Below are 72089 nucleotides of genomic sequence, written 5' to 3'. Positions count from 1 at the left end.
ACCACAAAGATATTATGCAGCTATACAGATCGAATGGAGCTAAAATAAATCACAATATATGCATGAAATGCAACACAAAATTCATCTAAACACTCCTACTTCACGTAAATGTGTGAAAGTAGGATGACCAAAGCAGGTAATAATCTCATCGAGCTTGAGCTTGTAAAAAATGGTGGTTTTAACAGCTGCATCGAGACCCAAGAATCCTAATTTCCTACTTCACAAAAGGCAGCTAAACAGCTTAGTCAATGTAAGCCCCATATATCTCCCCTTGAACAAGTCAATAACTTGCAAGTTCTACATTCACTGATTCAGTAAAAATCCATGTATCAACATTTGACATCAAGATCTAATAAATAAATCAGGCTCATCTGCAAAATTAGAAGCAGGCACCAAAGATCATCCAGAATTCTGATTATATCACCCAAACTAACATTGCCCATAACATCCTTAATACTTATTCTTGTTTGATTCAGTAATTGAATTCCCCAAACTAGTCAAACAACCTCAACATTATTATAACATCATACTAGTACAATCAAAAGTAACCTCAAACCAAAAATAAGAAATCAAAAACCCTAGCAGAGAAAAAAAAAATTGAGGAACACCATTGATGTGGTAGATAATCACATAATAAAGGTCGACTCAAGAAAATCATAAGCAAAATAATCAAACCTCAGATTATATATTTTATTATTGAAACCCAACCCAAAAAATAATTTACCTGCACAATTTTCATCAAAATTTCAATGCTAATCACATAATCATTACTGAAAAGCATCAATTAGACATAGGTGAAGATCGAATGCTCAATGAAAGCAAACTGGTAATGAAAACATAGCATAAAATGGTTGACACCGGTGCTCTGTCTTCAACTCTGTTATCGTGATCACCAGAGAGCTCTGTCAATGATTAAATATAAATTAAAGATATTAGGTTATCATATGGAGAAGTAGACAGGAAATAAGGACTATCTTAAGGAATAGAGAGAGCATCCACGGAGGAAGGAGGGCAAAAAAAAAAAAGGATTATCGCCACTTTCCACCCATGCTTCTTCTGTGTGGCTTTCTTTTTCCATGCTCTATTAGCACGGATGACAATGTCATCCCTTATCAGGCCCAATTTTGAAGGCTAATATATCTGATGTTGATTATTGGTCTTGTTTTCATTTTCCACCATGTCAAAGAGAGTAAAAAATAGAAAGTAGAAAGAGATAGCATTTCATTTCATCACCAAGAGTTTTTTTTATTACATTACAAGTGAAGACGGCTTCTTATATAACTAATGATATATATGCGCAAATTTACGAGCTGTATGAACATATGATGCCAATACGCCGAACAGAAGAATCCAGAAATAAATAATGACTGCACAGTATTGGGCTGGTCTATGTTTGATCTTGGGGAGTACAATCTAAAAAAAAAAAAGAATCTTGCATCAATACATATAGCTTAAAGAAAATTAAAATACAAACTTACTATAGTCACTGCATATCAAACATCTGAAAGAAAATCAAAGATAACTACTTACATAGCGTAAGAAGACAGTAGCAGCTATAGCAGAAACAACTCCAAGAAAAATATGAAGACCGTATTTTGCTGCCGTCTGCAAATAAGAACAATGTTCTAGTGTAAAGCATGAAACTGATTTTTGATACAACTATCATTTGTCCACATATCTTATATTAAATTAAAACCATTAAACTAAATGTACCTTTCCAACTTCACAAGAGATGAGCAATGAAAAAATTACGCTCAGTAAGCAAGATGCTATAGAAAACACCCCTCCTTCTGCAACCAATCGTTGATACTCGACCTCTTCAACAATTTGGTCAGATTCAGAACATTGGCTCACTTGGCAAACATTCAAGTCCGAATCTGTACCTAAACTACCACTTTCTATTTCTAAACTCATGTTTGTTTTGTTTTTCTTCTAGCTTTCCTTAAGGTCTAACAGATGGCCGTGGAAATGTTGATGCCTGACTTGAAACCTACACAATCAAATTTATTCTTCAATGAATATAACTGACATTTTTGATAATATGTTCAGTGAACTATACTATTCAATATCAACACCCAACACCCACCCTATATATTTCCCCTTTTTTCTCAATTTCTCTCAAAAGAACTAACTCAACTAAGCATAATTCCTGTGTACAAAAAAATACTTCGTATATATTGGTTGGAGCATTAATGATGTATGCTAAACGAGATTTGGGAGTTACAAAGGAAATTCGTACAGAGGTATGCAATGAAGCAATGCTAATACTAGCAAAAAGTAATAGTAATTTCAGTTGTGAATTTAGCATGAATATTACCCTAAAACGAGGAGATGTATACAATTGTTCGATTTAAACTCATAGCTTTTGCTCAGATAGTAACATTCAGATTCAATAATCATCTTAGAAATCGAAAATTATAAGCAGTAGTTCAATAATCCCTCTTAGAAATCGAAAATTATCAGCAATAGTTTAATAATCCCTCTTAGAAATTATAAATTATAAGCAATAGTTCAATAATCCCTCTTAGAAATAAAATATTATAAGCAATAGATCAATAATCCCACTTAGAAATCGAAAATTATAAGCAATATTTCAATAATCCCACTTAGAAATCGAAAATTGTAAGCAATAGGTTCAATGATCAATAATTGTATACATTTTGTAAGCTGAAATTTGAACAATGCATGAATGGTACTATAAAAAAAAAACAGTAAATCCAAGACAACTAATGAAAGGAGTATACTTGTTGAGTAATTATAAGCAATAATCAACAATAATGAAAATTGGAAGATAATTAATTACCTCAGAAGCAGATTGAATGGAGAAGAAAAGAGTTTCGGACCATAACGGTTTCTTCCTAATTTTTTTTCAAAGAATTTGAACAACATTAAATTCTTGTGGGATAACCTAGTGTTTTCCTCCATTTCCAGTTTTGCTACAACACTTTTTTTTTTTTTTTTTTTTTTTTTGCTGAAATTGGAAATTTGGAATCTTTTATACTCGCAAGAGAAATGCTGTTGGCGTTTGGTTGGTAGAGGGGAAAAGGAAAGACTTAGGCCTATTCTCTTAATTTAAGTTTAATTCATTTCAATTCAGTTCGGTTCTAATTCAGCTCAATTCAGTAAATGAGCATCTTTTCAACTTAGGGGCCGTTTGGTTGGGGGTATTCAGGAAAGGGAATGGGAATCAACTGTCCTGATTCCTTTTGTTGTTGTTTGTTAAGCACTTTTAATCATTCCCTTTAACCTCTCCATTACCCCAAATCCTTCCAACTTCATTCCCCACCCCTCCCTAGACTTTTCCATTCCCTTTCCCTACCCACCTTCACACCACCACATCACCACCTTCACACCTACCAACACCACCAGAAAAACCAGCCCTAACCACCACCGCCCCTCCCCCGACCACCGCCAACCCTCCCCCGAGCCTCGCCGCCCTCCCCTCCCCCGAAAAAATTCCGGCGAACCTGTTCAGTTCAGCCCCTCCGTTGACAAATTGCAAGATTTCCTTCACTCCAATCCCACTGGTAACCCTTAATATCTAAATTCATCTACAAATTCATATTCAATTTATTAGTTTAATTTTCTGCCATTATTGTTTGAATTCAGAGGCATTTTTAGTTTAATTTTTCAGGAAACTAATCAATTTAATTGATTGACCGATTAACGTAGTATCACGAAAAGTTGGAAAATCAAACTTGGAATTAAAATGTATAATTGGTGGATTAATTGATTTAATCTAAGAAATTGTTAGGCTATTGAATTGGATTGATGTGTAAGCTTTTATTGTGTGAAGGAGTGAGGTGGTGTTGGGCGGCGATTTTCTGGGTCAAGGAAGATTGGGGCTTGGGGTGGTTTTTTCGGGGGAGGGGAGGGCGGCGAGGCTCGGGGGAGGGGCGGCGGTGGTCGGGGGAGGGGCGGCGGTGTTCTGGGCTGGTTTTCCGGTGGTGTTGGTAGGTGTGAAGGTGGTGATATGGTGGTGTGAAGGTGGTTGGACGGGTGACCTTTCATTCATTCCATTCCTTTGTTATTCAAAACAAACAACACCCTAAAATTGGGGGATTTTCATTCCATTCCTTGTCTTTCCCTTTGTCCATTCCATTCCGATTTCCCCGTGCGAGCCAAACGGCCCCTTAATTTAACTTCAATTCAGTTCCTAATTTCCTTCTCTCATAAACAGTCCAATTCAGCTCAACCCTTACTCCTTAACTTACCGTAGGTTGTTTGTTCTATTTTAAATAAATAGGATGGTCAAGGTAGTTAGAAAATTGGTCAAGCTAAATTAATTATCTCTATCCAAGGGATTTGGCTTATAAGCAACAATCCGCTGATGAAGTGATGATTCAACCAAAAAATGAAACCAGGTTTTAATGGTCATGTTTGGGGTATAAAATTGATTCACTACATGAAAATGAGTATTACCTTTGGCAGTCTAAAATTTTGGGAACAATACCAAAAAGATTAATGCCACAAAACTCTCCTTGGTATAGTAATAAGTTGAATCGGTGCAACAAACTACTGTATAAAAACTTTAATGCTGGTCAAAGTGCAATTAGATCAAGATCCGTAACATGAATCCACCTATAATCACCATCACCTTTTCCCAAACCTATTGAATATCCATCTAAGGGTCATCCTTTGACGCTGAGCTAGGTTGCTACAGAGTAACAGAGGACCACAACATTGACAACATCAAAATACACAAAGAAGCACCATTCATCATTTTTCAACATATGCACAAGATAAATCAAATAGGAGCATGAAACGACATTTATTTCGCTATGACAAGCATTATCAAAGAGGATAATAACTTCATAACATGATTTACTGACAGTAAGTTGTTACAGTGCCATAGAAATAGAATACCAACTGCACCACCAGTTATAGCTGTTAGTGACCGTTTTTTCCTTCTATTTTGGTTTCTAGCAAAGCAAACTAAGCCATCCTAATATAACTTCTCCATATATAATATGCGACTATATACAGGTAATAAATAAAGCAAATTCATCTTCCCTTGTTGGGCATCCAAGTATCTAACTAGCATCCAGTGACTATTGCCTAATTGTCAGCTCTGCCTTGAGATGCAATACGCCATTGATGAAGAACTGGCTATCCTCCGCCATAAACGAGGTCCATGGCGTACCAAACAAGTTTCTGTACCCAACTGCCTTCCCTCCTGTGAAAGTGTAATTCCCTCGATATTTGGAAACAAACTCATCAGCAGGCTTTTGTCTAGCAGAAAATTCATAATCCACAGCAAACGATACAGAACCCTTCTCCTGCATGCCCAAGAACAGACCAAAGCAATGAAAGGAGCTCTGCTGATCCATATTACAGTGGGCAGAGAGGAAAAACCCCTGTCCACCGAGATGGAAAGCCTGGGAATACACCCGACCTGATGGAAAGAGGTTCTGGCATTCCTCTTTCCTCAAATCCAAGTACACTATACACTGCGGTCGTGGTAGTTCAAACTCTATCACCTTCACTGGGCGATATTTGTAAGCCCGCTCAATATAACGGTGACCAGAAGTGTTAGCCTCATCTGCGAGCAGGGCTCGCTGACGATAAGGTGGCTCGGCCTTGAAAAAAAGTGCTTCCGACACCAGCTTGGAGGAGAGCTCTGGATCTAGGTCATTGCATGTCATGACTTTCCTTAGCTTCCTGCATGTCATGTGCGGAAAACGGATCAATCGGCAGAGTCGAGTGCCAAGTACCTTTCGTCGCTCCTCCAACTTCGAGTAATGGGTTCTAGCCCACTTCACTGCAAAATCATAAACAGCGTCTTCAGAAGCAACCTGGAGATCATCACTGCACAACACTGCCTCGATTCCAGCAAGAGGGAGGTCCATTACCTCTGACTGAAATCTGGTAAACAAATGGACGGTCAATTATTACTCACGCAAAAGCTAATAACCTACAACAATTACAAAAGCAAAAAAGCATGGACTAATTGCAAGAGCTAGTGGCCGATTGAATGGAATTAATAAATTTGTGGCAATTAATGTAGGAACAGCAAAATATCTATTTTCTCTTCATCTTTTATTTGGGAAAAGGATGAGAAATTCAGATTTTCAGGTAAGCATACTTAGTCATGTCCTTGAACCGTAATGCAAGAAACTCCTTGGCAGCATCGGTCAATGGTTTGACTGCATCAGCCATCAAGACACTTGAGGGAAGGTCCAAATATAACAAAGCTACATCAGACGTCATAGGAAAATTGCGCAACATCCGGCTGCAGTATCTCATGCATGAAGCAACTTCAAATTTGTCAGCGGCCATCAGAACATCTAGTATACCAGGTGGAGTGTTGGTTTGTAAAGTATTGCTGTACATAAAATTTAGGAGATCCATAAGCGCAGCTTCCTCTGCTCCACAAAAAAAAAGGGAGTTTCATAAGTTAATAATTCCAAGCTCAGTCAAAAAGATATTTTAAACACTATGCTTGGACATCTGTAGTGAATAAAGAGGGGAAAAAAAGGGGGGGGGGGGGGGGATTAAATAATGGAGGTGAGGGTGGGCAGGTAAAGGGAATGCTTGTGTTTTCGATCCAACACTGGAAGGATTTGGTGATAAAAGGTAAGGCTAACGTATCCCTTCCCTTTCCCAAGACATACTTAAACAAGGTAAGAACGGAAGATGAATCCCTCACCCTCTTCCCATACTTTCCATCCAAATTACCCTATCTAACACACCATCAGTTTATCAACAAGAAAAATGAATCAGCAATACAGATCATTTTGATGAGGATAATGACAAGAAAAACTAAATTCAAGCAAAATGGCCCTTGTGACAGAATTCAAAAGGAGAACGGAATCATTTACTACCGTGCAAGGCATCCATCTTCATCCACTTATACGGAGTATCTAATAATGGATTAAGAAAAAGATTCCAAACAGGTGATTCCATCTGTACTTACCAGAGGCATGAATACGTAAAGTCACGTGTCGCTGCTCAGATTCCCTCATCCCATTTGAAAATAACTACAGAAGAAGTGTCAAACAATCAGAAACATGATACTAATTTTAAGATGGCATAAATAAAGACTGTGTCATACAAGCTGAGATTATCACCTTATAAAAAAAAGGACTCTTGGCAGCTAAAATTGGAGAGCTTATGTGAATAGTCTTCACTGGAAGAACTACTGAACAATCCATGTTCAAGGGAGAATCACTATTTTGCAGAGTCTCATCACCTACAAGATTTTAACACAGATCAAAATTATGCAGAGAATAAAGCAAATGAAAAGATATAAAAATATATATATGTGAGCATGGAAACACAGAACGATGTAACATTGTAATTCAAATAATTTCCAGAATGTGGAATAGATAAATCAGTATCACACCATCAATAATCGGTGACTCTTCTAGCATAGCCACTGCTTCCCCTTCTAAACTTTCATAGGCAACACCATCAGGGTCTGGCATATTGCAGTTCAAAATCTGATCATCAGGCTGCAGAATAATATCTGCACCTGCACGTAATGTTTAATCAGTGCTGTCAGCAAATAATCATGGCAACCAAAATAAAAACTTTATGACCCCCAACAAAAACAAAAGGTGAAATAGCCTAGTTTTATATACCAAAAACCCAAGAGTAAACTGAACAAATACTTGAAAAGCATCAATGAATATAAAAAAATAAATTAAAATAAATATATTAAACAAATAAAAAATAAAATAAAACCTATATATAATATCAGAGAAACAAAGATAAAGCCTCCTTCCACAAAATCCTTACAGATGAGTTTTCCTACATTTCACTACTCATGGAATTACAAATAGTAAATGATTACAGAATAATTAGAATTCACTTTAAAATCAAAGTATCCGTTTTAGGATAATCTGATGCAATTACAGGCATAGAAGCTGAGCTGGAAGAATCAAGCATGAAAATAGCTGAGGTGGAGCAAGATGAGTTGGTATGCAACAGTGAAAAAGCAGCTGGAGAGGAGAAAGGAAAAGAATTGACAGCTGTCCAAGAGAAGGGAATGAGCACTGAAATTGAGGAGAATAATTCTGAGAATAGTACTGAAAGTTGTATTTTTGTTTTCTAGCTGAGTTGTCCAATTACTAGCCGTTATGTTATTTTGTCCTTTGTAAGCTGAGCTTATCAGCAATCTTCAAGGCTATTTAAGCCAAATCTCCTGTAAAAATGATTATGCTTAATGAATGAAATCACTCCTCTTTCCTGACTATTCTCTCTCTCTCTAAAAACTCTCTAATTGTGTTGCATCAATTATTTCCACCAAAACCGCCCTGCTTTCCTTTGGCTGGTTTAAGTCTCCATTTTGCCTTGCAAAATCAGACTTGTTTTTTCTAGAGCTATCATAATCCTTTCCCAATCTAGCACCAACTTCTTTTCTAGCTTCTAATAAGGTATGAAATCATTCAAACTATGAAGATAAACTCAAAGTTGTTTCTTCTTTATCTTATAGTTGTGTCATAATAGAAATCAATTTTTTCATGTTAAAGGGCTAGATAACTCAAGGTTTTTTTTTTTTTTTTTTTTTTGGGGGGGGGGGGGGTTCTCTTGAATTGCCACTTGGTTGAATATAAGGCAAAAACCTGATATGGCTCAAGTCCTGGACTTTATTCCACTCAATATTGGGTATCACTTGGTCTGGCTGTTGCTTCAAAAGGTATTCACTCACATATGACATATGCCCACTCCAACCAAGATCTATAAAGATGATTAATTGATGACTAATTCCAGATGCTAAGCATAAGTAGGCAGGGAACCCTAAGAGCTGCTTCATAAACCCAGTTGCTAATTTGCTATATCCAACTATTTAGAATTTGGCCATTAAATAAAGAAGCTCTGAGTAGGAAATAAGGAATTTGCCCAGGAATGTTGCTATTCTGTCTTTCATGTCACTACTCTAATAGTTATGCCCTAGCAACATCTCATACATAGTTGAGAGTACTTGAGACAACACATTCTAATCTACTAAAATACACCTAAGTAAGAGAAGAGCAATGTGCTCCAACTTTTTGATTCAACCATTCAAGCAAGACATGAGATCACTTCCAGGGGCGTTTGCTTAGGTTTATTTAAGAAAGGGAAAGGCAATCAACTACCATAACTTCCTTTATTATTGTTTGTTGGACCAATTTACTGATCACCTTTACCCCTTTTTCCCCGACTTTCTTCTACCATGATTCCCCCACAACAACCCCCCCCCCCCCCTCAAAGGAACCAGCCTAACCAACTTAACTACCAATTGACCACCCCCCCCCCCCTCCCCCTCAAAGGAACCAGCCTAACCAACTTAACTACCAATTGACCACCCCCCCCCCCCCTCCCCTTCAAAGGAACCAGCCTAACCAACTTAACTACCAATTGACCACCCCCCCACCCTCAAAGGAACCAGCCTAACCAACTTAACTACCAATTGACCACCCCCCCTCAAAGGAACCAGCCTAACCAACTTAACTACCAATTGACCACCCACCCCCCCCCCGAAGAAACCAGCCTAACCAACTTAACTACCAATTGACCACCCAAAAAACTCCACCCATAACCAGAACTTCCTTTGACCGCCACCAAAAGTTCATTAAACGACACCAGAACCGCCCTTATCACTGCCAGAACTTCCTTAGCCGCCGCCGTCTGCTGGAACCGCCCAACCATCGAAAAATCCAGCCAACCACTTGCAAACTACCCCAACTCACCAACCATAAAAAAAAAAACCCACAACCTTCAAAAACACCCGATCCACCACGAACCACCACCCAACCATCACTAAAAATATAACCCACCCACCATAATCATCCCCTCACATTGAAACCATACCCAACCCACCGCAAACCACCATTCCACCATGACCCAATCCTCCCAAGTTCACCTAAACCACCAAAAAAAGAAAAAAAAAAAAAAAATACTTTGATTGATTGATTGAACTCGCTGGAAACCGCCCCAATAACAACAAAAACTACTCTAACTATTAAAAATTTACTCCACTTACTCTAAAACCAACCAAAAACAAGTTGTGGAGTGACAATGGTGGTGGTTATGGAGAAGAGTGGTGGTGGTGGTGGTTGACCTTCTCTCCCTTTGCTTGTAAGAAAATAAAAATAAAAATAATTAATTAATTAAAAAAAGACATTAGGGAATAGGGAGTGGCTATCATTTTCCCTTCTCTCCCTTTCCCCTTTACAAACAATCGCCCCCTTATAGTGTTGTTATACCAAGACCCTTGGATTTCAAGCTAACATATATTAGTTTGGTTTCGAGCTAAATATCCCAATAACATTAAACTAAAGATCCAATAATTTTGCATATAGTTTATAAGTTTTCAGATAAATTCTAAACACACAGGTGTCTTCAGCAAAGTAACAGCACAAATATCCATATAGTTAGAGGTTAAGTGCTCGAGCTAGATAAATTTTCCACAATAATGAGAATTGGGGAAGAATCAAACAGAAACTAAAGATATACCAAAATCTTGGTCATCCTAGTGAAAACCACAATAAAAAAAATAAATAAAACAACTCATTAGATAAAAGTATAAAACTACATTTACATGCAACTCAAAGCACCATTTGATACTACTACAGCAGAAAACCCAAATCACGCGTTTAAAAGTAGCTAAAATTACCAATAGCTAGTTAGTAATCCCCAATTTAATAATCAAGTTCTCTTCTTAAGGCAATTCACACAGACTAAGTATATCATGAAGCATAGTCAAGGCATTGGTTTCCAAAGCTAACATATACTTTCATACTAGTTTGATACTTAATTTCGAATTGGAGGGAGAATACTATATGGGCGAAATTACGAAATATGATCTTAAACCAATGGTAATCAGAAAATCAAAACTTGATTTCTATTCAAAAAAATCCTACTAATAATTACCTTTGCAATCAAATTAATTCGCCAATAATAGTAAACAAAAACCCTAATTATTTATGCATCAATCAACACTAAAAGCCACAATTACAATCGTATTAAAAACTAACAATCAAAAAATACAACTCAAAAGCACAAATTAATGAAATAAATCAAAAGAAATTGAAAATAAATCAAGAAAATTATAGAGAAAAAACAACCCAGGTTCTTTTTTGATATCATCTCTCCTACGCTTCCGATTCTTAGCCCAATCAGCAATGGTGGTGCAACCATCATCGTCGGATTTGACATCAGGCAAATCAGGAACAATCTCAACCTTAAAAATCCGGTCGGAAAAATTACTATCATTGAAAGCAAACCCAAAATCAGATTCCGAGCTTGAAGATTGCAGATCATCATTAGTTGCGCTACTAGTACTGCCACCCGATTTGATGATTGCAATTCTGGAATTGGCTAATTCCATATTCGACTGTTTCATCACTTTCCCAGAAACCCTAACCCCCAAATTTTGATTCTGGGAAACGAACCCTAATTGAAAACGTAGTACTCGTAACTGAGTAAGTGATCACAGTTATTGTGTGACGCGTAAGTTATTAGAGTGACACCATCTTAAGTACGAAGTATTAGCCTATTAGGTTTTCAGTTACCACTGAATATGGAAAACTTTTGCGCAGTTGGAGTGTTAAATTGATTTGGGGGATTTCGTACAGAAAATGAGTTGTTTCAATTTTTGGATTTTGGAAATTTGGATTTTGGAAATCGGGTAGGGCCAGCCCGTTGTATAAAATTTTGTGTACAAATTCGCAAAATAAGTATCCCGGGAGATATTATTAGTCGCCAAAAAAAACATATACTACGTAAATATTATCAGGTTAAAATGGGTTTTATGGCTTTTAACCGTTTGAATTTGAGTTTTGAACTAAAATTATATACGAAGTATTTATGTTTGCTCAACCGTGCACTTTTTATAGATCGGACCATCGGAACAATTATTGATAATCACCTCTATATAAGTATGATACTCTCTCACTCTCTTTGTTTGTTTAGTATCCTAATTTAATTGAACACGTATGCTAACACATAATTTTGATCAATAGTGTACTCTATAAACTTATCCATACTTGTAAATCCATACATTTTAAAAAGTTTAAAAAAGCTCCTATGAATAGCGTGCAGACATGTATTTGCATATTTTTAAAAATATTTGTTTACTTATTCGTCTTTATTAATGTTAATTGCATCTTTTTTGAACTCTTAAATAGTGTGCAATTATTTATACACCGACTCTAAAATTATTTTCTTACATATTTTCTATCGTTACTGTGCCAACAACTAAATTTGTGAAATAAGACCAAAAAGAAAAGGCCGACAGGTTAAGGCGCGCACATTAACTGCCCTAGTTATATTAATGTTTATTATTCGAAAACTATACATGTAGACTTCTTCAACAACTACTCACATATGACTATATGCTTTTTTAAAAAAAAAATTAATACATATGTATAAATCATTAACATTGGTGGAATTCGCTTGATAGTACAAAAGGTCAAGGTGAGACACTTTTTAAAAACAAGAGGGAGTAATCTAGCACTTCCCTACATCTTCATGTCATTAATTTACTTGATGTTTCATTAAATAAAAATTTGATTTATTGTATTTTTTAAGAATGGAATAGAAAATGGAGAAATATTTTATTATGGAATAGAAGGAGTAGCTAAGGGTCTGTTCATATTTACTTAATTTCAGTTCAGTTCAGTTCAGCTCCAATCAGTTCAGTTCAGCTTCAATCAGTTCACTTCAGTTCAGCTCCTAATTTCCCTCTCTCATAAAATATTCATTTCAGCTCAGTTCAGTTCAGTTCAGCTTCAATCAATTCAGTTCAGTTCAGTTCAGTTCACCTCCAGTTCAGTTTAGTTCAGCTCAGTTCAGTAAATGTGAACAGGCCCTAAGAAGTAGAAGATTGTTGAGGATCGATCAAACGTAATTCAATCAATTACATACTATTAAAAGAGGATATAAGGGGAAACTTGGCAGTATATTATAAAAAAAATTCCCGCCAAAATTACTTTTTCTACAAATAAATTATTGTTTTGCATCTAGATTATGATTTTTATTTTATATAATTTTAAAGTAAACTTCCTAAACTATCAACTTGCACTATATAACTATTACATATATAAATATTTTTTATTATATGTTTTCAGTGTTTTAATATATTTCATGCGTTTTTTTGTATAATGCACGGGGGTTCTAGTTAACACTACAAGTAAAACGACAAATAACAACATAGTTTGGATTAGAATTAGATCTTAAAGTATAACCGAACCCAAGCTCAAAGCTCAAAGCCCAAAATAGGTGCTATTGGACTATAATACCCCAATGCCAGTAAGACACCTAAACCAAACACAAATTCTAAGGTCATGTGCAACAAATAGCCCAAATTTACCAACATGGATAAGCTCAAAACCCAAAGCCTGCAATTGAGTAGGAGCTAGGACTAATCAATTTTAACCCCTTTTTTTTTATAATTTTTTTTTTTTTGAAATAATGAAAGTAACCGCTTAAATATTTTTACTTTGTGCTAAGTTTAGGGGCCGTTTGGTTCATTATAGGGAAAGGAAATAACTAAAACAAAGGGAAAGGAGATGAATAGATGTAACTCCCTTTGATTTGCAATGTTGTTTATTTTAAATACCAAAGGAAATAAGAGCCACCATGAAACCACTACACAACTCCCTTTACGGTTCTCTTTCTCTTTTTTTTCGAACACCTTGAAGATCTCCCAACACTCAACTTGGTCACCTACCCTACCACCTCCCCACAATGCCCCTCCCCCTATCTCAATCGCGCCTCTTTGTCGCGACAAACCACCAGTAAAGCTCTCCCCTCCCCCGTAAAACTTCTCCCAATCCCGAATAACCCTCTTCGACCACCTAAACCCTTTAAACGCCCTTAGCACTAGTTGGAAGTATTGGTTATGTGGATTGACTTTTTAAGTTAGTTGTGTTACGCTAACTGTTTACAAAAGTGTGTTTGGTAAAACTATTTATGGTTGTTACCTGTTTATTAGTGATAAAGTAGGCAAACAAGCCAAAAGCCAATAGAAAAAATTACTCTTATTAGTTTTTAACTGATAGAAAAGTCAGCTTAAAAGCCAACAAAAAAGTCAACTACCAATCATATTTTTTAGTTGTTTAACCAAACTAAAAAGCCAAAAGATAGGCAAAAAGTCAATTGTCAATCACCCCCATATCTTTGTTAGTTAAACAATTAGGGGTAGTACTCAAGTTTTGGGTATGAATCCCACGCCGCGTACATCATTTGCAGCTTATGGCTCTATACAATTAGTAATCTATTGGAAAGTGTTACTATATATTTGCATATGGTTCATGCCCTAATAAAAGATTTGGGTTTAACCCTCGCGTATATATATCATTTGCAACTTATATTCCGCATACACCATTAGAGGTAATATCCAAGATTTCATTTTGAATCTCACTTACATCATTTGCAGCTTATGGCTATATACAATTAGTAATCTTATTGAAAAGTGTTACTATATGCGTGGTGCATACGGTGCATATTCCAATAGAAGATGTATAGAAGGAAACAATTAGTTGCAATTTACAATTTAATTAAAGCCTAATAAGTACAAATTGGAGCACCTTGTAGTGTGAAGCTCTTGTCTTCTAAACTTTATTTACCTGTTTTAGTGGCCCACTAATAAACCCTATTTAACCTTATTCTTAATCAGGAAAGAAGAGTTATGTGAATGGTAGCTTAGTGCTGAGCACCCTAACATGGCATGTTTTGCTTTGAAAAATGAACTTCAAAGTACAACCTAGATATTCTAATGACAACTTTTATAGTATAATTAGTAATATTAATTGGTGTATTACATGGTATAGTTTAATTAATTAATCAAAGTGGCGGCTTATTGGTCAAGCTTATAGTATATTAATACTTTTTATGTGTCCATCAAGAAAAAAAATGCTATTTTGCTACATTCTAAACATAGGTGTGTAAGCAAATGTGGAGTACATTTTTGTTGGGCTCTCTGCTTACTTTTGATTTCTTGATCATATCACCTCATGCATTCTTGCTTCTCATGGTTCATGGTTTTCTGACAATATAGATCTGTAATATCTGGATTAATTTTACTAGATTAAGAACAATTTACTCCCTTAGCTAGGCTTTGTTCTTTTAACCCCACACACATATATTCATAAAAGCTATTGATAATCAATTAATGTTTAGATTAGGGTTACCAAAGTTCAGGTCAAAGGCACAAGTTTATATCATGGTTGTTGGAGTTCAAATAATTAAGTGTCTGTTCTCATAGACTGAACTCAGCTGAACTGAACTGAACTGAAATGAACTGAACTGAGCTGAACAAAAGTAAACTGAATTGAAATGAATATTTTATAAGAGAAGGAAATTAGGAGCTGAATTGAACTGAATTGAAAATAAACGTATGAGAACAAACCCTAAAAGGTAATAAGTTTAATTTATTGTTAAAAATTAATATTAAAAATGCATAAGCAGGTGAAAAGAACATAACTTTAATTACAAGCAAGTACATTTCTCGATCAACTTAATACTCGCAACACATCTTATATGTTTGGGATAAATATATATCAATCTTCCATCCACCCCAAACAATTTATTAGCTAAAGTTTTTTTCACAATATGTAACATATATAACGAATAATTCCTTTTATACCTTGTTATTATAGCGATAGAGAGATTATTTAAGGTCGGGGGATATGAATGATTTTGCAATGCAAGGTCCAATAATTAAAAACAAACTAGTGAGTAGCCCAGGCATTGCCCCGGGTTACTACTTTTATAGTTGTACAACTGCTTATTTATAAGAGTATCTAATACTTCTTCCGTTCTGTTAATATTGCAACAAGGAGGAAATTACGCATCCCGAAACATCTTTTATATGCTAAATATCTATAATTGTGTAAGAGTAAAAATTATAAAAAGTTGATATTGTGAAAGTACTTTATGAGACGAATCCAACAAGATCCTACTTGACTATATTTTGCTTAACTTATAACTTATATTATATGGTCAAACAAGAGTGATGAATAGTGCAAAAAGTCCATTGTTGCAATATTAATCGAACGGAGGAAGTAGTTTGTATGTAGTATGTGTCTTCAATATATTGTAGTATAATATTATTTATTGTTTAATGTTAAAGCATAATTGCAATTAGTCTGATGGTTATACAATAACTTTTCTTCTAAAAGGTCAAAAGTAGATATAGATATAGATTTTAGGTCAATTAGGGTCGTTCTCATTGACTGAACTCAGCTGAACTGAACTGAATTGAACTGAATTGAGCTGAATTGAACTGAACTGAACTGAATATTTTATAAGAGAAGGAAATTAGGAGCTGAGCTGAATTGAACTGAACTGAACTAAACTGAGCTGAACTGAGCTGAACTGAGCTGAACTGAACTGAACTGAATCTCAACGTAAGAGAACAGACCCTTAGTCCAAGTGTTAGGTTCTAAAAAGACCACTGCAGTATAAAATATTATGATCACCAATTTAGCAATTCATATCATACGTGATAAGAATATAAAATTTGACAACTAATGAGGTAGGTAAAAAAATCTTACCCTTCCAAGATTACAAATATTGTGATCACACTTTCATGACAAATGTGATATAAATATAAAAATTAAAAAATCTTAACCTTTCAAGTTACAAACACTATACTTTTGTACCTATAAATTGAATTCTAATTGACCTATGATGTACTCATAAAACCATTCATCCTCTATTCAATCAATAACATTATAATGGCATCAAGCACCACTTTGTCTATCGTTGTCATAGTACTTTCTTTTTTGATATTGATGAATGCATAATTTTTGTTTAATCTGGTTTCTATTGCATTTTATATATGAAAGAATGTAATTGCTTCATTTCTCATTATGGGAATATATACACAATACAAGTCAGCTCAGTTCAGATCAGCTCTTAATTTCCTTCTCTTATAAAATATTCAGTTCAATTCAGTTCAGTTCAATTCAGTCAATGAGAACAGACCCTAAATATGTACTCCGTATGTGATAATAATATCATACGAAGTATATTCTAACACACCCTCGTAGTTGTAACGGTAGGTTAACCAACGCTAAGACTGTCTCGGAAATCATCAAATAGTACTCAAGGGAGACCCATTGTGAAGACTGTCTCCAATGTGATAACGAGAAAGGACATGGAGAACCCGTACTTCGACCTGTGTGATAGAGTATAAAACATATTCCTGGGCCTTAACCATCAGCTTAAGTTTTTGGTTGAGTTGGTCCTTTAACATGGTATCGGAGCCAACGTGACACAAAGGTCACGGGTTCAAATCTCATCCGTCCCTCCTTTAAAGTGGAATTAATTCGTGTGTAACTTTTTCACGAACAAAATGAATGTCCATTTTAATGTATTTGATGCGTTGATGTTGCACCAGATTACACAAAAGATAGATGGCACTATGTTGTCACAATATATTTCGTGCATATCAATGATAATTGTTTTGTTTATTAACTATTAGAATGCCATTTAAATTTATATTGTACTACGTAATTAATTTGTTTTATTGTTTAGATAATTTTTCTACTAATATGTCAAAACCATGGAGGCTTATAGATAGGGGAGCAACACAAGAGTATGTTGAATAGCATTGAGCATGAATTTGGATCCATAGATGTAGTTCTTGATGTATGCGCGCCAGCATGCACCTCGCAAGGGAAGAACACAATTTTGTTGTCTTGACCAGGAATGTTAAGATACTAAGGAAGAGTGTTGTCAAGATTATTACAAGGGTGGTTGTACCAAAACATAAATAATGGAGTAGTTAAAGAAAAATAATTTATCATACCTCTAAGAAAAGTTTTATTGGATTAAGTACGGATTGTAATATTTGATAAATATTTGTTTCTTGAAAATTTACTTATAATTTCTAATCTATAGCCTACCTGAATTACGCATTTCACTTGAGAGAGCTTGATCTGTCCAGCTTAATTTTAGTTCAGTTTAGCTCCAATCAATTCACTTTAGTTCAGTTCCTAATTTTCTTCTCTCATTTCGTTCAGCTCCAATCAGTTCGATCACTTCATTTGTTTTCAGTAAATCGGAACAAGCTCTTAGTATAAAAAGGCATGTTTATAGAATATTTGTGATCACAAGCTATTAGTTATTAAAGGCTGATCATCTAAACATATGTAAGCTAAATCTTAAAGTTATTGGTTATTTGCAAAGTTTTTGGTTGGACAGATGGAATATGACTCATCACAAAGCTTGATATTCTCTCTTTAATTTCTTGCATTGTGATCCAATATTATTTTCCCTTGAACTTAATTAAATATTATCATATTGATTATTATTATAATCATAATATAAAAAAGAAAAGAAAGCAAATAAGCGATTTAGAAACAGTGAAAGAACAAGAAGCAGAATCATGACTATATATATGCTTTTAAGTACAAAGTTTGCAAAGATGTGCAAGTATTTATTTAATTAATTCCTTACTAGACCACATTGTGCTCAATTAATAAGGAATTACAGTAGTTATCATGACTGTAATTGCAGATGCTTGCATAGTTCAAAGTTGATTGTTTGATCTTTACGCTTTAGTTTTAGGCTTAAATAATTAAGTATGTTCTGATAAGCTAAGAAATTCTAAATAAATGAAAATAACGCTACACACTGCACAATTAGGACCTGCTTTATTCAGCTTAAGTTCAACTCCTTTAATTGTTTTCAGTAAATAGAAACATGCCCTTAGAATCAGTTGAATATTACATAGCACACCATTGAAGAATACTCCCCTTATACCTAAATACATTGTTTATATATCTATTGGGTCTAAATTATCCATAAAAAGGGTTTCCAAAGGGAAATCCTTGTATGCAATATTTTTCACTACACAATAATTTATGTTATGGGTTTAGGATCTAGAATGAACTAAGGTGGTATGAGATTGGAACTTAATTTTTATTACTTACCTTATATTTGATTTTTTTTTTTTTTTTTTTTTTTGAAAAAGAAAATTCCTATAAAGGGTTAGTTTGATTTGAGTCATACCCACCTTCCCTTTGCGTTGTTATAACCCTGTCCATACCATTAATTAGGTTTGAGATATGGACTTAAAATTTGAAATTCTTACATATAAACACAAGATATAGGTTAACCTTATATGGAGTATTCATTTTTTTTTTTAAAATCTTATACCTATTCTAAACTCATACCTCATACAGTTATACTTACATTACTTGAACCAAACACCCCCAAAGTTTTCATCAATTTATCACTATCTTGCAATGGTCTATCTTTAATACAAGTAGTTTAGACGATAGCGATTTCAAGAGTAATGGAATTTCCTCATAATAAGGTATATGTGTATCTTATCAAATCATATTTTCAATCATCTCGGTTAACGGAGGTACATCTACGTAGGGATGGCAATGGGGCGGGTCGGATGCGGATGATGGTACCTCCATACCCATGCCCGCCTAAAAATCTTATACCCATCCCCGCCCCACCACCCATGGCGGGTACAATATCCACATCCATACCCGCCCCACCGGGTACAAGATAGGATCCATCCCCGCCCCATCACCTACTTGGATATTCATACTCACCTCATACTCGCCCCAAAGTAGTCTCAAACCCATTGCCATGATGCTCTATTGTATCACATTAATGACAATTATATCAAAAATCTTATTGGGTCTTAGAGGGTATCAAGTTTCGTAAATCATAAACTCTTTTAAAAGAAATATGGTGCAGGTGTAAGATAGGTACGGGGCGGGGCGGATATGGGGCGGGTCTACTCTAAAATCCATACCCGCCCCATCACCCATGACGGGTACACATTTTATACCCATCCCCACCCCATCACCCGCCAAACCTCCCTCCATCCCCGCCCCACTTGGGCGGGGATGGAGCGGGTCTCCCATTTAACCCGACCCACTGCCATCCCTACATCTACGGTTGTACAAGTACATCCCAATTATAGTGTATGTGCAACAACTTGAGAACAAGAGAGTGAGGGATAGTTCAAGTGATTAGAGTTTCCCACTCGATTTCAGGGATCCTAAAATCGATTTTCACCACTTATCCTTGTACAATAGCAAAAATAAAGATTAAACAGCTCATAAATACTACCCAAACAGCACTTAATTAATACTATAATTTACCTCTACTTATGAGTTTAGGGTGATCTAATCTATTTTTAGTAGCAGGAAAGTGATCCAAGAGTAGCAAAAGCTGAAATATAAAGGACCATAAAAACTCTGTTACTGTAGTACTATTAAACCAACAATGGTGGCAGAAGAAGAAATTATTAAAAAATTGAATTAATGTAGAAAGATAATCATCAAATTTCAGAAGATGAAAGGGATCTAGTGAGAGTATAAAAACAGAATATTACTGCAGTTTTTCTATATAAAGGAAAAAAATACCAATGTTAAATTAATATAAATGGATAAAAAAATGATAAAACAAGAGAAAGTAAGTGAAGATAACAGCTGTGTAGAACTCAAGATAAATAAAATGGCAGCGAGAGGCAGGAGGTCGTTTCATGGGACAACCCCATTTGTCCAGATTTCTCTCTTAACCCTAGGCCATCCCTTTTTGAAAAAGAAAAAACTTTTATTGTTGTGAAATAAGGGGGAAAGATGAGAGATTGAGAGAGAATTAATCTATTCATTTTATTCCATATGATAAGGTCTATATATACATACAATATATTAGGGTTTGATTTGATAAGAATATAAACCCTAGATCTAGATTGTTCCGGAATGATACAAAGGAGGATAATGGATATCCACAAATATTTCATAACACTCCTCCTTGGATGTTCATTATCGAAGACTGTGCCTCATTAAAACCTTACTACGAAAAACCCTGTGGGATAAAAACATAGTGAAGGAAAAAGAGTACATCATTCTTCGTAATACGCTCGAGATGCTGCCTCATTAAAAACCTTACCAGGAAAACCCAATTTGGGACAAAAACCATGGTCAAGGGAAAAAGAGTGCATCGCGTATTTTCTCCCCCTGATGAATACATAACTTGAGATCTTCTAGTGCCGCAACGATGAATCCAATATCTTTGGATATCTTCTCATATGTAGTAAGTAAAATATCATTAGTTGATCTTCAATTCTCTAAAATTGAAGTTGCATCTTCAATTCTTCAAGTCTTCACGTGAACATGTGAAGTGTCTTCATTTGACCATACATGTGTTTATCTCTAATATTATTTTTCGAATCTCGATCTGTTTTGTAGTTGATTTAAAAAAAATTAAACTGATGTAATTATGACTTCTTCTGGAAGTCATTAATGATAGAAATTGATGATCATTATTTGAAGATCAAACTTCATTAATAATAATATGATGATAAAACTTGATATCATTAATGTATTCTTCAATTTCATATGAATTATAATATAACACATGTAATTATATACATTTATCATGGTTCTTCTAGACCATGATAAAATAGTTTCACGCACAAGCATTCCGTTGATATTCTTTAGAATATTCATAATTGACATGATAGTTCTCTTGCAAATAGTAATTCTCACTAACTTTCGTATATGCTCAATCTTCAGGTTAAGATGTCAGTAGTCACATTGACTTATTAAGAGTTTGATAATAATTGAGTAGCAATATTCAAGATATAAACTTTGTAGGGCTGAATATTTAAATGCGTCGTACATAAGTTCTTCCGGAACTCTTCTTATATGATTCATAATGTGTTATTCAATCGACCTCATCAATAATTTGATCACAAGTGCAAGCCCATTTGAACATAAGTAGTTCCTTTTAATTTTCCATCACAGTTGTAAATATGTCTTACTATACATTGAATGAACATTGACATACACCACAATTATTATATAGAAATTAAAGCATACAATATGAGACATAAAAATATGATAACATAATAAACAAATTATACAATGAGTTATGCATTCACAACTTCAAACATATGTAATTAATAATCCAATAGCCTATGACTCACACATGCATATGAACATACATAAGACTCGAAATAATGCAAGACACTGTACAGTGTGGATTTTAAAAATCCATATTCTTTGGACTTCTGGTCCATGATAAACTTTATTATTATCATTATGTCGACATTAAAATGGACATATGCATATGCATTATTTATCGGTTCCGTCATATACCGGTATCATCATATAATTCCTCAAGGTACAATTTCAATTAGCATGCTATTTTGACAATGATATCTGAATACATTTTTCATTGGTACCATCATAACTTTTCTAACATCATAGGCCATATATTATAATAATTCAGATATCTATACCACTTTAGGGTATTTCATACACTATGGTATTTATATACTATTACACTATTAGTGTCAACTGCACTATCTTGCCAAATATCATATCTATTAAACATATCTTTATTTTGGAACCGATCATATACAACTTACACTTCAGGTGTAGTGATTCAAGTACAATTGGCAAGATTTTATCTCAATGTATACACATAATTAATATGACCAAAATGTATCTTCAACGCTATGCAACATGAGTCATAACTGAATACAAATCAAATCATAAATGTACAACATATCTTGATAATATATATACAAAAGTTGGCATATATATAACTTTTCAAACTACCATTATAGGGATCATAAATATTATTTATTTATTTATTTATTTTCGATTTTCCCAACTTTTGCTATTTTTTCTCCCCCTAAGTTGGTAAAATATCTCTTTTATAGGGGCGTCTAATTCTGTACCAACTTAGTATATAAATTTGCATTAAAATTCATTTCATTGGAAGGATCACAATCAAAATTTATCTCTTCTGGAGAACAATTTCGATAAAGAATCATTTATTCATTAACTTTATATTTCATGTGTTTTTATTATTAAATTTTCAATAATATTTTCTCTTTTGGAGATCAATGTCAATGGGGAGACATATGTTGTGCAGTTGTACGTTTTTCTTTCTTCTCCTATTTCATATGTGTTGACATATAATAGCCCCAATCAAAAGAATTGTTATACAAGCATAAATCACTTGCTCGTAATTCTAGTAGGTGATAATCTTCTGGATCTTTAAAGACTTAAATAGTGTATTTGAGCTTCTGATCACTTGATAGTTGACAATAATGTATAAGTTATTTTGGTAAACTTCTGGTCAGCCATTACTCCTTTATATAAAAAAAAATCAAAACATATTAAATCTTGTAATTTTCATCAATACAAATTAGTACAACTCACAATCCAAATATAACTCAATCTCAATGTTACGTCTTGCCATTCAATTCATTTTATATATTTAACATTGAGAAAGCGTCAGCACATTATCAAATGAAACTTCAGGTTTCCATTACGGGTAATAATTATTAAACCCGGATGGCCTAATTTAATTATTACATCCAATCACTTCTCTAAATTTGAAGTCTGGTCAGTTTTCAACATTAGTGATCACTTTAATAAAGTTACTATATGCATGGCCATGAATGTGATGTGATATTAGAACACCAACATGTGTTTCTTTATACAATTGGCAAGACAATCAATTAATATTTTATCCAATAATTACTCATACTCTACTGGAGTTTAAACTATAAACTTGATACATGTTAATCTTGTTGGATATTTCATACTTTTCTGGAGTCTTTTATATAATCATAAAACGTATAAACTTTACTAAAAGTGATTTCTTCTAGAAATGTAATGATATTTACCACTTCCCCAAATTTGTCATTGTCAATAGTGACTCCTTTCCTTTTCAAAGATACTTAATTATCTTTAAAACCTATTGATTTATCACGCTTCAGGCATGCTATAGGTTCATCAACAATTGATGTTGTACTCTTAGGACATCAATTTTAAAATAGAGCATTTACAACTAGTATATGATAAATGTCATTTGTTTATATCCATCTTCAGGATGGTATCATTTCAAAATATTTAATGAACATGTGGTCACTTCTATTAAATAAATAGTTGATATTTAAGTTATTGTATGTATCAAACTGACTATCAATCTATTTTATTTTATTTATATGCAAGGGTTACATACAATCTCCCCCTAATCCTTGCATATGGGGGTATGGAATGAATCAATCCAACAACCTTTAAAATCCTTGCAACTTTTAAGCCATAAATTCTTTTGCCAATTCTTTTGGCAATGTCATGTATCAAGTAACGTGTTCCTTTTAGCGAAAATATGCTTATATAAAATTATACTTATAGAACACTTATCATGTTCCTCATGCCCAATTACATTCATTTTAAAAAAACAAAACCTCTTATATTTATGGGCATAATAAAACGTTGATTATGTATAGTTTCTCACAATGTCATGTTTAATTACTTGAACTCATAACACACTTTTTGCTATATATTTAATTAATTAAGGAACTTCGAGTCCATATGTACGAGAATATATACCAATCCATCTACATTTTTCAGAAAGAGAAGGTAAACATGACATTGTGTTTATAGAATCACGTTAGTATGTAGTGGAAATCTAAGCAATATGCTTTAGCTTTGTAGATCATGCTCATTTCTTTGCATTATCCTTAAGGGTTTTGAGCCATTTATAAATTCAAGCTAGTGTGAATACTCTTTATAAATATAAGGAACTTCAGGTCCGCACATCGTATTCAATTTACATTTATTCCAATAATCAAACTTTAAGTAAGTACATAATACTATAATTGAATGAAAAGGTAAAAATATGAAAACCTACTACTTCACGCTTTAATAAAAACATACCTGAATCGATTGAATCAACTATACTGTCGGGTCAATTATATCAATATATTGCCTGATAAAGCTTAATTAGAAAATAGAAACAAGCACATAAGCAACTAAAATTAACACGTTCACGTTAGTGGAAAACCACATGGTCCATATCATACTTGAAATATAAAAACATAATTCAATACATAAATTATAAATAGTTTCACATGTACCTTAGGCTTACTTCGTACAATTTACAAACATTCAAGGCATTAGACATAGGATTTCACAAACAAATTATATGGGTAAATAATTGCTAAATCAAACCATTCATATTTGCTATGAAGCATAGAGTAGTAACCAAACTCATTTACGGATAGGAAAAATAATACCAAAATCTAGCAAATATATGTAATACAAGTTCATGAAAACCATACGTTCATAAAATTAACACCAATAATAATTCTAAATACCCTTTTATATAGTCAAAACAAAACTACTAATTAGTTATTTTCTGCATCAAATCCAACTATTCTCAAATTGCTCATTGAACTCTAGGAATAATAAAGATACGGAAATTTGGGAAACAATATAAACATATTATGTAAAGGCTTAAAATTAACAATAACAGGATAGTTAAGAATAAACTTTCTTGATATCAAAATCTTTCCCACTATAAAAACCAGCCTTATCATCAAATTCATGTTGTCAACGTCATCTGCTAGCCTGAAACTCATGAAAACGTCAATGAAAAGAAAATACAGTATAGCAATAATTCAAGATAAACAAACCAATGCAACCGAAAAATAATACGAGCAGTTCTTTGTAATTAAATAAAGCGGCACTACCATTAACATTCCAAATTATTAATACCATGAGACTCATTGTACTAGACCTAAATTAATTAAGGAGGATTGGGAATGATATGACATTCTTGAAACGTGTGATTTCATTATTAAAATATCAAAACCCATGATCAAAATTAATCTCCTTCTAATTTCTTCCCAAGATGCGACATAAGAAGATAATAATTAGAGCTTTGGTGCTGATAACGTGTTGTGAAATAAGGGGGAAAGATGAGAGATTGAGAGAGAATTAATCTATTCATTTTATTCCATATGATAAGGTGTATATATACATACAATATATTAGGGTTTGATTGGATAAGAATATAAACCCTAGATCTAGATTGTTCCGGAATGATACAAAGGAGGATAATGGATATCTACAAATATTTCATAACATTTATTTATTTATTTCAGTATTATTATTAGGATTTGTAATTTTAGTTGCTGTGACTTTTGACTTTTTAAAAAAAATAATTTTGATTAGGATTTGTAATTTTAGTTGGTTTAGATGAGATAAGTTTGGATAATACTCCGTATTAGATTAAAAAATAAAATTCAAACAAAATAAATTTTAATAAAATTAAATAATTCCTAATATTATAAAGTGAGTTCATATAAATTCAAATAAATTTAGATAATTTCCTATAAACTAAAATAAGTTGAGGTAAAATTTTGGAAAAAATTAGTAGTTTCAGGTGACAATTATCCAAAGATAGATAAAGTATTGAACAAAGCAATTAGCAATAATATTTTATACAAAGTATTACACAAATAATACCTCTAACCATAAGTTTTATATGTGGTTGCTCACACTGTATGGTCAGGGTTATTTAGTCCGGGATCACTCGATAGGTAAAATATTAGGGTCTGTTCCGATTTACAGAACTGAACTACACTGATTGGGGTTGAAATGAAGTGAGGTGAGCTGAAATGAATTGTTTATGAAAGAAGGAAATTCAAAACTGAAATAATGAAATGAACTGATGAAATGAAGTGAAATTAAGCAAAACAGAACAGGCCCTAATCGAGGTTAATCGATCTGTCATTTTTTTTTTTTACTCATACGGAATACTCCGTACTCAGTATTGTTTTTGTTTCCTGTTTGTGTTTGAAGAAAATTACATCTACTGGAGTACGAGTTACGTTACATCGGTACTTGTCTTATTGTTGAACAATTCTCTGCTCCAATTTTTCTGACCCATCTTTTCGCCTGTCATCCTCAACCCCGTCCATCAAGTATGTAACCCTGATTATTACGAGCATTTTCTTCAGGCCAGGGTCCCTACTTGTTTTTTGATCCATGTCTTTGATCGATCGACTAGCTTCTTCCATTAATAACATACAAATATCGAATTCAACATTATACAGTACTCCACTACTCCGTATATAACAAGAGGCTAATTGGATCAATTATACTCCGCGTTGAATGGGCGATTATATATAACAAGTGGTGATAATTGAGGATTTTGTTTGGCATTGTTGTGGTATTCTATTTTTTGGGTTTTTTTTTTTTTTTTTTTTTTTAAATTATAAATTATGATAATTATGAAAAATGACAACAGAAAAGTGGAAATACTATTTTCTTATTTCTTATTTTTGTTTTTTTTTTGTTTTTTTAAAGAAACAGAAATTAAAAACAAGAAAACAATGCCAAACAAGCTCTGAATTATTGGATTAATTAAGTTATGTTTTAGCATATGGTTTGTTCACTTCAGCTTATTTTCAGTTCAGTTCAGTTCAGCTCCAATCAGTTCAGTTTTCAATTTCCTAATTTCATAAAATATTTAGTTCAGTTCAACTCCAATCAGTTCACTTCAGTAAATCAGAACAAACCCTTAATTTAGTGTTTTTTTTTATTCGAATGATAATTAAAAAGTAAAGTGTAATTATTTGACTCATTTTTGTAAATTGACGAGTATCTTGTAGAAGTAAATTTTTTATTCCATTTGATCAAGAGATTATCAATCTAAGAGTTCGAGAGCCTTAGATCTTACGGAGTATGATATCTTGTTATTTTTAGACAAAAACCTTTTTAATTTGAAAAAAGAGTTAATTTTTTTTAAAAAATAAAAATAAAAATGAGTAGAGTTAGTTTAAAGTTGTTGGTGGCAAGCATATATGCCAATACTATCCTTTTAAAGACAAAAGGAGAATGGCATCACCTTGCTATTTTTAACAATGGAAGAAGGGTAGTGACGGGAGGAATCATCAAAGCAACTCCAATAAACACGTTGGTTCATTCCTAAATTCACAAGGCTGCATATTAACATTTTGAGGGCTATTTAAGTTAACTTTCAAACCAAAGAAGTGTGCTGTGTACATATATGTTAAATACGGGTCTGAGTCGTATTCGTAAATTAAGAGAGAGTTCAACTCACAAGACCAAATAAGGTTCAATTTCAAAACCATATGACAAAAGGAGGTGTAGCTCTTTAGCCTTATAAACTGATTAAGGGCCTCTTCTTATTAACTGAACTGAACTTAATTGAACAGAAATAAATTGAATTGTTTATGAGAAAAGGAATTAGAAATTGAACCGAGCTGAACTGAACTGGAGCTGAAGAGAACAGGACTTAAGTATCTCTTTTTCGGAAATCAAAACACTTACATGTGGTGATACTTCATAGGTTTATTGTTCAACAATATATTTCTTTTAGTGTAGAAATACTCTCTCTGTCCCATAATATATGACACGGTCAAATATTACACACATGTCAATGCACTAATTTGACTATATTTTTATATAATTAAATATTAATGAAAATTATTTAAAAATTATATTCTGAAACTTTGTATTAAAACCTGTCTAACAACATATTTTATGACAAAATATATCTTTGTTATTTTAGAAAAAATTATGGTTAAACCTAATGTATGAATAGTGAAAAAAAAAAAAAAACCCAAAAAAATGAGAAATAAGCACAAAGAAAAGGGGTACAATATGATGTGACGAATTGAAAAGAAATGGCAATGGAGATGGGAAGATTATGGGGACTGGTATGTTGTAAGGATGGCACCTTTTAGCAGGCACCTTTATTTCTTTCCGCTGATAAGACTATGATTCAATGATTCCCGTTGTCTATAAATATGATGTGATATTTCTCACAACAACAAGCCCACCATTTTCTAATTTTTTTTTTTATTTATATGGTAACTAAATTACTGTAATAAATCATCTTGGGATTAAAGCTTTTGTTGTTATTGTTACTCAATTACGGAGTAATCAATTATATACTCGTAAAGGTTCTTATTCACCATTTTCTTATTCACTGTAACTCAATTAATAAATCATCTTCGGATTAAAGCTTTTGTTTTTCTTGTTACTCAACTACGGAGTACAATGTAATTAATTATAATCATACAACATTCTAATTTTTGATTTTTTTTCATCACATGATCTCGTTTTTTTCATCAATTTTTCATTCAACTTTTCATCAATTTTTCACTCAACTATCTTACAAAGTACTTTGTATTATTGCATACATTTTTTTAAAAAAAAAGGGTAAATGTGTAATATATACATCCTTCTTTTTCATTGTATTTAAATATAATTAAGTTAATTTTCATATATAGAGATTAGAGATCGAACTAATCTAAAATAATATATTTTCTTCTTAAAAATTCTCAAGCATATTATCCCATCCTATTGGCTCTTTAACACATTCTCCCACCCTTTAATGTCCCTTACTTTAGGATTAAATTTATAAGTATATCCTTATTATTTAACTGACAATTAGGATAAAAATGCATTGAGAATCAATATCAGGTGTTTTTACAACTATAAAATAGTGGATTAAAATGGTTAGGCATATGCTTATTGTCGTTTTTACTTATTATATCTCTCTTAAAGTACACATTGGACCAATATGTCAAGTCATGAATATTCACCAATCACTAATCTTCATTATTATTAGCTTAATTGCAGTGGCTAATCTACTTATTTCTATCATTAGCATTTTGCTTTGGGAGGCAATTTGCTTATTACCAGCCGTTTATCCTGGTAGAAAAGTATTTAGGGCATCATGATATGGAGATTCTTTTCATTGATTCATGCATCAAACCTAATAATGCACTGCTTAATTAACCTTCTTTTCCTGTTCTTCCTCGACGATACTTCGTATTTGTATAAGTTAAATATAATTGTTTTAGCGCATTGTTATGTGCTGACTAGCGTGCTATGTATGAGTCGTCGTTGAGAGTGAAATCGAAGATAAATAACAAATTTGTAATTAAAAAATATCTAGTGAAGAATTTATTTATTTATTTTTTGGACAACAGCAAAATCCTAAATTAAACATAAACTAAATTACACATTAAAACATTAGGGGTAGAACCATAAAACAACTTTCTGTTCGAAAACCAAACGATTTCGGTGGGGTAGGACGCTTTTCTTTTTGAACCACTCATCCTGCAAAACAAAGAATTAGTAAAAACAGAGGAAGATAAACTTTTTAGCGAATGACTCTTCCTTTTAGCTCTAGAACAACGGGAGGAAGCCAATATCATCAAATTTTGAGAAGATGATTTGTGAGGCAAGCAGTAGACTTCGACGGAGCGCAGACTGGAGCAACCGAAAGGGGCACCGACGAACTTTCACATGATGACACTAAAAATAGAAGAATGCATGCAATAAAATACCGGAAATTATATTAAAAATTGAAAGAAAATGGAGTGTAGGAAGGGCCTATTATGTTCAATTTAGTTTCAGTTCAGTTTAGTTCAGCTCCAATCAGTTCAGTTCAGTTTAGCTCAGTTCAATTCGTAATTTCCTTCTTTCATAAACATTTTATTTCAGCTCTATTCAGTTCAGTTCAGTTGTTTTCAGTAAATCGGAATAGACCCATAGAAGGTAACACTTGTTTACAAGGGTTGCTAAAATTCTAAAATGATAGCTGTGGTTTAATCTCAAAAAATAATACTCATGCATGTTTATATTTTCCCAAACAATATGAAGTGTTTACTAGGTGTAAAATATATCATCCTTTTCATTTAAAAACGCTACTCGTACATGTCTACATTTTCCTTTATCGACATAAGTTGTTCACTAGTTTGCGAAGAAACTAAAAAGGAGAGACGTTATTATCTCTGAAAACGTACCTATAATATTATCTTCCATACAAGGCCATAATAGGCAACAACACCAATTTATTGCTAAGATGACTACATGCATGAAATTGGAAAACTAATTAGCCACTATAAGGAGTGATTGGATTTCTTACTGCAAATTGTACAAATTTATGAAATGACTAGGGCAAAACAAAGTCTGATTTCTGCCCAAGCAGCTGGCCTTTAATTTACACACCATTGACACATAAGGTTTGGTTTTTTGTGCTTGGAAGTTGGAGAAGGAGCATATACTTTCACCTTTTTTTTTTTTTTTTTTTTTTTTAAATTGTAACATTTTCGTATTAACACGCAATTAACTTAAACATTATTAAGAAGAAAAGGACAATGTTTAAAAATTAAACATCACGTGCTACACACATGATGGTCAACGCCGAAAAAGTAAAGTTAACAATCATATTCTGACGTCAAGGCCAGGTACCTCTTTAGTCTTCAGTCTCTTCACAACAAAAGTGAACATATAAGTACCTTTTACACAATTTTTTTATTTATTTATTTATTTTTTTTTTTTTTTTTACCTTATCTGACATATTCCTTTATATATATGTTAATGAAACATATTGCGATCAAATTAGAAGCGAAAGTATATACAAAGTATATAGAGAGATTGTTTAATTAATTGATAAAATTAAGCAGAATCAGCAACAAAGGTACTCCATAACTAGTGTACAAAAGTTAAAGTATTACGGAGTAGTACTTTGATTACTTGGAAGTAGATGAGGAAAAAAAATAAAACAATTGCACTTTGTTAAAGCCCTTAAACACGTGTTTAAAGGTTATAATATCGATCAAATAAAGTGTTGCTAGAACTGCAAGTTTTCAAATGGAAGCTACTATTATAAAGTAATTAAGAAAGTATATTAGTTTAGATAAATGAAGTATTTCGTTATTTTGTTTTGTTTTGTAAAAAGGTACAGTGAAATTTTATAGTATAAAGGCTATTAAGCTATTAGGGCTTGTCAAATATAGGTTGTACTATAAACCAAAAAAACCAAACACTACATTAGAGAAAGCCCTAGATCAAGAATAGGTTAAACTGGAATCACTAGGTTTTGAGCTTCACTATAACATTATCATTACCTATAGATTAGATTAGATCCTAGGGAGCCAAAAGCATTTTTTGTGTTTTGCTTGAAACTAATATTGAAAGTTTGAAACTATACTACTCTTTGTACATATATACACGATGATTTTCATAAAAAATACGGAGTATGATTCTAATTTGATTTTATTTGATGTAGGGCGATTTGAGTTATAATAATAACGTGTTTTGGAATAAAGAACCAAAACCCTTATGGCTTTATGAGTCATATACTCATATGTTCCCCTATTACACAAAATATACCCTTAAATCGTTTGAAATATGAAAAAAAAAGAAGAAGAAATCTTCAACCCTAAGGGTATGTTCTCTTTAGCTAGTTTCAATTCCTAGTGTCCTACTCTCATAAAATATTCAGTTTAATTAAATTTAATTCAGTTCAACTCAAGTTCAATTAAGTTCTGTAAATCAGAACGCCCTAATACTACACCTTTAAACCATTAAGAATAAAATAATGATTGAAACATCACATGATCGAATGCTACTGCCTTCATTTCATGTTAATTGCAGTAATTTGACTTTTTCACTACGTACTTATATACATCAGCCATATCTCCCAACTTCCAATTGATTAAATTTGTGTGCAAGCAGTAACGAACCATAATGAACTTCTGGAAACAGAGGTGTTAGTGTGTTACTACACTTTTTTTTTTTAATCATGCATTCAAAGAATCAAAGGTGAAGCATAAATTCTAATAAGATTGCTTCTCTAATAATTAAATTTTTTTAAAAAAGGTTAGATTTGATTGAATAAATACTCACCTGATAAAGCTAAATGCTTTATCTGTAAAGCTTTTAAGTGATTAAGAATAGATCGAACAGTAGTTATGCACTATTGTGCAAAAGAATTAACTTGCTTGAACCCCGGCCCAACATCCTTTTGTAAAAAAACCCTAAAATCTTTGAATGCTCCAAATTTTTGTTTTATGCATTAGAATAATATTGCTAGTAATACATGTATCAAGCCATCAATCAAAGAATTTGAAAATGGAGAGCTGGGGTCTTAATATAAAGAATAAGCTTTATTCTTTAAGAATAGTTTGTGTTTATTCTTGAATTGACCTGGTATCGTAAATATGTTTGATTTCAGAGATAATTTTTATAATAATCATTTTGATAACATGTTTAATCTCATTATTTATACCAATATACTTTTAAAAAAACTATCTATGTCTTTTGATCCTTCATTTTATGTGGTGCTCAAGTGAAGGTACATATTATATGGATAAACAACAATGTTACAAGCACACAAGAATAACCACACAAAAATGCACTTCATTTATTTTTTTGGTGTTAAGAGAGTTACAAAGAAAGGGATGAGAATCGATCACAAGATCACCTGAAACCGAGATGAAAGTTCTAACCACTTGAGCTATTCTTCACTCTCAGTACAAAACATATGTAACTTATACTATTAAAATGCATTTTAATAGCACCAAATCATGTGTAATTTGATCAAAAATCTACAAGTTAATTAATTAGAGTCATTTTCAAGAATGTTTTGTATAATTAACTATTTCTAATTATTGATGATAATAATATGAAAATATAAGTAAATGTTGATGAATATGAATTCACCATAATACCCTTGAAAAGAGTTCATGGGGTCTGATTCCACCTCTATATTGGCCTATATAAATGAAGCTTCTCTCCTTCCTATGAATAACCCATAACAGTTGCACCATTTCTTATACCTATAACTCCAAATATTCTTGAACCTCTCAACTCCATCCTCATTATTAAACCAACATATTCTAAATAACACCTCTCAAAAATAAAGAAAAGAGAGTTATTCATATTCTTATGTACTACTGTTTATAATTAGAGCTCATCATCTTTAATCAAATTAGTGTTGGCTTTGCTTAGTTTATATCTTTGATTCTTTAGTTTTTCTTATTATTATGATTCATGTGAATATATGGTTGATAATATAAAGTCTTTATATGTTAATTTGTTACTTATTTTATAGTGAAGCTAATATAATGAATCAAGTAAAGAGAGCTTTCTTCAGTCCACTCACAAGAAGGGTTGGGATTTAGCCTGCTGTCGACTCATTCATCTCACCTACTTTGCGTGCGCATATACATGAGAGGAGGAACAAGGCCTAGATCGTGGTTACAACTGCGCGAAGTGGTTACAACTGCGCGATAAAGATACCGCGCAGAGTAAATGAGTGAATGAAGCGAGAGTCAAGTTGGATCTCAAACTTCCTGTATCTTGGACTGAAGGGAGCTCCCTTTTCCTTTTCTTTTTTAATTTCTAATTACTTAATCCTTATTTATTAATTTTAATTTATATGCTGATTTTAATCTAATTTTTGCCATGCCAGTGTGTGCCCTACTAGGGTTTTAATGAATTCCACATGTCTTGCTATTCAAATAATTACCTAATTAGTCCCATTTAATGTGTCAATTAAAGCTTTTCATAAAGTTTGATACTAATTATATTGTTTTCACTTTGTTTTGAATCTTATGATAATTTTGATTTAATCTTACATCAGTATATCATGTCAATGAGTCAAATCATTTTTGGAAAGAAGAAAGCGGTATCTAGTGGAAAAAAGGTGAACAAAATAAAAATAATTGCTGCTAGATTGTGTTTTGCAATTGATTACTTGTATTATTTGTGGACATTTTTCATGGACTAGATTGAGTTATATATGCATATTTTTATGCTTTTATTGCAAATTTCTATTGCATAAGAACTTTGAGTTGCTACAAAATAAAATATGCTAATTTGTAATCCATGTACTATTATACAAGTAGTTCAACATTTATGCTTCCTAATGTTTTTTTTTCTTTTATTTTTTAAAGAAAATGTTGTGCCAAATCAATTAGGGTTTTATTGATATATTGGAAAATAATTACAGACCTTATTTTTATATGCAGGAGAAGCATACAAAGCTTGGACATGAACTGAGTGATTTGATGCGCTCTAGATCTGTTCTCTATTACATCATTTTCTTTAATTAAAGCTATGTACTCAATATTTAATTTTATTTGATAATTTTGTATTTAGGATTATTTTTAAAATCAGGGGAACAATCTGTAATTTTTTAGCGATGAAAGTAATTTGTAGTTTATGGCGTGTAAATTAAATAGCTAAGTATTGTTAATGATGTGACTATAAATATTTATATATGTATGGATATGAAAACCTATTAATTTTCCATTACTTGGCAAGTTGGCATTCATGAATCACATTGCTTGTACGCTGTCCTCTTATTCTTTGTACTATTGTAACCTAATGAAGATTTTTCAATGACTACAAATTGCGGCGATTGTATAAGATATTTGCCATTGATTATTAAAAAAAATTGTTACAATTGATAGTAAAATTCATATACTGTGAACAAAGTTAAGGGTGCAATCAACTTTGCTTCAGTGACAACTTTCATTCTTGCCTTAAGTAATATTCCATGTAATCTATGGCTTATTGGCCCGGTGAATATTAGCAAATTGAATGGAGTTACTAGGTTTGATGAAATCTCTTGATGAATTTGTAATGTATGTAACGAGTCATAAATTATCATTACACACAAAATAATATATTACGGAGTACCTCTTATAACTATATTGATTAGTAGACAGCTCTAATATGAAATATAGTCCATGTTAATTCCAAATGAAAACTAATAATCTTATAACCTTATTAACAGATCGAATTAATAGGTACATAGGTACAAATTAAAGGTAACCTATATTAATGACTTGATGTATTGCAAAATTGTCATGAGACTTTTCATGCAAAACAATATTTAAACATGATTTATTAAGAAGTTTGAATTCGTGTTAATTCATCATAGAATTTATGTTTGATTAAGTTAATTCAAGTTATAACTTGAATAAAAAAAAAAAAAATTGTATATACTGAAAAATTTATGTATATGTGCCGTGGTGCATAACTCTATCCATTAATAGAAACAAGTCTATTTTACACTCAGAATAATTAATTAAAATCGATTGTACTATAAACGGAAAGCGAAGCAGAAACTCAAAGACCCAAAAGGAGGACAATTTGAGGACAAAGATCTTGCACACCTGCATCACTCACAGTTAAGTACAAGTCAGATACAGTCATACCCTCATGGACTCTAATTTTAATCTATTAATTTAAACGTGGTCCTCTTCTTCATTTTATATTTTTATGTTTTATTTCAGACAATTACTTCTGCTAAGTACTCTTCTTAATTCTATACTAATGTGATCTACTAGCTTCATAATTTTCAATTTTCTATTACTAATTACTTTCTAATTACCAGCTTTTTTTTAATTATAATTAATTCGAGTTTTGAAAAATTATCTCATTTTCCTTTTATCTAATTTTGCCATAAAACTGGTATAAGAACTTTGTTATTTTTTTTCCCTCTATAATGTTTTTTAATTATATATGGTTAGTTAGAACTAAAATTCTCGTACTAGTTATTCAATAAGCGAAAATAGGTTAACGGGTAAAACTTATCTTCTAATAAACCTACATAAACGTAATGTAGGGATATAACTTGTGACAATAAAAGGGTGCACTATACAGTAATACAGATAACAACATGCAAGTAATTCATCACACGCCTTCAAATAAATGGCACTCCGTATGGGGCATATTAGGAAAAAACTTAAAGTCACATATCTAAGCAATACGAGTAGAATCATTATGGTCTCTTTTATTGGGCTCTTAAAACAATTTGAACATGAAGTCAATTCCACATAAACTTTATGAAAAATTTTAGTTGAAGAGCTATTTTCTGTATTAGTTGTTTGTTGAATCAATAACACTTATGATTGAAAGAATGGAAATTTAACATCTAGAAAGATATCCATCCTTTTAAACTTTTGTGGTTGACTTTTTTTCTAAATATTGTGTGAATTTTTTTTATAAGCTAGGGCAACTTTAAATGGGAAAAAAAAAATTGTAAGATACTCAAAGAAAAGATAAGTGATATGAGTAATACATTATGGTTAATTTGGTCCAATAATAAGGAAGAGACAAAAGCATTGGAAAACCAAGAAATGTGGGCAAAAACAAAAATGGTCAAAACAGTGTAAAATGGGAAAATTTGTAAATGGGGAAAAAATTAAAAAAAAAAAAATGGCACAGAATACAGTAGACACCGAAAGCATAGTGCTTCCCTCCCAATCGCCCAATGATTGACAGGTGCCAAAATGCCTGCCATTTCTTCTAATCTTTCCAAAGCGAATCTCTAATCACTTTTTTTTTAATTAATTATCTAATTAATAATTAATTAGGGTGGGTTTATGTTTTCACCTTTGCCACCACATATTCTTGTTTATCTTTTGTTTCTCTCTACTTGTACTTGTACTTACATATTCTCTTGTGTTTTTTATGTCTATACTTTCATCAACCTTAATCTAATGCATATATGCTTCATTCTCAACCCTATTAATTACTACTACGGTGTACTTAGTAAAGTCTTAGTTGTGCCGTGAATCCGTGATGGTATGCAGACTGACGTACTATTGATATAAGGGATCATATCTCATCCATATCGACTACATATCCTTATGGGAACTATCAACTTTTTTGTACTGTTATTCTTTCTTCCTCGACTAATTGGAAATGCAAAAGTCACATGAATTAATCAACACTTAAATATAACAATACTATTCAGTAACAAACTGCTCGTATAAAGGATTAGGAGGAAAAGTTCTAATATATCGTGTAATTTCTTATATTATGACATCTTAATAATATATAATGTTTACTCGCCCATACATATAAAATAAAGCAATAACCTAACTATTTAGATTAAGATTATATGATGTTCCACTAATGTCACTACCATTAAGATTATATTATACTCAAACAGTCATACTCACCCCAAGTAAGGCTCATGTAATGATCCACCTAACCTTTTACCCAACTACCATCTCTAAATTTTGCAAGGTAATATGAGCACACGTACTAAGAATAGTAAAAGTTGCAATGATTTAGTTGGTTAATGGACTTTGATTCTGATAGAGACCTTGATGATTCGATGTCTACATCTGTTTTTCTTTTTCTTTTCTTTTTTTTTTTTCCTATTTTGGTTGACAATTAAGTAGTGTTGGACGTCCAATTACAAGCAATCACAACTTCGCTTTAACACGTACGGCTGCACAATTAGTTGGCACGACCGCAGGACCTTGTGTCCTTGTGTGGTGCATAACATGGGAACTGCACGGCTGTGCCACTACAAAGCACCATCGGATCAACCCTTGTGAATGTGGGCCGGGATTACGTGCTCAAAAGAGCACGTTAACTGGTCTTGTGGGTGTGTCCAAGGAAACCCTAAAAAGAGCACGTTAGCAGGCTAGACACATCCCCACCATCAAAGTGTCTCTACTAGTCTACATGCATTCAGATCGATAATAAAGTGAATTTTACTAATAATTCCTACCTGCTCTTACACATACAGATCCCTAATTCCCATCAATAATAAGGTTGTTAATCAAATTAACACTTAAAAAAAAGAAGAATTTATGGATTGGTTACCTTAAGTTCAGTGTATCAAGACAGAAGCAGAAGAAGCAAACAAACGAGTTTCATAAAGTTTGGCAAATTAGCCAGGATTTAGGAACTATGTTTAAACCTTTTTCGAGCATCCTATATTAATCACTTTTTATAACAGTTTATGATTTCTTTGTCTACAGGAAAACAAATTATTAGATATTTAGCGAAGAAAAAGAGAGACATATTAACTCATCACTTTAAAAAAATACTAATAATAATAATAATAATAAAAAAAATAATTCACAAGATCTAAAACAAAGTACAATACAGTAGTTTGGAAAGATAGCAAAACTGGCAATAGTATGTCGTTCATTATTAGTTAGCACAGTGTATTTGCAAAAGAATAAATATTATAATGCTGTAAAATGAAATAATTAGCTTTAAGAAAATATACAATACAGTAGAATTTCTATTTATTTTTTTTAACTAAAAAAAATTTTGATGCAGAAGAAATCAGCTGTACACTGCCTGTACATCAGTGGGTTGTTTCAAGTAATTTCCAAGTTAGCATCATTTTTATATTGCTACATTTCCGTATTTTATTTATTTTAATTGTTTGAACCTTTGAGATCGGGTTTTATTGCAATCTTTGTTATTGTATTTATCATTCAACGACAGTTCAAGGTCAAAGATGATTCACTAATGTCATATTTTGCTCACCTTATTCCTACTTATTTTAAGGAAAATAAGATTAATTAGTTTTGATTAATTTCAATGAATTTTATAAAGCTAGGTTATTCAAGTTCAATTTGCAACTAATGTAAATTATTATAACTTTAGGTAATTAACTTCAGATAAATAAAAATTAGTTAAATTAAACCTATTTTATTTATATACTCCCACCATTTTTAAATACTTGCTCAATTTTTCCATGCGCGGAGTTTTAGGTTAAATTGGAAAAAGTAATAAAATATGGAGATAGTGGGGTAGTTGTGAAAAAAAAAATTGTACTCCGTAAAAAACAAAAGTAGCAGAAGAATAGAAGGAGAAAGAGTATTGTGTTGGGTCCACCAAGTATGAGAAATGAATTAAATATTGTAAAAGCTTTCCAAAAAAAGAAATGGAGCAAGTATTTAAAACGGCCGGAAAAGGAAAGTGGAGCAAGTATTTAAAAACGGATGGAGTACTTCGTATATAGTTCATTTGTTTCAATACTCCCTCCGTTTAAATACTTGCTCCATTTCTATTTTTGCACTATTCATTTGTCCTACTTTGACTAGTGTTTGTGATTTATACATAAGAAAAAATATAGTCGTGTGGGTACTTGTTGGAATTATCTCAATGAATAGATTATTAATTTTCAATTGTTAGAATTTATAATTATTGATAATTAAAGATATTAGTGATCAAATATTAGCATCGACATGCCGCATGCGTGTCCAAGAGAAATGGAGCAAGTATTTAAAAACGGAGGGAGTAATAATTATAATATTGTACGAGTAATGTCTATTGTTGCAATAGTTGGGATTAGAGTAATTTTTTTTTTTTAAAAAAAAAAATCTGTAGTAGAGTGGAGTTCACTGGAGTGATGCACTTCCTACTGAATACTGAATTACTGATTGAAAGGAAAGGCCATATATTTAGTGGGGCAATGAAATCTTCCTGGTGATAGTACTGACTACTGACGACGAATTGTCATTCGTTATGTACTAAAATTAACCTAAACAACTGTTGGTTAAGATTCCGTGTTAGTCTACTGTTTTAGAAACAATGTCCTCAACTATTCTGCTTCGGTTGTGCTTGTTGTCGTGTTAAAGAGTACAATTTCAAGCAATCGTGGATGTATGGTTGTTAGGGGTGGGACTTCGGTCTGGCAGTTCGGTTTGACCTCAGTTTGAAACGGTTTCGGTTTGAAACGGTTTGGGTTAAAACGGTTTCATTTAGACGGCGGGTCGGTTCAGTTCGGTTTTGATTAGTCATAGGTCGGTTCAGTTTCGGTTTATTTTTGTATGATTTAAATTCGGTTCGGGTCATAAACGGTTCGGTTTATAAACAGTTGGGGTCATAATCAGATCGGTTAGAAATGGGAAGCTTCAGGGGCGGATTTACTCGGGTCAATGCCGGTTCGGTTTTTAAACGGTTCGGTTAATAATCGGGTCGGTTTGAAACAGGTCGGTTCAGGGACGGGTTTACCCGGGTCAATGCCCGTTCGGTTTATAAACGGTTCGGGTCATGATCTGACCGGTTTGAAACGGATCGGTTCAGGGGCGGTTTTACCGGGTCAACGTCGGTCCGGGTTCATATCGGTTCGGGTCATGAACGGATTATTTTGAAATGGGTCGGTTCAGGGGCGGGTTTACCCAGGTTAATGCTAGTTCGATTCATATCGGTTCGGTTTATACTCGGTTTGGTGCTAAAATCGTTCGGGTTAGTTTGGTAATCAGTTAAATAGGATCGGGTTGAAATCGAGTTCTAAAAAGTGGTTTTGACCAGTTAGCGCGTTTTGTTTTATATCAAGTTGGGACTAGTATTTCCATTTCATTAGCGGGTCGGCATAGGTTGGTGAAAAAAATAATGGATCGAGTAGAAATTGGGTTTTAAGAGATTTTTGACCGGTTAGCTATTTTCGTTTTATATAAAGTTGGAACTTCGTCACTTTATTTTCAGACATTGGATTATATACAATTACACAAATCTTCATTTATTCAATTATTCTATATCATGTTAATATGTTATGTTTCAAGTTTGGTTATGCTCTTGTTGTTGTTTATTCGATATTATCATATTAGTCTATTACAAATTTATAATGTATTAATGTATTATTGTTTCATTATTAAATATATATTATTAGGTTATCAGCTTCTTGTCGGATTGTTTTAGATATCGTGTCATGACCATGTTTTGATGAATTGCTACTTTGAATACGATAAATCGATTCAGATATCAGATTATATAGAATTACAGAAATTCTCATTCATTCTATATCATGTTAATGTTTATGTTTCAAATTTGGTTATAGTCTTGTTGTTGTTTATTAAATATTAGTCTATTACAAATTTATAAGGTATTAATGTATTATTGTTTCATTATCAAATATTATCAGGCTATCAGCTTCTTGTTTTAATTGTTTTAAAGATCGCGTCATAACCATGATTTGATGAATTGGTACTTTGAATACGATAAATCGATAATTGATATTGTAATAAACTAATAATTTAATGTTACGGAACTATATTTGGATGTTTAATTAAAAATCACGATTATTCAATTTCCCATTAGTCTAATAAAGTAATAATTGACAATTGTTTGTAACTATTCCATAATTTTGGTGTTAAAGTTATATTGCTGAATTACTTTGTTGTCTTACCCTCTCTAATCACCTTTTAAGATTACGTGCCTACAAGGCTGCAACATATATATGTTGCAACTTGCAAGTTAAAGAAAACGGGTGGGGAAGTAGAAGTATTCAATTAGATCGATCATCAACTGTTTTAAGTTTTAATAATTAGATACATTTATCGATTATCTATACATACCAATGATAGTATGATACCAATCGTACCATACATTATTATTTATTACATATACTGATATACATATAACTAATATACATTAAATATGTCATATTGAATCAATTCCAATTTCCAAACATTTGTGTTTCTTACAATTTATAAGTTACATAAAGTTAAGAGTACAGTAGTGTTTTTATTAGTATGTAGCTATGAATAAAAAAAACATACTATCCAAATCCATTATCCCATGATCCGTGTCACCGTCTTATATTAAATATCAGCCATTGATTTGCATGTCATCTAACGGCCTATCATCGCACACATTCCAATTCACGATCCGTGTGTTTTCTTTTCCACCAATCAAATCACTCTTACCATCGTCTCTTTAGTACTCTTTTTGATTTCTTTCTCGTTTTCTTAATCCTCTTCTGTAATATTATCAATTTTTTGAAGCCATGGCTGCTAATATGCTCACTGCTCTCTCGTTTTCTCTCTCATCTCCTCTTCCTTCTTCCGTCTATGTTCTCCTTTCTTCCATCTCGTTTCTCCGTCTCCGTCCACCGGCACCACGCACGACAGTTTTTATGGTCAAATTCGACCACGAAACTCTTGATCTAGTTGTTTCATGATCGAATTTGGCCTTTTAAAACCAAATTCGAGGCCAAATTCAGGATTAATATATAAGGTGTTTTCGTTCTTCCTTTTTTTATTTTTTGTTTTTCTTTTTAATTTTTTTTCAAGTTGTGGGCAACGGAGGGGGCCGAGTTAGGGTGGGTGCGGCGGCGGTTAGACTGGGTTCGGGTGGGTGGGGAGGGAGGATTTTTCGAGGGAGGGAGGGAGTTTTATGGTGGGTGAGCAATTAGAGTGAGTTGGGGGGTTTCGAGGATGTTGGGTTTCGTGGGGGTGGGTGGGGTGGGGTTACGGTGGGTTTGGGTTTTTTTCGATTTTTTTGTATGGGGTGGGGTGGGGTGTGTTACGGTGACGGTGGTGGGTGTGGTTGGGTTGGGTCTGATTTTTTTTTTTTTTTTTTTTTTTTTTTTTTTTTTTTTTTTTTTTTTTTTTACAGTGACGGTGGTGGGTGGGGTGGGGTGGGGTTTGTTAAGGGGGTGGGGTGGGGTACGTTACGGTGATGGTGGTAGGTGGGGTGGGGTATGGGTCTGGGTTTTTATTATTTACGGTGACGGTGGTGGATGGGGTGGGGTAAGGTTTGGGTCTGGGTTTTTTATTTACGGTGGGTGGTGGGGTGGGGTGGGGTGGGTTACGGTAATTATGGTGGGTGCGGGGGTGGTGTTAGGGTGGGTCTGGGTTGACGTTGGTGGGGTGGGGGTGGGTTACGGTAACGGTGGTGGGTGGGGGGTAGTGTTAGGGTGGGTCTGGGGTGACGGCGGGGGTGGTGTTAGGGTGGGTTACAGTGGTGGGTGGGTGGAGGGTGGTTGGATTGGGTGGGTGGCCAAATTTTTTCATTTTTTTATTTAATTTATAACTCCTAATTTAGTTATACAAGAATATAATTTTAAATTTATAATAGCAAAAAAATTTAATTTAAATCAATAATTATATGTAAAAAAAATTGTACTGTTAAATTACATTAAACATCAAATATATTTCGTGGAATTCTAACAAATTGTTAAAGGCTGTAAATAGTTCAATTTGAATGGAACGGGTTGTAAACGGTTCGGTTTAAATAGTTTGTAATCGGATCGGTTTAAACGGGTTGCGGTTTGAAAATAGTTCGGTTTAAACGGTTTAATGGGTTATAACAGTTCGGTTTAAACGGTTAGCGAGTTGTAAATGGTTCGATTTAAACGGTTTTTTCCTACGGTTTAAACGGTTTCGGTTTATAAACGGTTCGGTTTAAACAGTTAGCGGGTTAACATTAATCGGTTCAAACGGTTTCGATTTATAAACGGTTTGGTTTGTTATTGGTTTACGGTTCGTAACGGGTTAACATTAATTGGTTTGGTTCGGTTTCGGTTTGACATTATACGGTTCAGTTCGATTTTCGGTTTAAAATTAGCGGGTTATAAACGGTTCGGTCCGTGATGGTTCGGTTCGGTAACGGACGGTTTTACGGTTCGGTTTGAAAAGTCCCACCCCTAATGGTTGTACCTCATTTTATTGCTGCCCTAACAGAAGTCTCATTTTTTTGCAATCGGATACATCCAATTTTATCATCATCTCGTGTTTGAAGAGTCGTATTTCAACGAGGTAAAAGTTGAGCCGATATGATAATTAAGCACTATTTGGACATATAATACTCGAGTCAATGTTGATTTTGAATCATTCATTTTAAGCGATCAATGGATAAATTTAATTAGATAATTAGTCATTGTCAAGTACACATATGACAATGGAGTATATACATATATTTCACCTAAATTTAGAGGTGATTTAGAATAGATTCTTGATTTTTGAACTCTGTCAGATGGTGCTCTTTTTTTTTTTAATAACATGGTAAGATACGGGAGGTGACCCTTCTATCACAGGAAGGGTAAGATGAGGATCGAACCCAAATCAATCCTAGGGGAGATGGAGGGACAAACCAACCGTCCCTCCACTCCATGATCCTCAGGTGCCTTAGATTCATGGTTTGTTAAAATGGTGGAACGTGGTTACTGGTGTTGGTCCTTGTTTCCCCCTTCGCAAATAAGCATCGAACTTGCGAGTTAAGGGCAATATTATGTAGCTGGAAGAGTTACTATTGAACTCCAACTTGCTACTCAGCTAAATGCAAAAGGGGGAACATAACTCAAGAGTGGCAGTTGGCTTGTTACGTCTAACATACTACGAGTACGTACTAAACAAATGAAAATTCGGTACAATATTCAACCTCATTTGATTTTAATATCTTCCATAAAATGCGAGCAAGGCGCAAGGCAATATAGCTTGCAACCACTCAGTGTCAACAACCAAAATACCATTTACATTCAAGACAAATATAGGGGATTTTACTGAAAAAAAAAACAAAGGGAGACAATCAGTTGATCTGAAAACTACGGATTACAACTAACTTTATGATACAAGTATGTGTCATGTTTGATGCAAAGTGCTAGTCATTAAATAACCGCGGCCAGGCACAACACAAGGTCCACCAGGGAAGACCATTGCGCCGCATGGCATTACAGCCGGTGCCCGGCCACTGTGTCCTCTCCGCAAATATAAGCTAATATCAAGATGGGAAAATTAATAGTCATTTTCAGACACTAAGGGCCTGTTCTGATTTACTGAACTGAACTGATAAGAGCTGAACTGAATATTTTATAAGAGAAGGATATTAGGATCTGAACTAAACTAAACTGAACTGAACTGAACTGAAAATAAGCTGAAGGAAACCCTAAATTGTGAATAAAAGCTAAAATTGTCATTAGTCTACACTAGTACACAAACTCTTGCTGGATTTCTAGAGTTTATGTCATCAAGAAAACCATATAGGGAAAGTAGGGGACAACTTGCTAGTATAAAATTATAGTCCCATCAATTGTATATCAAGGCCCAAAATCAATATTCAATCTTGAACAATTTATAAAATGCCATATTGAAGGCAAATAATTGGACCCAAAGGCCCAGCATTCAAACATGTGAGGTAGAGGCTGAATAGATAAGGTTAGATGGAGCTAAGCTTCACATGAAGTAACTTCCTCAACATATTTGATTATACCAAACAACCAAAAAATTTACTGGGAAAGTAGTATAAGAAGAAAATACTCATGGAGATATTTGAAGTTGGACCATGTAAGAGCTCCTATGAAATGGGGTATCTGATAGGGGAGAGATTCTCATCCTTGATAAAGAGCAGATTAGCAACAGACCTTATTCTACAAACTCAGCTCCGGCCTTATGCCGAAACCCAAATTGCAAAACCGATAATCGATTCTCTTACTGAAAACAACCGGAGCAAGTTCCCGCGTTACTGGGATGAGCTTGTTGGGATTGCGGAAGGAAGTAGTGTGCCTGTTCTTGATGTACAGGATAACAACCCTGGTTTCGCTCTATATGCTTGTGTTATCTTCAGCTATTGTTGCAGGATAGCATTATTTTGGGTGGCTTAATTATGAAGTCCTTTTTTTACTCTCTTAATGTGCAGATAATACTTATCAACTTCAGGAAAGAGATATTAGCATTTATGCCAAAGAACGAAGGAGCGAATATACCTGAAGACACACCAGATGATTGCTCTACCGTTCTGGTAGTAAGTGACAGTATGGCCATAGCAGCGCACAATGAAGATGCAAATGTTGCTCTAGTTGGTCACACGTACGTAAGCACGATCCTGTTAAGTATGATACGGAGCACGTGTTTAAGTGAAAGAGTTGCAGTTCTGAGCTGAGCTGAATAATAACCAAACAAATCAAAGATTATGCAAAATACTTAATGGCTTAGAGTTAGGATATGCAACTTGATAATTCCGAAAGTAGCAGTATTAATATATTGCATCCTTTTGTGTTGCAGATACTTGATCCAAGCGAATTTAGGCAATGGACTTTCCTTCACAGCATATACATACGCCGGGGAGCTTCCAAGCTGTGCATTTGGCTTTAACAGTCATGGATTGGTAATCTCTGAACTTATCATATACTACTCGTACTACATACGTAGTAGTACTCTTAGAGGTCATACATACTTTGTTCTTTCTTGAGGGTTTGAGACTGCAGCAGCAGAAGAGCAATATAAAAACAGAGAGCATACCGAAAAAGGACTACACCCAATTTATCAAATGAAACTTTCTTTACGGCAACCATCTGAAAAATTATATCCTTTTACATAAGGTCAGGTGTATTTGTCAAGCCATTAATGTACCTTAATGATGTTTTTCAAGGCTTTCACGTTGAACTCGGTACCACCTCGTGAAGATGAAATTGTAGCAGGAGGCATTGGGCGGAACTTTATTTCAAGAGATCTTCTTGAAGCAACGAGCAGTGGTGATGCTCTGAAGGTCGAAAACCAAATTAAGACTACTTGTATCTTTGACATCCAAATGAGCATCCAAAAGAAATCTTAATAGTCATTGTTCATGTGTCTTCAGAAAATTCAGTCGTCAGAAGTGTCTGTTGGACACAGCTATAACCTGATCGATATACCAAAACGAAAGATTCTGAATATAGAAACAGCATCAAGGAATCGATTTTCAGTCTATGAGGTCAATGCATCACCATTCTTCCATGCAAACATGTACCTTCACCTTCAAGTTCCACAGGTACAAAAAACAATAGAACTCCAATATTATCATGATGATCAATGCTTTGAGGTAGCTCTTTTTCACCAAACTAATCAAATTGGAAACTACATATTATCATGTCTTTATTGTTAAAGATACAAGATGAAAATTCAAGTAGCAGACAAAAACGAGCAGCTTCACTGCCGCAAGAATCAAAAGAAGATTTCCTTTCACTCCTTGGAGACATAGATGACAAAAGATATCCCATCTACATGTCAGGTATATAGCAACCTGCAATTGATCCCTTCAATATCCTATTTTACAGAAAACTCGATATAGTCGCTCATCTCTCTGATTTTCAGGACCAACATTGTACACATTGTGCACAGCTGTTTTCGACCTTGATGGACCAACACTATCTATCATTGAAGGGAACCCAAAAGAAGGAAAGGTGACTCATTCATTCCATATGTAAAAGGTCAGATGTATTCAAGAAAACTCTTCAGATGTTGTGATCTTCTTTCGTGGCCAAAGATCTCAAAGGGGTTCATAAAGGCCTATCATGTGGCCATCCAAACATCGCATGGCTGCAACCTAATCACAATGGCAAACGACTTAGATCCTTTTGAATTATATGACAGTACTGTATTTTATTTTTAGTAAAAGGAGTAGCTATAAACCTTTCCATGGATTTCATGCTTAATTGGACCATCCAGCTCTGCCCCTAATGAAGCTAATTTTGTCACTGTACCATGGAGGTCAGGGACAGTAAATGACAACATTGAAGAATGCCCTTTCTGCATGACAGTGTCACTGTGGGATAGCACACGTAATTAGCTTCTAAAGTGAAAATGATGTAGACTTTTAATTAAAATATAATAAAATAATATAGATAGTCTTTTTCTGTTTGGTTTTGAAAGGGTGGAGAAGGGAAACCAAAAGCTATTTTCTTAAGTTTTAGAGTTGCCAACTAAGAAGGTGAGATGCTCAATTGATAAACTGATAAACTCCAAGTGATGACATAAACTGATCATAGTAGCACATTGAAAGAGCTGCCTAAATGACACCTCAGCGGTCAATACCACACACCAAAACAAGACACATTTAGTAAGAGCCAATAAAAAAAAAAAAAAAAAAAGAATATCCATGCCATCTCCTATCATATCTTTGCAGTGGTAGTGATCAGCAAGGAACTCACTAACTCTATACTCAAATTGTCACCCACTCCGCCTTAACAGAATGGCTGTAATGTCGATGCTAGAAAGCAACACTGGGGGGAGGTGCAAAACTCACCAGCGTTGACCCTTTTCAAGCAGTTGGGTTCCATAAGGAAAAACACTGTGGGATTGTAAGAAAAGTTGACAACAACAAACCACATACAATCTTTTCCAAATGGAGTTAGACACCATATTTAACACTCCAAGCAGAAAAAGACACATAGGTGATTGCAGATGTACATTTCATAATTACAGAATACCAATTTCATTCAGGATACTAATTCTTCCAGCCTAACAATCCACATAAACATTCCAGTTTGTGAGTTGCACAAAACCTCTCCAGTCTTAGGATGACCTCCAAAATCCAGACTCAGAATGTAGTCCTTTGTGCCCCACTGTAAGATGGATTTTAAAGGGAGAATACCAAAGCTATTTGATTTTCAGTATACTTATCATCATGCATGGCGTTTAACTAACTAACTGAAGTAAACATATCATATGAATTCATTTCACCTTCCCAAGCAAACAATGCTGCTACTCTTACGATGCTAGTGTGTTTTCCCTGGTTCAAAGCCTATCCAGCTATCCCCCAAAATCAAGCCCCCACAATTGAGAATAGGGCTGAGCATACTTCGGTCCGTTTCCCCAAAGTCTTCTAGATTTGGCGGAGCTTGACCTTCTTTAATATAATTGCCTTCCGTTGGTTTCAAAAAAAAAAAAAAAAAAAAAAAAAAAAAAAAAAAAAAAAAAGAGTTCCAACAGAGGCTGGTTGGATGATAGGTATTTAAAAGAAAAAATGCCATGAAAATAGATCTTTAGAGCTAGAGTGCTAGACTATCAACCACAATTTTTTCCTGAATCCTTTATTCTTAATCCCCACCTTCAAACCATATTTAAAATTTTCACCAAAATCTAGGCATTACTTCATGCTATCACAAATTAATTTGCATTAACCATCAAACTGACCACCTTCCCCCCTCTTTTTTTTTTCATCAACTAACACATTTCTGACACAGACTAAACTAATACCATGCCAAGCCTGCAAGCCATATTCTCCTTCTCAGATCACCAAAAACCAAGCATGAACTTTTAGAAGTCCGGTGCTTGGAATCTGCTACCGCATTTACTTTTTGTGTAAGTTGACTGGAAAGAAGTAGATAATTCACAATGGTGAGAGACAAAGTGGATTTCTTGGAAGTAGCTTTAATCAAACCTTACTGAAAACACAACATGACATGAAAAGGTGACCATTTTTCCAGATGGGCAGTGTTATCCAAACACCTGGTCATGAAGCCATTGTTCCTAGTGCAGTCATTGAAACTTTTACTATTTAATTGTTCTCTTTAATCAGGACACATAAAACCTGACTCGACTATTTAGACATCCTCCCCATAAAATTCTTGTCCAATTCCTTCATTGCTGACTTGCCCCAAAAGCATAGCATACCCTCTGCGCCCAAAAAAACAAAACAAAACAAAATAAAATGAAATCCCATTTCTCTCTTATTGTTTGTCCACAAAAACCATCCCAATTCTCTTCTTCTGACTGCAAGTATAGGTAACTGCAATTTTCATTTGCATCCCAGTGATCTTTTCCATAATAAGATTGATAGGAGGGAAGCAACAATCCTGTAATAAAATTTTAAGTATCATCATGATTATCTTCTTTCCTGGAATATTTTACAAGGTGAATTAAGAATTATTTTCCTTTCCTTTGTCTTCCTCACACTCCTAGCATATCATATTTGTAGTTGTTTCTCTAGAACATCATCTCTCCTATCAGCCTCAACGACTAACAAAATTGTATTCATGAAACTAAAAAAGTACCTCTATTGGCTCTAATCTCTATATTCACCTGAAGAGAAGAGCCCCTCCACTCTCAAGCACAGCCCCCTGATTAATCAGAAGATTGTAACTTGGAACATATCCCAGCTTACTTTTCCTAAGTAATTGCCAGCCCAAAAAAACATTGCACCAAAATGAATAATCAGCAACACCAAGAAATTTTAAAAACGACAAATAGTATAACCCCACCCAAGAGAGGAGTAAATAGATCAAAGACGATTTACTAGGACTTTCCCATATGAAAATTGTACTTGCATCTAGGCTAGATTTCATGCTATCACAGGTTGACCCCATTTTTTTTCCTTATCAACTAATACAGTACGCACATATAAACTAACACAGTACACACATAAACACCGTGCCAATATAATCAAGAAATTCCCTAGTAGCCATGTTCTTCTTTTCAGGTCACCAAAAACCAAGCATGAACTAATAGAAGTCTGGCACCTGGTATCTGCTACAAAACGTTCACTCCTGAGTCCTGACCCAAACAAAAGTCACTACATTCTGCATCTTGGCTAGACTTCATACTATCACCACCTTTTAACCATATGTAAGATTGCAATACATCAAGGCTAGACTTCAAGCTATCACAGGTTAAGTTGCATGAACCATCAAACTGATCCCCCCCCCCCCCCTTTAAATTTATCAATTACCACAGGACACACATAAACTAAGCCAACACCATACCAATATAACCAAGTGATTACCTAGTAGCCATGTTCTCCTTCTCAGGTCACCAAATACCAAGCATGAACTAATATAAGTCTGGCAGGCATCAGCTACTCCTGAGTCCTGACCCAAACAAATGTTACTACATTTTCTTTTTGTGCAAGTAGACTGGAAAGAAGTAAGCAATAGGCAATTGGGAGACGATTTTTTCACTCTTAAAACTAGCTTTAATCGAACCTTGTTTAAAAAAACACTACTTGACACAAAAGGTGACCATTTCTCTAGATGTAGTGTAGCTTTCCTATTCATCTAAGCACCTGTTGATGAGGCCATAGTTCCTAGTACGTAAGGTTGTTCTCATTGATGGGGACACATTAATCTATTTGGACCTCCTTCCCATGAGATTCTTGTCCAATCCCTTCATTGCTGACCAGCTCCAAAAGCATAGTATTCCCTCCACTCCACAAAAAAATGCAATTTCTCTCTTATGGTTTGTTCCGCAAAAAAAAAAAAAAAAAAAAAAAAAAAAACATTTACCTTTTTCTCACTTCTCACTGCAAAGTGTATAGGTAACTGCAATTTTCAGTTGCATCTCAGTGACCTTTTCCATATTAAGATTGGTATTAGGGAAACTACAATCTTGTAATACATTTTGTATCAACATGGTCATCATCTTTCCTTGAATATTTTACTAGGTGAATTAAGGGTTCTTTTCCTCCGTACACTCTTCGTATATCATACTAATCCCTATAGCATATCATACTAATCCCTATAGCATATCCTCTCTCCTATCAGCCTAACACCTTAAAATTTTGTATTCATCAAAGTACCTTTATTTACTATATTCACCTGAAGAGAGGAGCCATATTTTGGCCTCTATATTCTCGAGGCACAGCCCACTGATTAATCAAAAAATTGTAACTTTGAAGATATCCCAACTTACTAAGCTTGTTGCTTGAATTACTTACTAATTACCAGCCCAAAAAAAACGTTGCGTCTCAATGAAAAATCAGCAACATCATACATGTATTTTGAAAATGATAGTATATAGACAACCAAAATGAGAAATATGCATAGGGTTTTTTCATAAGAAAATTCCAGCAAGCAACTATGATTGGAGTTTTAAATAGGTCAAGATACGACTAAACTGAAGTACTGAACTTTGGTGTTTGGCAAGGTAGTGGTTTTACAGTAGCTATTATTAGAGCTTGAGATAACCTTTCAAATGCAGCAGAAATTCATCCTAAAACCAAATGTACCTATAGAATTACCTTGAAAATTTTCTAACTTTGACACCAAATGGTTACAATCAACACCTAATCACTAAAAACCAGTAGAACAGCTAAACACTAGTACACTAAGTACCTGCAACTGCAATTTGTAAAATTTGCCAAACATGCCCAAATTTTGCTAAGATCTTAACACTTTGCTAAAAGGGTATAATTCATGCAATTTCTAATTGCTATATACAAGAAAAAAAATACATCAAACCCAGAACAAAATTAAATATTTACAAAAAAAAAAAAAAAAAAGAAAAAAGAAAAAAAGTGCAAATAACATGACCATATTATGCAACCATAAAAAGGGTATAACTGTTTTTCTTCATATGATTATTATTGCAACAACAAAACAAAAAGTGAATAATTTACAGAAAAAAGAAGAAAGATACCAAGAAGAGGGTTGAAGAAGGGCGAGATTGAGAGGGCCGGATTGAAGGTGGGCCCAACGAAGAGTGCAGAGATGGAGAGTGAAGTCTAAGCCTTCGGAATAAAATCGAGCAGCCTTTGGTACGTCTTTGTGTAATTGCAACACCCATTTCAAAGTTGCGCCACTCCCCATTTTTCCTCACTCCCAAAACTCCCAACTTCCAACTCTTCTATTCTCCAATCTAGGCCTATTGTTGTTTTCTTGGCCTTAAATAAGTAAGGTTTTTCTTTTTTTTTGTAAGGGGAAAAAAGATTTGTTTAGTAAATAAGATCAGCAATTTTATACAAACTATAGCGCTAAAAAATAAACAATTACCGTCCATAAGGTGCTGAATATTAGTTTTTATGCTACTTTTGTTTCATAATGTTCTTAATTAAGATTTTTGGTGTCGACAAGAAGGATAGTAATGAAATGCCAAAACCAAAAGCTTTTAGTTTTTGGCGGAAAAGCCGGTTTTTTAGCTACCAAACATGTATTTTGGTTGTTTGACCAAAAGAAAAGGCAAAAAGTCAATCAAAAAGCTAGCCAAAAGCCAAACCAAACAAGGCCCAAAGCTAACAACAAAGGACTGAAAGGAGATTACAAGACAAAGAAAGAAATGTATGTCAACAAAACTTGATTCAATTCAACTGATAAAAAAAGGAAACTACAATAAAAATTTATGTGTACACATTACTTATCCTGGAGGCATGAATAACAATCCGATGACCATGAAGTAAAAGATACTTCTTCCTTTCTTCCCAAAAGAGAACCTGATTTACTGAAAATGTGCAACATCCCTGACTTGATACCATTGGAAATCTAAAACATCGTGATTTTTCGATATGTACAAATTTGTAAAACTAACATTACAAAACATACCAGGGCATTTCACAAAGTTAATTGATAAATCTATCTCTAAAAGACTAAAAGCATGTTAGAAAACCAAAAAAAAAAAATCCAGTAAGCTATACATTTAAACTCTTCAATAGTCTCATATGAGTCATGACTCATAACGAACCTTTTAGGATGCACCTTTTAGGATTTTCAAACGTGAACGCTGCCCTTTAGACTTGGGTTCTTGTAACTTGGCTTTTAAGGAATTCTCTCTCACTGACTGCAATCTTGAAGATGATTCAGAAATTTTGGGGTCCGGGGATCTCATGTTTGTCATCCACTGTCTCACCGGGCTTGCATGCCTTTTCAATGTAGAAGGATTACTCGAAGCAGCTTCCTTGTATTCATATTCAGGAGGGAAACTCCCACCTTCTGATAACAGCAACTCACTAATTAGTTTGTCAACTGTTTTTGAGTTTGATGCATGCCCTTCTTCATCGTAATTCTTCTTCTTTTGGTAGGAATCGTAAATCTCAGACTTCTGTAGCATGCTGATTTCTGTTGGGGTTCCTTCGCCTGTTTTCATTCTAGAGTCAATCTCCCGAGTGTTTTGAGGTTCCGACATCTGCACACTAGGAGGACTTTGACCCTTCCTCCTCCCATTCAACGCAAGCTCTTCCTGCTCTTCGTAGTGGATGAGGCCTACTTTGCTTTTCTCAGCACAACGAGAATCAGAATACGCAGCTGAATCTTCAGGAGCATTTCCAATCTCAGGAATTGATTCAAGGGAACGACGCCTTAAATGGCTCTCTTTGTGATCAGTTTCTTTAGTGTCTACGTTAGCTGTTTGTCGAGCTGTGAGAAATGTTTCTATTTCAGGTCTCAATTTGTCAACAACAGCAGATGCTCTCTGTGCTTCCCTGTCTCTCCTCTGAGCTCGCTCATCAAGCCAAGATTCGGAAATGTGTAGGATCAAATTGTCATGATTAGTGTTGCCAGTCCAGTCCCTGTCAGACTTGTGTTTGACATCGTGCACTTGTTTTGCATATTCCCTAATAGTTTTGGCAAACTCATCACAAAGTTCTTCTAGGAGCTCACCTGATGTTCTTTCTTTTTCAAGCTCTTTGAGAGTGGTTGATAAGGCCACCTTGATCTCAAACAGCTCCCTAGCTAGCTTCCTATGCAAGCTTTCAGATCGTTTTCTCAACTTCCTTTCATCTTCCAATTCATCTCTCACAGATTGGAGAGCAGCCTCTATCCGCTCTTGTTCTTTGCTCTTCCTAGACATGTTATCTTGTGAGACTTGCTTCATTAGTTCGTCGATCTCATGACGATTTGCCTGCTGATCTCTGAGCAACTCTTTTATCCTACCACGGGCATGATCAAGCTCGTGTTTCAATGCTTTCACCAGAGACACATTGGAAGCATGCTGCTCTTCAAGTGTCCATATACGATTCAACACTTTAAGCAACTCGGTTGATGTTTTAAAGCCGTAATTAGGTTCACCCATCCTTCCACTTAACTCAATTGAACTGTCAGGAGTTGCTGCTGGATTATAAGGAGCCATCTGAATGTACACACACAGCCACATGTCATTCAGCAATAAGGACAAGTCAAATTATTAAAAACAGAAATAAATTAAAGAAAACAAAATAGTCCTCTAACAGAAAAGAGAATCTATCCCCCCTGAAATGCCTATATCAGCCAGAGCATTGATCAACCCAATTTTATTAGCAACACTGCACATTCTGGCACTTTGAAAAAGATCTGGACTCTGGAGATACAATTTTATTGATGATTATGTTTTAGAGATACACCCAGCCGAGGTGTACTTTACCTTCCAATATGCACCTTCACCACAGTTCATAGGAGAGGTAAGGGAAGAATAACACTAATTTAACCCTCAAACACTAATTTAACCCTCATAACACTAATCTATGTTTCCATTCATTGCACGGCTTCACTACACATAAGAAGGGCCAAAAAATGCAAAATATATAATATGGCTTAGTCAAAATAAGCAACATTCAAGTTGTTGCAATGATGCAAGGATAATTCAATTAGACCTAGAAATAAGAGTTGAGAAAGGTATGGGTGCTAGTGTGCTACCCTATGATATTTATCTGTGATAGTAGACTAGTCCAAGTAGACGGAATTGGCGATAGTCATAGATAAGTGCAAAAGAATTGTAAACTCAACTGCCAAAAAGCAGGCATTACGAGATGCCTTTGGAGCTCTATTCTGATCAATTGATCATACACCAAACAGTACACGCTATTTAAACATTGTATATGAGCCCACAAATTCCATAGGTGAATCTGAACATAGGACAGTCTTTCTGAATCAAAGAAAAGCCCCAATACAGGAAATCAAAATGTGTTGCCAAACTCAAAATGAAAACTTCAAGTTGTTTTTCACTAGTGGCCATACATTACAAACTGCACATCCTAAGCAAAACAGTACCTTTGGTTTGATTAAGAGGAAAAAATTCCTCTCTGTATTGCTCAAAAATTTGGTACATACAAATAATTAAAGAATTAAAAGATAAGTACCTCCAAGGAACTACCATAGCTTGCAGGAGAAAGAGGCTGCAGCGCGTGTTTATTCCTTTCTGATGATTGATGATGCCGCATCAGTGAGGCTGCAATATGTCTCCTCAAGCTACCAGCACTTGAAGGCTGCCGCACATCAGATTCAATACACAAAAGTTAAACATGATGAGCTACTCCTTATTCCAGTTTTTGAAAGTTAAAATCCACTCATAAGTTTCAGGATAAGTTAATTCATTAGAACTTGAAACTTTCTTTAACAACAATGGACATTTATCCTAGGATTCCAACTCCAATTTACCTATAGGATAATGCCTTTCAACTAAAATAGCTAAAACTCCAACTTTCCACAAGGCATGTCCGAAATACTCTAAGCAACTTTCCTTGAATTCTTTGTCAGACAATTTTTAATCCAAGTAAATAAAGCATTAAGTGTTTCCAAAATTACATTGGCAAGCACTGCTCAACAGACAACTATAATAGACATCAATAGGGTCAAAACATCATTTAGAGAAAACTCAACTTAACAAAGCAAGCTCAATAAGCAATGATTGCAATAATAGTAAGTCTTAAGTCCTCGACTTATATCAGACAATTCATAAAAACTCCTCTGGGGAACAATTAATCAATCAGCGCCATAGAAGGCCATCTAGACTCTGAAGTCCGATTCCTATCATAGAAGATCTTACTGTCTTATACCCTGTCAAGTCGCTGTCTATCCAACAAAAACTCAGCATTGTTTTTCTGCTGCTTTGACATAATATCATTAAGGATTGGCTTTTTCATCAATTAGGTGCTAGTAGTTCATACAATGGCAACAAGTAACAACAAAAAAAAAACCACAAGTCATAGCAAAGTGAAGCACATGAGCTAAATTTCGGATACTAAACTGACCTAACAGGCTAACAGCAAAATAATGATAGAAATGAAGATCTGAATTGGGTAACTAAGACAATCTTGTAACATCCTACAACAAAAGGCAAGACACAAAAATGTAAACATGCCCATCTTTAGAAACCACAAGAAGCTCACCAAACTTAACTAGTTATTGATGACTTAAAAGCTAGAATCAACTATACCCAACAAAATCATCAAATAGGGTTTGAAAACAAAAATTTCAAATATCACTAACAGAATGTACCATCAGTATCAACAGATGAAAGCTTCCTGATAAACCCACACAAAATTAACTAAATTTCATGAATTAGGCCTTAAAACAGAAAATCCAATTCTAAATCAAGGAATAAGCAAACAAAGTCTCGGATCAAATTCCGTGTACATCATTATCATTGCCCTTCATGTCTCACTAACTTTAATTAAATAAAGAAACAGCAAATATGACACAATTGGTTTTACAATCAAAAACCCAAATTAAAACAGCAAATTTAAAACTAGAAATAGAATGAGTAAAAGATGTAACCTGATAATCAGAAGAACCGCCTCTATGAGGATCAACAGGTAAAGAGGGATGTCCATTAATCTGATGAAGATTATGATCAAAACCCTCATCTTTATTTAATCTATGATGAATTCTACGACCCCTTTGATTATGATTATTAACACCCAAATACATTTCTTCAGAATTGTAATAATTTTGAAACTCCCAAAACACAGAACCAAGTTTCCTAGCAGAAAATTGAGCAGCAGCAGAAGAAGAACAGGAGAGAGAAAATGAAGAAAAAAGGGGAAAAGTGTTGTTTTTGTTGTTGCCTTTAATTATGGTGTTTTGAGCTCCAACAACAACAACCTCCTTCCATAAGATGACTGGGGTAGTAACAGTAGAATTTCTGGGCCCACAAAAACCCCTTTTACAGGCAGCCAATAAAGGCAAAGACTTTCTTCTTCTACTAAAAAATTCATCCTTTTTTTCCGCTGAAATTGTACCTTTTTCCCCACTTTCTTCTTCTTCTTCCCTTATTTTCATTTCTCTCTCTAAATTTCCCTCTTTCTCTCACTAAAGATTTCATCTTTCACCTCAATTTCACTCCTTTCTGACTGATTTTCTGGATTTTACCCATTTTTTTCTTGATTTTGCTTGATTTTTTTTGTGGATTTTGGGTGTCTGATGAGTTTAGCTTTCACTTCAGTCAGAAAACTCAGATATACTCTGTTTTTGGTTTTCTTTCTTCCTCTGTTTTATTTCTACTTTCTTCTGTTTTTTTTATGTTTTTTCTTTTTATTTTTTAAATTTTATTTAGGTGGGTTTTTGCTACCTGGCAAAAATTTGGTGTCATCTTCAAGGAAGTTGGAAGTCTACAATAATTTCCAGGAGAAAGAAAGAGAGTTGTGAAGAGAAACAAAAAGTACGGATTATGATTGTAATTATTACAAAATGTGGTGATCAAATTGGTCCCCTATGTAAGCTATGACCTTCGCTGTTAATGCTTAATACAGTATTTAATAACTCTCAAGTGAATGTAAAAGTGATGACATTCGAATTTGTTACTTTGACCGGTTGACCTCCACCAAACATACTTGGTTATGGTAAATTTATTACGATGGTACGAATACATTTTATGAGTAGTGATTCTAAGCCATTTATTGCACGAAGTATGAGTTTATCATATAAGAAGATCGAGTTAAAGGTTTTAAAATCAAACGATATGATGAAAAATAAATGAGGTAAAGAGGAATTTTTGAACGTTAGTTTGGAGAGAATCTAGAGATATCCTTCGTATTATAGTGTGCTCAAATTCATTTAGGTCAATTTTAATACATTTGTGAAAAATAATACGAGTAAAGTCTATGAAAAGTTAAAAGGGGTTGGTTTATGTACTCATTTTCAATTTTTTTTTAGTTTACTTGTTCACGTAATGAATTTAACAAGGAATTACTCATTTTCAACGCGCAATAGATTATTTGTTTATATAACACAATGAGAGTGCGTTTTATTCGCATAATCATTTAAGAGTAGCATTAAATACGTGTAGGGTGTAGTGATGTAGCAATTGCGTGTTTCATTACCAAATCGATAATATTGTAGTTAGCAAAAAGTAAGATTAAAATAACGTTAATATGAAGCATTGGCCTAAGATGCGTCCTTAAAGGCATAAAACTTGACACATATGTCTTTCAAAAAAAACTTGACACAAATTGTTACTAAAAATGGGAATCTCGAAATGAGCAAAGTGAATCTAGAGAGACGATCGTTTAATGCCATCATCCAAGTTAGATGGGACTACTCCTTTTGATTCTTACTGAAACATCCAAACAAGGCCGACAGAAATCCAATTTGCTGCTTTGCACAAAAAGCCAATTTTTACTGTAAACAATTTTCCTACTACTGTAGTACGGAGTATAATGTATGTGTGCTCGATGCTTAATTTTGTTGCGTGTTAAATTGGTGCAAATCTAATCCTATACCTTTGTTTTTTTTAGAGGACATGTATAATGTATTGATGGGATAGTTCACAATTATAGTAAAAAAAAAGGAAAAAGATATATGCGGCCCTTAGCCCTAAGGGCTGCATATAAGAAGCTAAAAGTGAAAAAAAATAGACAATAAATAAACATTTATTACACCGATTTACTCGTAAATTGTCGATAAATTCCCAACTTAATATTAAAATAAGAAGGATATTACATGCTTATATGCCCAAAAAAAATTTAAAAAACTTCGAAAAGTTTACCGAGTTGAAAGAGTGGCATTTTATTTCCAATTAATTATTTTTGATTATTTTAATGATTAATTTATGGAGAATAGTGCACTAAGACTCTACGCTAGTCCATCACAAATTCACAAAGTCTATAAATACGTCGTGCTCCGTATTAAATAATCTTGTATGGAGTATGATACTTGTATATATATTTTTTATGATAAAAAGAAAGCGCCCACCCACTGATATACGGAGTATATATGTAGTACTCCCTCCGTCCCTAAATTACATTGCTCTTTAGAAATTTACACGGGAATTAAGGAGGAAAGAATAAGATAAATAACAATAATTAGATAATGTAATGGGAAGTACAAAACATTAAATAATGTTTTTGAGTAAAACAAAGATAGATTAGTAATTACTCATCACATGTCATCAATCCTTTGTAAAAAAAAGGACCAATCACATGCTCCTAATTGAAAATTTTTAACCAATCATATTCATTGTAATTTGGCACAAGGATTCTGAAAAATTAAAGGCTGAAAAAGTACATTAGTCAACCAAACATTAAAAGTGAAATGTAAATACATTAATTATACATTAAAAGTACAACTGAAAAAGAGAGTGTATTTGAAAAAAAAAATACTAAAAATAGAAAGGTGGAATGCAATTTTGGAATACCCAAAATAGAAAGGATGAATGTAATTTAGGGACGAAGGAATGTACGATACTCCGTAGTCCGTACTAAATGTAGATGATTAGAGAGATTGTAGACCTCCTCGTAAAAGAAAGTAGACCTCCTCGTAAAAGAAAGTAGACCTACCCTACCACCCCAAAGGTAATGGCGGTATGGTGGCCTGGTGGGTGTTGGTGTGAATATTGCATTTAAATGAAAGTGTAATCATTAAATATTAAATATTGCATGTAGTGGAACAAAACTTGTCCCAATCCTTTCTCCCCCGCGCTCCTCAGCCTCCACTTCACCTCATCCTACCCTTGAACAATTGCAGTATTCAATTTCTCAAAAGTTAGTGCCGAACACGCCTTAGTTTCTTTAATCACTAGGTTATGTAGATCATACTTTTATACTCGTTGCTGATTTTCTTTATTCTTAAGGTAATAGTAGGGTTAAAGCATTAAAAGTCCTCTTCACCAAGGGAATTCCCAAAGCATTTGAAGAAAGAATGGAAATTAAACAAGAGATATTACAAGGAATAATATCCATGTTTTCAGTACAGTAACTAGATGAACAACATTTGCTAATGACGTGCTTGATCTCCCATGGAATGGACCTAACGCCTTGGACAAAGTTGTTGCCCTCAAGTTGAATTATTGAGGATACCATGTTGTGAAGCTATGTGAATACCTTTAAGGAAAGGCGTGGCTTATAGAATGAAATTTTAATTTGAATACCATGTTGTCCCTGATGATGAAACCTGAAAGTTGCCGCGGCTGAATGGTTGCAAACCGACCCATTGAAGTTGAGCTTTAATGAAACACCATTTAATCAGGAAATAAGCCTTCACTTGGTATTCCGCTAAAATCACTCAAGGCTGCTTTCACCTCACTCGTGAGAGTGATGAAAGTTTTGAGCTACTCTCTCCCCTCTGATGTGTTAAGTGGCAGATTGTGATACTTCAAAGCTCATGTGGCTCAATTCAAGTCCTTGATGGTTTGAGACACAAGTGAGTCGATCATGCTTATGGGCTTTGCTTCTTTTAATCCAAGCGGTAATAAAATCACTTTTGACACCGAAATCCTTCCTTCCTACAAACAAATAAATAAAAACAGTAATAACTGGTGTCTAGAAAAGAAAATTACTTATTACTTATAATACCCATAAATTATTAAATGCCAATATAAATTCAAAAGTTAAAGATATACTAGTATAAAAAATATACTTTTTCAACCCTATCACAGTTTTCCTCAAACTCCAATTTTAATGAACTGCCCTAAAGCAAAGAAATGAAATGAGAAAAAGAGCTCAAAATTGTTTCTGAAATTCCATTTAGCAATTACATTTGAACCACAATTCATTTTCAAATTTTGGTTTCTAGGAAGCAATTTTTTTTGGTCTCTGTACGAGAAGACAATGGTTCAAAGCCTGGAGAACTACCACCAGTTATAGAGCTCAGTAAATACTACGTAGGAAACAAGAAGCATCAGCAACATAATGCAGCACCAACTCTCAACTACACGGAATGTAACATCATTAAGGAACTGCCTGCACTTACCGTGAGGAACGAATGGAGGAGGGTACCACCTGCTCATTATTGGATGCTAATGTTTCGCGTATTGATGGAAATGAGTACTGTAGAAATCTAGCAGAGTCAAGAAGAAATGATCCCAAATTACGGAGAAATATCAAACCGGGGTTCAAAACAAATTCCAGAAAACAGCTGGAGTGGAAACTTCTTGGTGGCAGGGCATTTGTGTGACCACCTCCATTCTTTTGTAGTCATGTCAAACATAAGAAGAGCAGGAGTTCCATAGCCCTGAATGTATATGAGATTGTCAAAACCACTACTGGCAAAGACATCGTCAAACTCCCCAAATCCTCTGAAGAATTTGTTTGGCATACGGGAAACCTCTTCCCACGCCTTCCCTTTAAGAACCCAAATACCAATGCCCTTGATCACACCAGATCTCCCTTGTTTTTCAATCCCTCCCACCATAACAAGCTCTTCTTTAATGTTCATCAACCGCATGCATGTGACAGGACAAGGTGCCAGAATCACGCGTTCAACCACATCAAGGTCAAAGGACCCAGAAGCAAGATCATAAGCCAGCACACCATAGTGGGAATTAATAAAGCCCAGTGTCCTTGTTAGATATACCACAAAGTACAGAATCCCACCACATATCACACTGTCAGCTCCACTTCTCCAAGCTTGTAAATTAACCTCCACAAGAGATGACCATAACTTATTTTTGGAGCTATAAACATCAATTGAGAGACCCCAATCTGCCTGTTCTCCAGGAGCTTGTTTAGATCTCACTATAGCCAGTGTATACTTTCGTGATGATTCATCCAATGAGACTGCAAGGGCACAGTAATCAGATAATTCTGTACCATAAGGCCCTGCAAGCTTTCGACAACATCTTGTAACCGGATTGCAAACATATAGTTTTCTCCTAGAGTCATTATCCATAAAGCATACTAAACCTGAAGATGAAAACAGATTCCAACTAGGCATCTCAACATAAGGGATCTCAAATCTGTACCACTTCAAAAGCATAGGGTCATATACATGCCCTTGCGGATCAGAGTCGCTAGTAAACATGAAGTACCAAGGTTTTTGAGGTGATGTGCTTGGCAGGTTCTGTAAAAATCTTTCAGACTGCAACATATCATTCCATTTCTTACATACACAACCAGCTTTAATAATAGTTGAAACTGGAAGGTGTCCAAAAACTCGCTCTAAAATATCATCTGGGAGAATGGAGTTAATACAGATAACGTCCTTTTCTTCATCATTGATAGGAGTTAATTCTAACAAAGATCCAAACACATCAGGTTCACTTGTATGGTCTTCTTTACTGACTGACAAGTATCCACAATCATGATCCTCCCAAGATGGTTCTAGCTCCATGAGTCAAACTGCAAAAAAAACCGTAAGTATTGGTGAGGAGAAAAACAGCTAAAAAAACAATTGAGGCATCACAAGATACAATGAACCATCAAAGAATTGATTGAACTATCACTTGGATAGCACAATAGCATTCAAGGCAAATTGGCAAAAAACCCAGAAGTTTGTAAGTAGACATCTAGTCAAGAAATTCTTGGCAATGTTTCAAATCTAGAAACAACTTTCAAAAGGATTAAAGAACTTCCAATGGCTCCTGTGATTGTTGAAAAAATTGGTCCCAAGTTGCACAATCGTGATTACAAGAACGGTAATGACCATGCAACACCTATAATTTCTAACACCAATGTACCAACACAATAAACGAAAACAACATTATAGCAGTAAGAAGCAGACATTCATTCAAGAAACTTCAAAGATCTGAAACTCTTATCAGTTATAACACTCCACTAACCCCTTGGTAGATTGTGTTCAATGTTCTAGTACCACTATTTCACCCCATCCTTCACCAACAATTATGCGCGTTCCACATAAATAATACATGAAATTCACGGTACCATCACGGTACCATAACCGTACCATAAGGTATGGGGTCAGGGGCAATACTAAAAAATTGCATTACAAATGACATTGAGGACAAAAAAGCGAATTATAACTTTATAAGTACATTGCAATACTAACTAGCTTTGCGTGAAAACAGAATTATAATGAAGTACTACTACTACATAGTACAATACAGATTTCTTAATAAAATCACTAAGGGGTTGTTTGGTTACACAAAGAAAATGAAGGAAGTCAAAAATCATGGGAATTTGAAAATGGGTGAGTTCGTTTGGTTGACACTAAAAAGTGAAAATGAGGGAATTGCAAATTCATGGGAATTGTGACTTCCCACAAAACATGGGAAGTTGATTACCCAACCCCCCTAGGTAAGTCAAAATTCCCATGATTTGCAACTTCCTTCATGTCAACCAAACAATTTTAAACAATTCCCATGAATTTGATGTAGGAAATTAATTCCCATGAAATACAAATTCCTATGGGAAGTAAATTCCCATAGCAAACAAACGACACCTAACATAACAAACAAATTTAACACCAAAAACCCACATTATTATACAATCAGAAGCGTGCAGTTCGTAAACTGGGTTAAAATAAGAATGAACCCTATTGATTTGGAGCTTGATTCTCATTACCATGCATTTAATTCGATAATCTAACTCAATTTCTGGCCATATCAAGGCAATTTTACAGTTAGAATAACCTAAACAGTAAACACACAATCACCCACAAAAAACTCATAATTAACACCAAAATCAACCAAATATAATAAATTTACAGGAACAAAAAGGGGGCAAAAAGATAATTCGGTAGGTTGATGATTTCTAACAAGAGCAGAAATTTCCCAGGAAAAAAATACAAGAATTTGAGAAAAAAGAATTACATACCAATTGATCGGAGAATGGCGATTATGGACGGCGGCAACAAGAAATGAGGAATGAAATACTGCAGTGTACTTTATGAAACATTATCCATCTTATAAAGTGTGGAGTATTTATAATTTTATATGGAGTTTTTCAGTGCCCTTTCATTTTCACCTGGTTAGGCTTGGTGCTTATATGGTGGCTTATTATTTATTAGCCCATCAATATGGAATGAGGAATCCCTCTTGTTCCCTCTTTCTCCAAAAGATTGTACTTTCTACTTTGTATTTTTTAAGTGGTCCAACTTGATCGGCACATTTGTTTTTTTATTAATTATATATCTTTAATCAATAATAATACTATAAATTAATTTTAAAAAGATGATACTCTTAATATTTGGGAACTATACATTTCACTAAGAAAATTCTAATCAAGTAATAGTACATAACACGAGTACATGACTATTTATTTTAATCTTATGTATAAGGCATGAACGGACTATAAACTACTCCGTATAAAGTAATATCATGAAACGCATACACACAGATTAAAGAAGGAGATGACACATATTCATATATGTGAATGTTTAAGGTATCAATAAATACTCGAAAATAAACGAATACTTTCTCTGTTTTTTTAGTTAACATGACATATTCATATTGTTTCAAATATCTTTGTGTTTAAGCCTAAATTTTTATTTCTTAGAGATGACGTAAAAAATGGCACTATCCTATTACACGTGTTACACACATATTGGGCAACCAATCAATAGTCGTCAAATTAGGGCACAAAACTGTAAGAGTATATGTTATCGTATAATCCTATTAATACTCCAATCATTAATTAATGGGACATGTCCATTAATTTTCAATACCAAATGTTTGCTCTCCTTTCTCTCTCTAAAAACCCCGTTTCCAATTACTAACTTGATCGGCAGGGTATACGTTATTGTGCAGGTGCTCGTGCCAGATGACTGCAGCCTTTCCCATAAAACTTTAAAAACCTTGGAAATAATAAAGGTAGATTTGGGATGAACTTGCATCATTGGCTCATGGCCAATAATAAAGGTTACTAGAGTTGTTTTGTAGGTGCTCATGCCAGTTAAGTGAGTTAACTGCAACATTCCAGGCTTCTAGCTTACTTTTCAAACGAAGTACAAAAACCCTGAAACAATAACAGCAAGGTCAATAACACGTGGATAATTGCGTAATTTGACCAATTTATCTAAAGAATACTTAAAGTTGATTTTTTTTTTTTATTATTAATGTTGATACGATGATACGAGTACTTTTGTGTTGAGTCGTTCCATTCCCATTCACTTCCTTTGGTACCAAACAAGCAGTAACAACAACAATACAGCCGTAACTAGGGGTGGGACTTTTCAAACCGAACCGTGAAACCGGCCGTTACCGAACCGAACCATCACGGACCGATCCGTTTATAAACCGATAAATTTAAACCGAAAACCGAACTGAACCGTTCAATATCAAACCGAAACCGAATCGAATCGCTCAATGTCAACCCGTTACGGACCGTAAACCGATAACAAACCAAACTGCTCAAATCCGAACCGAAACAAAACCGAACCGAATGGTTTATAAACCCGTTAATGACCCGAACCGTTTATAAACCGAAACCGTTTAAACCGTAAAAAAAAACCGTTTAAACCGAACCATTTGTAACCCGCTAACCGTTTAAACCGACCCGTTTATGAACCGAAACCGTTTAAACCGCTGGAAAAACTATATAAACCGAACCGTTATAATCCGCTAACCGTCTAAACTGAACTGCCATAACCCGTTAAACCGTTAAAATCGAACTGTTTTCGAATCGCAACCTGTTTAAACTGATCCGATTACAAACTGCTTAATTCAAATTGAATTATTTACAACCTAAATGGCTAAATAGTAAATACAATTAATGTTAATAAATGTAGATCTAATCAAACGGCTTAGGTTTATACAAAGGTTTATATCACCTAGATCTAGTCCAACGGCATTATTAATATCGTTTTAGATTACTTATTTATTTTAAATACAAGATATATCATTTGTACCATTTTCATTCCAGTAATAATGCTAGTCCACCCAAATTATCTTCATTGTTCCTTCATAAAGATATTCATGATCATCCAATAACACTCAAAGGCAACATAAGATTGGAGATGTATGAGATTGCGTTACAAAAGTGGCATAAGCATTAGAATATTACTGTACTAGTCAATAAGGCGTACAAATGTACAATCATTCACATTATCACTTTATAAAACTTTCTTATACAAGTATTTTGTAAAGGGGGAGGACTAAAATGTTTATAAAACTGCATGAGAATAACTAGATGTCTAGATTTGAAATTTATGGTAGAAGAAAATGGGAAACTTTCCCTTCCTTTACATGATCAAAAATTTTACACCCCTAACAGACGGTAAAAGGAAAGCTAACATACTAGAATACTAGTATACTACTATATCCTAAAAACAAAAGGCAGCAGAATCTTGAAGCAGCAGCACAACACCCAAGAGCAGAGGAAATAGCAGCAACAAGTAGGAACCAGCTTACGCAATAACAGATCAACAACTTATCAGAAGCAAGGAACAATAAGCAGAAGAGACTCAGCAGGAACTTATTTTTGTTTTTCAAAATTGCTCTCAGATTTACGTTTATCGTATCATCACTGAGCAATGGCTGTTTTAACTTAAAACTTGAAAAATGCTGCCAGCAAGTACATATACATTGAAGTCTCAACATAAATGACAAGGGCAACGATGATTCAAGAAAAATTAAAACAGCAAGCATAAGAAACAGCAGCAACAAAACAGCAGCAAGCATAAGAAACAGCAACAACAAAACAGCAGCAGCAACAACTCAGCAGAGACATCAACCAAAAGGCAAAAGCACTACCAGCAGGCAGCAGCTCATAACAAGTTCAAGCAACTTCAAAATTATAGCTTTTGTTTTTTAAAATTGCTCTCAGATTTACATCACTGAGCAATGGTTGTTTTAACAAAAACTTGAGAAATGCTGCCAGCAAGTACCAAAATACATTTAACTATTTAAGTCTCAACATAAATGACAAGGGCAACGATTTTAAAAGTCGTGAAAAATGCTGCCAGCAAGTCTGAAAATAAATGACAAGGGCAACGATTTTAAAAGTCTTGAAAAATGCTGCCAGCAAGTCTGAAAATAAAAGACAAGGGCAACGATTTTTCAAGATAAAATAAACCACAATGAGACACAAATACCAGTTATGCAGATGAAGCACTTTCGGCTTCAATCTCTCTACCAATAAGGAGGACGTCTTCCTCAACATCCGCTTGATAACCACGGCACCAATTTTGGGTGGTAACCAATGCCTCAACATTCTTTGGCAAAAGTTTACCCCTATATTTGTTCAAAATACGACCACCCAAACTAAAAGAAGATTCAAAGGCCACCGATGTAATAGGAATGGCCAAAACATCCCTTGCCATATTAGCTAAAATAGGAAGAGAAGAAGCTTGAGATTCCCAATACTTGAGAACATCAAAATGTTCCCCTTGAATTAATCGCGAACGAGGTCCATTCAAATATGCCTCAAGATCAGCCAGAGGGCATCTAGTTGAATCATCACATTCGTCATCAACCTCACGCAACTGAAACAGATTTTTTATTATAAAAGTTAAATTATGACATTACAAATAAAAATAGAAGACTACCATTAATATTGAGTATATTGTATAACATAAATACCGTGAAAATATTTTGAGATCTCAACGTGCGATTAGAATTTTCAGATTGAGTTGTCTCATTGCAAGCAAGATGCATGTTGCATACATGAAAATGCAGTACATTATTGGTTCTAGATACCTGCAGCTTATAACTGCTATTGACTCTCTACAAGAAAACAGAAAAAAGAAAGGTCTCAATCACTTTGGGACCTTAGACAATCAAATGAATTTGACACCACAGACAAGCAAATAAGAGAGGCAAACAATGGCTTTAGCTAGTTCTCATAGAAGATATAAAGCAAAGGAAATATGCAATCTCTATGAAGATTTATAAGAAGTAAACTCAAACATAGACTAGAACAACAACAACAATAATCAAATACAAAAACAGAAAAACTGTATTAAAAAAAAAACGAAAAGGAAAAAGTAATTACCTTTGAGTAGTCTTTGACGGCTTGAAGGAGATTTGAAGATGGAGAACTGCCTGAACTGGAGATCAAAAGAAAAAATCAAGAACTTGAAGTAAAAAAAAAACCGAAACGAAAACGAAAAAAATCGAAAAAATTAACAACAAAATTACCTTGAGGTTTGACGGCTTGAAGGAGAGGAAGAATTGAAAAAAAAAAAAACGAGAATGGAAAAGTCAGAAATAAGAAGTTTAGATCCAAAACAAAAATGAAACGAAAATAAAAACCCTAAATAAAAAAAAGTAAAAAACCGAAACGAAAACGAAAAAAATCAAAACGAAAACAACAAAAATTAACAAAAAATTACCTTGAGGTTTGACGGCTTGAAGGAGAGGAAGACAAAAACAAAAAAAACGACAATGAAAAAGTCAGAAATTAGAACTTAGATCCAAAACAAAAATGAAACGAAAACAAAAACCCTAAATAAACAAACCGAAACAAAAACGAAAAAAATCAAAACGAAAACAACAAAAATAAACAAAAAATTACCTTGAGTTTTGAACTTTTGACGGCTTGAAGCCTTCAAATTGAAGGAGAGGAAGATTTGAAAAAACAAAAAAACGAGAATGTAAAGCGAGAAATCAGAAATGTAGATCCAAAACACAAATGAAACGAAAACAAAAACCCTAATTAGGATTTTTAAAAGTTGAGAAGTTGAGCTTGAGATTCTTGAGAATTTCAAAACGAATGAGTGAGATGAGAACTGAGAAACTGAGAAGTTAGAGAGAGAAACTGAGAGTGTGTAAAACGGCTGAATGGCTGATAGAGTGGGCTTGAGATTCTAGGTTTAGGTTTTACTTGTTCATTTGATCAACCGTCCATATTCAATCTCAAGGATTCTCAACATCTAACCGTTCATTTTTTTTTTTTTTTGTAGATTCCAGAATTTTCATCTAGATCTAACGGTCTAGATTTTTCTTTGTGCTTTTCTAGGTCTTTTTGACCGTTTTTTTAATTATTTATTATTATTATTATTTTGAAAGATTATTATTATTATTATTGTTAGTATAATTATTTGTTAATATTATTATTATTACTAGTTTACTACTACAGTACTACTATTATAGTATTATTATAATATTATTATAATTATTATTATTATTACTATTATTATTATTATTATTATTATTATTATTATTATTATTTATTATTATTATTATTATTATTATTATTAGTTTATTACTTATAATTTATAAATTGTAAGAAACGCAAATGTTTCAAAATTGAAATTGATTCAATACGACATAGTTAATGACTTAATGAGTTAATGCACATCAATATCTGACATCTCTATATGTATATTATATATATCTGTGAGTCTGTGACTGTATATCAGTATATATAATAAACTAATAATAACTTAATAAGTAATAACTAATAAAGTAATGAAAATCTAATCATTGTTTTTCATGGGCATTCAATCTAACCGTTGTATATTTGACTATTCGTACATTAGTATTGCATAATGATTTCATCACCACTTTAATTAGTGATTTCGTGATTTCGTCCATTTAACTTATTAAGTTGTTTGAGTTAGTAATCTAAATAAAGTAACAAACTAAATAACGAATCCATTTAATCTCGTGTAAGTTATAATTTATAAGAAATGCAATGTTTGGAAATGGAAATTGATTCAATACGATATTGTTAATGTATATGTAATTATAGATTAATTATTATGTATATTGTTTCGGGATTTTCTGATGTCCTGCGGGAGAGTTACAATTCCGAGACTGGAACCGGACGCCTGTACCTGCAAAACAACGGAGACTCCTGGTGGTGGGAGCTCCGCCTCCAACGGTCAAGTTAGTACTTGATTAAGGAGTAATTAATGCGGAAATTAAAGTGATTGGGTCTCTCTAGGTGAGAGTGTTTAATGTGAGTTTTTAGCGTAATCTGCTTTGTTAGCGTGATCAGCCTGTTATCTCTGTAATCCCCCCTTAATGAGGATTAAGGGAGGTATTTATAACCTTGGGAAAACGTGCCCATCCTAGGTTTAGGTTAACCTAGGGCTGATTGGGCTTCCCTCGGAAGTTGGGCCTGGGTGGCCGGTTTCTCCATTAGACATGGAGTATGCCACGTGTCATGACATAATAGGTCCAAGGTGGACAAATAAGCGGGTGCCACGTGGCAAGCCCTGACAGTTCCAACTGAGGGACACTTGGCAGGACCTGATTGGCCCACGTGGCGCATTCCGATTGGTGGGAGCAAAATCCCCTAATCATTTGCCCCTCACAGGTGGCACGTGACTGGTCACGTGTTACCTGTGACAGGTGCCGCACTGTAACAGGCGACGGCCTGCTACAGGTGTCACTCGGCGAAAGGCCGAGAGATTCTCCCGCCCAAATTTTGAATTCTGGAAGTGACCCTTCGCCTTCTCACTTCGCCTATATAAAGGAGTGTTGACTTCAGTCATTTTCACACTTGAGAACTTTTTGAGAGAACATTCGGACCCCTGAACTTGCTCTGACATTTTGGACTTTTCTGCCTACCGCCTGCTTTGACAAGCCGACTGCAAAGGATTTTCAGAACTTCATCAATCGTCACTCGTTCAGGTAACTGTCGGTCTCTTACTCTTTTCTTTTTATTCTTTTTTGAAATGACACCACGGAAGCACACAACACGACCTAGGTTAGTGATCAGCCGGTCACCGGGGACGGCTGAATCTAGGACTAGGAGTGCCGCCTGCCCTTTTCCGGACCCATCTTTGCCCTTTATACAAAGTCCGACTGTATCTGTGTCTATGCAGAGCATGATGGCCAGAACAAAAAAGACTGCCAGAATCTCAAATTCAGACGGCTCCTCCCACAGGGTGCCGATTAGTGAGACATCTGACCAGGCGCCAGATGTGGAAGTGAAACAAAGCGGCTTGAAAGCCGGCTGTTCTGAGGGAGGAATCAAAGTGACCCCTTCCCATTTCACAGTTGACAATTCTTCATTCTCTCCTGCTCCTTTAAAAGGAGAGGAGGCGGGCCCCTCCGGGAGAGGGGAGGAGTCGTCCTCTTCGGACTCGTCAGAGGACGATTCCGAGTCTAGCTCTTCTGGCCATGCTTCTCTGGACACAGAAGAGAAAAACAGTCGCCTGCAAGAGGCGAGGCTTTCTCACGCAGTTGAGAAGGGGGACGATTGGGCGGAGCCATCCGCCTCTTACCGAGAGCAAAATACCCCCTACTACTGCACGGTACCTCGGGGCCGGATCACGGCCATGCAAGAGAAAGTGGAGAGCTTTATCGCAAACCACACAATGAGCCCCGGCTTTTTAGTGTTTGTGCCGGATCCAGAAGACACAGTCATCTGGCCGGCTGGTACCAGTTATGATAGCGCCTGCTTTGGCTGCTACGAGGCGGCCATCAAGGCTGGGTTGCGCTTCCCATTACATCCAGCTGTTCAGCGGATCTTGGATGGGTATGAGTTGGGGTTATGGCAGTTAGCCCCGAACTCCTGGGTCAACGTACTCGGCTATGTGGCCGGGTGCGAACTGCACGGGGTGGAGCCGAGCTTCGAGGCTTTCGCCCACATGAACTACCTCAGCCGGACCCCTAAGGCAGGCGGTACCGGCTGGTATCAATTGACGAGCCACAGGGGCTACCTCATGACGAGAGGTAAAGCAAACAAATGGAAGGACTGGCGGAGCACCTTCCTCATCATTGAGAGTTCAGACACAGAGCTGAACAAGCGCTTCAACAGGTGGAACAGGAATCCGCC

The 72089-nt window shown here is 34.4% G+C and overlaps 6 protein-coding genes across 7 annotated transcripts in view; 1 reads left to right on the top strand and 5 right to left on the bottom strand.

The window, feature by feature from the left end:
* Positions 1–3367, bottom strand: part of LOC110722637 — a 4603-nt gene extending 1236 nt beyond the window's left edge. The window contains exons 1-4 of one of the 2 annotated variants that reach the window (XM_021901909.1): positions 2804–3367; positions 1714–1990; positions 1531–1605; positions 1198–1413 (exon numbers count right to left, since the gene is read on the bottom strand). In XM_021901909.1, the coding sequence (XP_021757601.1) occupies positions 1282–1413; positions 1531–1605; positions 1714–1914 (408 nt within the window). In that variant the 5' untranslated portion in view covers positions 1915–1990; positions 2804–3367 and the 3' untranslated portion in view covers positions 1198–1281. Of the gene's footprint in view, positions 1–1197; positions 1414–1530; positions 1606–1713; positions 1991–2803 lie in introns of those variants that run through there. The other variant, XR_002511619.1, reaches the window with a different exon arrangement.
* Positions 3368–4752: 1385 nt separating this feature from the next.
* Positions 4753–11604, bottom strand: LOC110722636 (BTB/POZ domain-containing protein POB1-like). The gene is made up of 6 exons (XM_021901907.1): positions 11052–11604; positions 7346–7473; positions 7071–7192; positions 6917–6980; positions 6086–6365; positions 4753–5865 (listed from the first exon to the last, which is right to left on the bottom strand). Exons 1-6 carry the CDS (start codon positions 11327–11329, stop codon positions 5052–5054), a joined length of 1686 nt encoding a protein of 561 aa, XP_021757599.1. The 5' UTR covers positions 11330–11604; the 3' UTR covers positions 4753–5051.
* Positions 11605–45071: 33467 nt separating this feature from the next.
* On the top strand, positions 45072–47276 carry LOC110722634 (acyl-coenzyme A:6-aminopenicillanic-acid-acyltransferase 40 kDa form-like). Its single transcript, XM_021901905.1, has 7 exons — positions 45072–45606; positions 45729–45898; positions 46094–46196; positions 46461–46577; positions 46668–46838; positions 46955–47078; positions 47162–47276. Exons 1-7 carry the CDS (start codon positions 45352–45354, stop codon positions 47272–47274), a joined length of 1053 nt encoding a protein of 350 aa, XP_021757597.1. The 5' UTR covers positions 45072–45351; the 3' UTR covers positions 47275–47276.
* On the bottom strand, positions 46840–52741 carry LOC110722635. Its single transcript, XM_021901906.1, has 3 exons — positions 52202–52741; positions 47480–47612; positions 46840–47393 (listed from the first exon to the last, which is right to left on the bottom strand). The coding sequence occupies exons 1-3, from the start codon at positions 52369–52371 to the stop codon at positions 47337–47339; spliced, it is 360 nt and encodes a 119-aa protein (XP_021757598.1). The 5' UTR covers positions 52372–52741; the 3' UTR covers positions 46840–47336.
* Positions 52742–52858: 117 nt separating this feature from the next.
* On the bottom strand, positions 52859–58054 carry LOC110722632 (uncharacterized protein At5g41620-like). The gene is made up of 3 exons (XM_021901904.1): positions 57025–58054; positions 55608–55733; positions 52859–54622 (listed from the first exon to the last, which is right to left on the bottom strand). Exons 1-3 carry the CDS (start codon positions 57526–57528, stop codon positions 53243–53245), a joined length of 2010 nt encoding a protein of 669 aa, XP_021757596.1. The 5' UTR covers positions 57529–58054; the 3' UTR covers positions 52859–53242.
* A 2333-nt stretch (positions 58055–60387) lies between these two features.
* LOC110722631 (F-box/kelch-repeat protein At3g61590-like) lies at positions 60388–64365 on the bottom strand. The gene is made up of 3 exons (XM_021901903.1): positions 64236–64365; positions 61435–62801; positions 60388–60967 (listed from the first exon to the last, which is right to left on the bottom strand). Exon 2 carries the CDS (start codon positions 62791–62793, stop codon positions 61552–61554), a length of 1242 nt encoding a protein of 413 aa, XP_021757595.1. The 5' UTR covers positions 62794–62801; positions 64236–64365; the 3' UTR covers positions 60388–60967; positions 61435–61551.
* Between the last annotated feature and the right edge of the window lie 7724 nt (positions 64366–72089).

This window comes from Chenopodium quinoa, unplaced genomic scaffold (genome assembly GCF_001683475.1).
Source record: "Chenopodium quinoa cultivar QQ74 unplaced genomic scaffold, ASM168347v1, whole genome shotgun sequence".
Lineage (NCBI taxonomy): Eukaryota > Viridiplantae > Streptophyta > Magnoliopsida > Caryophyllales > Amaranthaceae > Chenopodium > Chenopodium quinoa.
This window is presented reverse-complemented; position numbering and strand designations above follow the sequence as displayed.

Bases quoted from the DNA above. Each gene is read 5' to 3' on its own strand.
- LOC110722631 (XM_021901903.1), bottom strand. From the start codon at position 62,793: ATGGAGCTAGAACCATCTTGGGAGGATCATGATTGTGGATACTTGTCA.
- LOC110722636 (XM_021901907.1), bottom strand. From the start codon at position 11,329: ATGAAACAGTCGAATATGGAATTAGCCAATTCCAGAATTGCAATCATC. The intron at 6,366-6,916 runs GTAAGTACAGAT...TTTGTGGAGCAG, and splicing joins TTTACGTATTCATGCCTCTG to AGGAAGCTGCGCTTATGGAT. The intron at 5,866-6,085 runs GTATGCTTACCT...TTTGTTTACCAG, and splicing joins CGGTTCAAGGACATGACTAA to ATTTCAGTCAGAGGTAATGG.
- LOC110722635 (XM_021901906.1), bottom strand. From the start codon at position 52,371: ATGGGGAGTGGCGCAACTTTGAAATGGGTGTTGCAATTACACAAAGAC. The intron at 47,613-52,201 runs GTATCTTTCTTC...GCTATCCCACAG, and splicing joins CTTCTTCAACCCTCTTCTTG to TGACACTGTCATGCAGAAAG. The intron at 47,394-47,479 runs GTTTATAGCTAC...CATTGTGATTAG, and splicing joins AGCATGAAATCCATGGAAAG to GTTGCAGCCATGCGATGTTT.
- LOC110722632 (XM_021901904.1), bottom strand. From the start codon at position 57,528: ATGAAAATAAGGGAAGAAGAAGAAGAAAGTGGGGAAAAAGGTACAATT. The intron at 55,734-57,024 runs GTTACATCTTTT...GATGTGCGGCAG, and splicing joins GCGGTTCTTCTGATTATCAG to CCTTCAAGTGCTGGTAGCTT. The intron at 54,623-55,607 runs GTACTTATCTTT...GTGTACATTCAG, and splicing joins GCTATGGTAGTTCCTTGGAG to ATGGCTCCTTATAATCCAGC.
- LOC110722634 (XM_021901905.1), top strand. From the start codon at position 45,352: ATGGAGATATTTGAAGTTGGACCATGTAAGAGCTCCTATGAAATGGGG. The intron at 46,197-46,460 runs GTAATCTCTGAA...ATGTTTTTCAAG, and splicing joins GCTTTAACAGTCATGGATTG to GCTTTCACGTTGAACTCGGT. The intron at 46,839-46,954 runs GTACAAAAAACA...TTATTGTTAAAG, and splicing joins TTCACCTTCAAGTTCCACAG to ATACAAGATGAAAATTCAAG.